Below are 72,089 nucleotides of genomic sequence, written 5' to 3' on the forward strand. Positions count from 1 at the left end.
CTGCTTACCTTTGCACTTTCTTCTCCACATAGCTCCAGATTTTAGGCAAAACCAGGTGCCCATCTCTCTTTGCATTTTCTCTTGTTTGCTATTTTTTCAATAGGGTTTGATGTCGTTTGTTAATGTTGTTATTATTTTATTGCAGAGGTTGTTTAGGGAAGGAGACACAGATGCTCATCTTTCTCTCCTTTCTTTCCGCCCTCTCTCCATGTGTTGTTTCTCTTTTATGTTGTGTTTTCAATAGAATTTGATGTTGGTTCTAATTGTTGTTTTCTTGTAGAGTTTATTTGGAGCAAGAGGCGAAGGTGTTACTCTCTCTTTGTTTGGTTTTTTTTTTTTGCTGATATCTTTTCAATGCAAACACAATGTTAGTTCTAACCCTTGTTGTTGTTTTATTGCAAAGATCATTTTGGGTGACATTGCATAAGTGCTTATCTCTCTCTCCCTCTCTCTTTCTCTCTCTATGTTTCCTCTTTTCTACTATTTTTCACTATACCTTTATGTAAATACTAACTCTTGCAAAATTGTCTTTTGCAGAAATCAATTTGGGCAAGATTGGATAGGTGCTCATTTCTTTCTCTCTCTCGCGTACTCACACTCTCTCTCTTTATTTCTCTCTGCATTATCCCTTTTCTACTATCTTTACAATAGGGTTTGATGCTAGTTCTAACTTAAGGATCAATTGTTGTTGCAGCACTTAACACAAGGTAGAGCAGAGATTTTGTAGCTCAATTTACAGGTAAATCAGCCATATTTTGTGGTGCCAAAATTTATTCATTTAATTAGTGACTTTTATGTTTGATGGGATTGATGTTTTCTTATGTCCATCATTTGCAATGGGTTTTGATTAGCAATGATTCAATCTTATCTTCAGCAAATCAGCTTATAGGTAAATTGACCATGTTTTGTATTGCTTCTATTCATGCAGTTATCTAGACATTTTTTGCTAAAAGGGATTTATGCAAGTATTTTTGTTAAAAGGGATTCATGCATGTGTTTTTTTGTACATGCAAGTATTGTACAAGGTTTAGATAAAGCATATAATTCTCGATCAACTATTTTGATGTGGTGAGTGATTCCTTTGTGTTGGATGATATGGATTTGTTGGAAGTCGATGGTCCAAAAATCCTCTGCTTTATTGGTCCTATGTGTCCATTTGGATCTCCATGCCAATTGGCAATGATCCATGAAACTCTTATATCATATCATCCATATAACACACAATGTATTGAGTCTTAGAATATCTCAGGTGTCAATCCAATGTGCCTATTAAGATTTGCATGCCATGTGGCTGCTATCCTTGTAACAACTACTCTATAATACCAACATTTCATACAATGTATTGAGTCAAATTAGAGTCCTCTTCATTATAATAAAATTTATTTTGGTGAAATTCTCTGAGTATTCTTGTGCTATTCTTTTCATTATATTTCATGTAAATGGTATGATTCAAGTGATGTCTTGAAATTAAATCTATACTTTGTGGTGATGTATATATCCATGTGCATTTCGATATCGATGTTTATGTCTGTTTACAAAAGTGTAAACATCTCTTAATGACATGTTGATTTGTATGGCATATTGGTGATTACTAGACAGACTTAAAATGCTTATTATTTAGGGGTTAATACATACTTCTTTACATCTAATGCATAGGTTATAATGCGTGACAGAAGAACAAGCATTCTCTTGATAGAAGTACATAATAGAAAAGATGAAAAAGGGAATTGGATCACTGATACGTATCATTGCTCGTCTTGGATACATATGCGTCCAAGTATGAAGGGAGCTTTTAGGGTAAAAGCATCTGCAATTGCAGATGTATCAAACCACTGGAAGGGTAAAATTTTAGCTCTCAGACAAAGGAATGTCGATTCTCACCTTGTAACAGAGGCATTTGTACAACATGTATTCATGCAAAAGCAAATACATATTGCGCCCACTGTGCTCTTTCAACGAAACATTGCAAACAGTAAGTATTTGCAACTCATTGAGAATAAGAAATTTCATGATATCTATGTAACAACTTGTCTCTTATTTACAAAAGTATACCCTTCGGATTGTTGTGAGTGGAAAAATTTTGAGAGTTTCACTGGTTCTTTTAAGTGTTGCCACCTTGAAATTGGTAGATTGCTCTTTGAGGGGCATACAACTAAGCAACTCATAGAGGACCTTGTTTTTTTCTATGACTCCAAGTACATATTGCCCAAGGGGAGTTGAGAATATGGAACCCTTGAGTCTATGCACATATCGAATCTCAATAGCATAGAATGGCCATTGTGTAGTAGCGACATTTTGCACATGTGTAGCACAAAAATTTCAGCAGACATTGAATTCTATGAAGCCAAGCACTGGCTCAAAGAATGTACATCTAAGCTGGTTCATACCGATTGCAATTTTTGCACACATGTTCAAGGAATGTAAGGGTTTGAGATGTACCAAGAGCACGTACGTCATTAAAAATACATAAGAGGATTATGTAACAAGGATTCTAGGCAAAACTTGGACATCAAAAATAACTCAGAGTCCTGACACAGTGGAGTGTCGAGTCACAACAAGGGATATGGCTTTCAGGTTAAAAATTTCTCTCTTAGTTGTAACTTTGGGATGAATCGGCTAACTTTCCTTTCCAATTACAAGTACTTTGTCACACGAAAAACTTTATGCCTAGTGTTCAAATATCATAGATGGAGGATGCTCAAGGGTAAATGGTTGTGCCTTGATCAAGACATGCGTGAAAGTGCAGCTGTGGATGTTACTGTCATTTGTGAGGGCCATGAGCCCCAAGTGTTGCAAATAGAGGATGATTGGCCCTTGAGTACAATGCACCAGGAAATTACAATGTTAATGCAGAATTCGCTTGTTAACTTCTATTTTAAACTAGATGGTAGGAAAATTCGAAGCCAAGATTAGGAGACTATTACCAGTGAAAGTGTATAGCACCACATATATTAGAAATTGTAGAGTCTCCCTAAAAATTCCAACACCACAAGTTGTAATATCCAACACCTATAATTTTTTTGCTTTTTTTGGCCAATAGAATATTGTCGCTTACAAACTTGCAATATTTAAAAATTATGGTATTTATGGAAAATCATACACTTATTATACATAACTAATTATGGTTTAAAACTTAGAGTTTTTAAGGTAGAACTAATTTAGTTCTTGTTTCATTGTTTCATTTCACACTTTCTCTCTTTATCTCTTTATATCCACCACATCCCTCCTACCTGCTACGATGGATGCTCGCGCACACTTTGATGAGTGGATCCACGAGACTATCTTTGCCAACCAAGGTGACGAGATATTCTAGGTTTTCTCTAAGAACTTCAACCTTGAAAGCGTGCTCTCATCACTGGATCCCCCCCTTCAGGTTCTGGAAGACTTTATGAGCACCATTCCTACATGCACATACTCCATCAAGGGATGTGACATGACTTGGGTGCCTCTGGAACATCTCATGGTATTTCAGGCAGGGAAGAATCACTAAAAAGTGGTGAATAGGTGTCTGACCCATGTGGATCCTTTGGATAGAGTATGCACTGTTCCCATGGGAAGTGCACCAAGTACATTACCTTTGGATCTTGTGGAGTGTGACTGCGCATTGGCAATTTACCTCCTTACATTGGATACACCCCTAGAGGAGAAGAGCGATGAAGATACAACTCCACAGGTTGTTTCTATCACATACACGGGAGAAGAACTGATTGAAGAGCTCATAAATGTTGAAGAGGAATATTTAGTGGTGGCAGAGCAAGGGTTGGCTCTCATGGTGCCATCTTCTTCAGAACAGCCACAAGTCGACAAACCCAACCTTGCCTCCTTGACACCCATTAAAGTAGATGGTGTACAATACTTGCTTCTATAAGATGTACTGCAATACTTGGAAATGAAGGAAGAATAGTTGTTTTCTATCCTAGTCAGGGATTCAATGGAAGACCTGATCGATTATGATTACATGGATGTGCATCCAATAATGGCAGAGATTGGAAGATATGATGGCACAAGCTTAGATACTGTGAGTGCGATCATAGCAACACAGGAGCATATTACCTCGGTTGAAGAATATTACCTTGTGCCAGATGCTGAATTTGAAGCACCATAGCATGATTTGTTTGGACCAAGGTCCCAGCTTCCTACCAAGGAGTTTGTAGATCCCTCTGCCCAAAGAGGTGCCTCCCTGATACACAAGGAAATGAAGATACAAGATGATCTAGAGAAGGTGAGATTTCTAACTACCATATATTTTTATGCAATGAAACTTGACGGTAGGGTGTGTTGGGTCCCCCAGAGTCCACTGGTGAAATCTTGGCAAAAAATGATGCATGTAGGCTGCCCTGTTCGAAGTCTGGTGTCTAGGGCAAGACTTCGGATAGGGCAGCTACAGGCATCATTTTTTGCCAAGATTTCACCGGTGGACTCCTGGGGACTCGACACACCTTACCATCAAGTTTCATCGCTTTTTGATAACTCTAGGTTAGTTTTAAATATATTTTTTGATTTGACATACTGTATATAGATGAGTTTGCATCAAGGCAAGGAGGAGCTCGACATGTGGATCAATACAAGGATTCAGCTCTGAAGGAGTATATTGGTAACCTTGTTGCAGCTTTCGTGGTCTTCCATAAGAAGTGCTCACTAGGAGGGCAAGAAATAATCATGAAAATTCGAGTTTTGACCAAGTTTGGACCTTTTCGAGCGATATCTGTGACATCTAGCTTGGAGAAGGTGGTGCTAATCAAGCGGTCAAAGCTTCTTTACTTGTTTGACCAAACGCATGGTGGAGCAATGTGTGTGCTTGCTACATTAGGCGACCTCGCTAAAGTGTCAAATCCGCTTCTCCTAGAGAAAGAGCTGAAGGGGAAGCACATCATTTTTGAAGCAAAGAAGGAACTTATATTTTCATCGAAAGCTGGCCCCTTCTCTCCACCGATGAAAAAGCTTAGGAATAATTAAGAGTTCTTGTTGGCTATCGGCTTTTTGTATCTACCATCACATATATTTTTCTTGATGAATATAAGATACTTTACTTTGTCTCTACAAATAAATATTTATTAAATAAAGGTGTAGTTCATATAAGTGTGACGATAATGTGTGGTACGTGAATGATGTATTCGTATACGTTAACATAATTCAACGCGTAGTACTGCACTTGCGATTGTGTAAGTGTGACAATAATGTGTGGTACATGAATGACGCATCCACATATATTAACATAATTCAATGAGTAGTACTGCACTTGCGATTGTGCATAAGCAATAATGCAACTTGTATCCATACGTATTACTACTTTTGATGCGTTCGTACATTAAACAAAAATTAAGAGTCATGCGTTTCAAGAAACAAAACAAAACAACTTTACTCAATTATTTGAAGTCAGTATACATCGCATGAGATATTATGTATATATAAATAAATATTCCAATGTGGTAGAGTATACAAAATTTTTTGGCCTTCCAAGATGTTATGGCGATATAACACTCATTACAAACCTTGCATCATTAACCTAGTAAACTATGGCAGAGTCCCCTTGCCGTGTCGAAGCCGAATGATAAAGTTCATGTCTTTATCTGTGATGGTGACATGCTTTGCATGGATGGCCGCAAGCTATGTATCATTGAATAAGTCAATGAGAAACCCCTCTGCAGTTGTTTATAGAGCCTCCATAGCTGCAGCAATCCACATTCCTGCTGGTGGGCCATCCCGCACTCGTGCCTAAAATCTTCCCATCCCTTTTAGCTCCAAGTCTTGCATGACTTCTTAAACAACCTTATGAAAAGAACTTTTCGGGATGAGAAGCTCATATCCTCGTTGGATTCTCCTTATCTCTCGAAGGGCGACAGTGCTCGGTTTCCATCTCCTCTTCTTCTATGGTGGTCCTTGTGCTCTATGGGGAGCACCTATTGCTGCACTAGAGGAGGCTCCACCTTGGGCTCCAGATGTGTGGCAGGCCTTGGCAACTCGGGGCCAAAACGGTGACATGCTTGCTTGGTGCGTGCCATGCAAGCTCAAGGAGGAAAAGATGGAGAAGAGATAGACGTTGGAGATGTGAAAATGAAGGAAGCAAAGAAATCAAGATGTGAAAATGAGAAGAAGAATGAACTTTTAACCCATTTAAACCCCAAAACTAGGTTAATGCAGCTTCATACGCACTGTCCATCGTGTGATCATAAATCCATAAACTTTTATCGGAATGCAATGATTAGGTGGCCAAGAGCCCAAATTATTATTTTTTTTGAAAAAAAAGTGCTTGCAGACCCCTGGTCCAAAATCTAACGTCTTGAGCATGTCGTGGGGGGAGGGGGGGTGCGGGGGGTTGGGTGGGAGCAAGGTTTTCTTAAGGAGAGAAGGTGCACCGTGTTGTGGGGGGGTGAGGTGAGGGGGGGTGAGGTGAGGTGGGGTGGGGTGGGGTGGGGTGGTGTGAGGTGAGGTGAGGTGGGGAGGGGGAGGGGGAGGTGGGTGGAGTGGGGTTTTTTCGGGGGGGGGGGGGGGGGGGGGGTGAGGTGGAGTGGGTTGAGCGGGGTTTTTTGAGGTGAGGTGAGGTGGGGTTGGGTAGGGGGTAATTTGAGAGGCGAGGGGGGGGGATGAGGGTGTGCCATGTCGTAGGGGGTGAGGTGGGGTGGGGGGTGTGCTGTGTCGTGAGGTGCGGGGTGTGCCATGTCATGGGGGGGTGAGGTGAGGTGGGGTGGGTTGAGCGGGGTTTTTTGAGGTGAGGTGTGGTGGTTTGGATGGAGCGGGGTTTTTTGAGGTGGTGGGGTGGGGGGGATGCACTGTGTCATGGGGGGGTGAGGTGGGGTGGGGGAGCTGTGCCGTGTCGTGGGGCGGGGGGTGTGCCGTGTCATGGGGGGGTGAGGTTGGGTGGAGCGGGGTTTTCTTAGGAGGGGGAAGGTGCGCCATGTCGTGGGGGGGGTGAGGTGAGGTGAGGTGGGGTGGGGTGGGGTGGGGTGGGGTGGGGGGGGGGGAGCGGGGTTTTCTTAGGGGGGGAAGGTGCACCATGTCATGGGGGGGTGAGGTGAGATGGGGTGGGGTGGGGTGAGGTGAGGTGCGGAGGGGGGGATTTAGGGTGGAGTGGGGTTTTTTTTGGGGGGGGTGAGGTGGGGTGGGTTGAGCGGGGTTTTTTGAGGTGACGTGAGGTGAGGTGGGGTGGGGGGGTTTTTGAGAGGCAAGGGGGGGGGGGGGGGGGGGGTTTGTGCCATGTCATTGGGGGGGGATTGTGCCATGTCATGGGGGGAGGGGGGTGCGGGGGATTGGGTGGGAGTGGGTTTTCTTAGGGAGGGAAGGTGCGCCGTGTTGTGGGGGGTGAGGTGAGGTGGGGTGGGGTGGGGTGGGGTGGGGTGGGGCGGTGTGAAGTGAGGTGAGGTGGGGAGGGGGGGTGGGTGGAGTGGGGTTTTTTCGGGGGGGTGAGGTGGAGTGGGTTGAGCGGGGTTTTTTGAGGTGAGGTGAGGTGGGGTTGGGTGGGGGTTTTTTGAGAGGTGGGGGGGGATGAGGGCGTGCCATGTCGTGGGGGTTGAGGTGGGGTGGGGTGGGTTGAGCGGGGTTTTTTGAGGTGAGGTGGGGTGGAATCGATGGAGCAGGGTTTTTTCAGGGGGTTGCCATGTCATGGGGGGGTTGTGCCATGTCATTGGGGGGGAGGGGGGGCTGGCTGGAGCAGGGTTTTCTTAGGGGGGGAAGCTGCGCTGTGTTGTGAGGGGGTGAGGTGGGGTGGGTTGAGTGGGGTTTTTAGAGGTGAGGTGGGGTGGGGTGGGAGAGTTTTTTGAGAGGCGAGGGGGTGGGGTTGAGCCATGCCGTGGGGGAAGGGGGGGGGGGGGGGGTTTCATGGGGTTTCCATGTCTTGGGGGGGAGGGGGGTGGGGTCCGCTACTATAATCCTATACCACCAAGATAGCAATTGGATCATTGGATTTCTACCATTCACCCTCCACCATGATCAATTTTTCTTTGGTATGCACCACGCACTATCCAATGTGAATTTTCCATCCCTTGTGTGGACCAAATTCCGATGCTTCCCTTTTATGCAAAGTATGGCCCATGTGCCTCAAGGATATGCTACAAATACACATATCACACGTGAGTAAAACTATGCTCAATAGTTTATACAATTCAAACAATTTTAAAATATTAACTTAGTACGCACCATGTAATGTGTGATAGAGCTTTTGCCCCATGCTTCCACCATGTTTTCATAGAAGCTATGCACAACATTGATAAATTCTTGCTTATCTTCATTGTTAAACACCATCTTGCAAAGTAAGGGAGCCAATTTGTTAAGACTTATCCAAACCTTAGCTTTGGCCAATCTTGTTTTTCCTCCATTACTTCGATTAGGAACTACAAAATGTAACTTTTTCCACCCATTGTAGTCCTGCGGCCTACGAACCATGACATTCCCTTCCTCATTGATGGGTACTAAGAGAAACTTCCTAGCCTTTGCTCCTCCAAAGCAATGCTTTTTTGGCAAGTTACCAAATTTTCCTGATCTCTTCTCATCTTTTTCAATCGTCACTTGATGCTTGTGTAGCCCAATTTCTGATAGCACTCGCTCCACATTCCTACACGTTGCAGTGGCTTCTTTTTCTGGTTGCATCCTATAAGCAAAGCAAATGTATTCATATACAAGTTTCTCCATGATTCTGACAAAAGCATGCAATGAACAAATGTGAATACGATCCAAGGGAATGTTGAAGATGGGCTTCCAAGTGGGATCTTCTCTATTGTGTGTTGGTGCAGCACTTGTCACCTTTCGCCAGTTCTTATTTCCGTCCTTTCCTTCCACCCTCTCTATCAAGCAATATAGGCATGGATTCTTTGTATTTGCACCATTGGAGATTCCACACATAAATTTTAAAGTTTTCAAGTCTCCTGCAAGATGTCATTCAACCAAGTATTGACCATACCCTTCAACCAAGAGCATCTCACCGTGTTCCTGACAATCGATGATGCTTGGAATGCTTGTGTGCATAAAGAATAGCTGCAATACCTCAAATGTTTCCTTAGGAACTTCAAATGCAGTGAGCCACCACACAAGGTGCTTAGATTGAACACACTAAAGTTCCCTGGGTTGTTCTTGTCGAATTGTAAAGCTCTATTCATCAGAGTTACACTAACTCTTTCAAGCTTTACTCCTTTGTGACGACCTCACTTTCATCTAATTTTATAACAAACTGCAATTTACATTACATTCCTCAACAGATATATTGTAGCACATTACCATTTCTGACTACACCTTGTTCAAATCTAAATAGTAATTGTTGAGTTCAGTGAACTTCACCTCATATGCATTTTTGGTCCCAACCTTTAGTGTTTCCACACATTGAACATGCATGGGATCTCCTATCAATTCCAAAACCTTTGTATTGTTGCCATCGGGCCTCTATTAACTTTAAAGATTGAGGAAGAGGCACGATTCTATTTCTCTTCAACACATGACCAAACCTAGCCTTCACACCTTTGAATATCTTTGAGTAAGTCATTGTGTTAATGTCGGCCCTGTCACAAATAGATTGTGCATCCACATCTAAGAACTCATTTGACACATCTTTTAATGTGCACTCAATCACCTTTTCCTTCACAGCCTTAAACTTAGGATTGCTCAAAGCGTTTTCCAATGTACTTGCCTTCAGCAATCTACTAATACACAATCCAACCTCACCCTCACCTAGGTTCTCTTTATGAGCTACCTTACATGCTTTGATACGTCACTTCCACTAACCATTGTTCACAATCAACTCATTGATTGGCTTCTTCTTTTGTTTGCGCTCCTGTGTTAGCTTGATGTTGATCTTTCTCAAGTCGTCCAATTGTGCCTTTGCCTCCTCATATGAGATACCAATGTCATGGATAGTGTCCTGCACTGAAATAATTTGATTGTTTTATTGAATTATAGTGTCATTCAGTTGTACCACTTGTCCTATGAGCTGTTGTATATGAAGTTGATGTGCAACGATCACATCATGGCAATTTTTTATGGTTGCCTGGCAAGTTGTAAATACTTTGAACACCTGATCATTGAGCCGCCTACTATTACCAAGTAACCCATTTTCACCCTCGCACACATACTTCAGCAAATTTGTGATTCCTAAGAAAGTTGGAGGTCTATTGTTTAAGGGGTCAATTGGGTAGATTCCCCCATCAACCCACAAATCCATATGTTTCAATCCCATTTGCCTGTAACTCTGCAAAACCTGAGGGTTGACACTGGTACGCTAGGTTCTTTTGAATAATGGGGCATATTCAATCTCTACCTCAATATGCGGCTCCTTCTTTCTTGTATTCATTTTACTATTAATAGAAATGGGGAGCCTACTTGGTTGTCACAAGAGGTAGAGTGGAGATGCACAGAGAGGCACACAAAGGTGCCAAGGGAAAGGAGGGTGTAAGTAATTCACTCTATTAATGAAGGTTTCATAAACATAGAGAAGAGGTAACAATAGCCGTGAGAGAGTATAGATATGGGGGGAAATAGCTCAGAGGGTAGGGATATCTAAGACTTTTCATATTTTAGATATTTCTATTTTGCCTCCAAAACATCTCCAAAAAATACGAAATTTGACCAGTGGGTTTTTTTTTTACCAAAAGCTAGGATATAAAAGATCCCCAAAATATCTTAAAAGGAACTTCCGAAATTTCATTTTCCTTGTTCTCGATTAAAAAATCAATTACCTCGTATCTACTAATCATTTTGCATTGAAAACGAAGCACCACACTCTCGTAACTTACTCCTTTTTAATATAAAATTTGGTTGAAAAAGACTTCTTGAATTATGAGAGAGAAGGAATCTGAGTATATCTTTGTAGATAATATAAAAAAGGAAAAACGAAATTGCAAAAGTGGAGAGAGAGATGAGGATTATTTTACTATTTTTCTCTCCTCTTTTTCTTGTTTTAAGGAGGAGAGAGGGGAGGCTAAAAGGCCCATTTATGAGTTCATTTTTTCCCTAATGCAAAGAATGGTCAATATCCAAAGCTATTCTCCTCCAATCTAAGTGCTTGATAGCTCCAAACAAAGCTAATAGCATATAGATATACCAGAATTAATGAAATAAAAAGTTTGGAAGAGGTATATGGTTGCTTTTTTATCAAAATAGTGTACCCTATCAACCAGTCCTAGTGCTGTCTACAGTGACCACTTGTCACTAAAAAGGCCAAAACTTTTAATCCATTGGTCCAAATGAAGTGCTCTATAGCTAAGAATAAACCTAACTTGTCCTCTACACATTGAGCATAAGAAAAAAAAATTCAAAGTGAAATATCCCATTTTGTAATTGATTCTTTATGACTAGATTAGACAGCAACCTGTAATAACCTGTAAATTCACTGCTTAGACCCTGTTTCAAACCCTTTGGTCATAGATCATCAAGAACCACCTTTGGGCATGGAAGTATGACCTGGAGGATCAATCATCCACTTGGAATCAACTTCAAAGTATCTGTAGACCTGTATATCATTTCAAAGATGTCACAAACTGTCCTGTTTTTCCCTGTTTGGTACCATAAGTCTTCAAGTCTTCATCCACTCTTTCTCAAGTGGTCTCTCGTGGTCCACCACCTATGGTGAGTGATAAAACGATAAGACGAGCACCTAAATGGGCTTTGAAGCTCCAAAAGGTGTGCAAAGTTCCTTCCGGACTAGGTTGTGCACCCCTACGCAGTCTTAAATAGCAAGGGAGGGTCACCTCACTATTGTCTTGCTATCTCGTCCAGCTTCGACCTTTTTCCTCGGTCGAAATATACATGGCAGACCTAGTGATCTAACAATCAAGGCATGATATGCATGGCTGAATCAAGATTTTTCCATTTCATGATATGCAAGAATTGAAAGGTAAAATGTATGAAAATGAGGATGAGAAAGGTTCACCTATAGTAATCAGTGACTCACTGATTTACTATGCTCACCTTTTACAAATTTCTTGGATAATCTCAATAGATTGAATCACAAAAGTCCCCAAATTTAGAGGTTAAGAAATTCTTTAACATCACTGAAAGGAAATTGCATGGGTTTATGCTAATGGTTGATCAATCAACAATGCAAGGAGTAATGATTCAATCAATTTCAATGGGCTGATTTATCAATCAATTCATGCTTGGTATTCATGATTCATTGCCACAATACTTGAGCGTTATGGTTCAATCAATCAGTGTTGAAATTGAAGCTCAATGTAATCAATCATTAATCAACAATGCACGAGTACTCTACTTGACCTCTCCTTTAACAATAGGAAATGCAACAACAATTGAATGAGGAGTTGGAGAGATTAAAGAAGAGTAGTAGAAATACCTCTTTCAATGACTGAAGAAGAATACGTTGTTTGAATCAATCCTCAGTCACAAAGATTGATAGATCTTCTTCTTGAGTCCAACAATTGATCAAGAGAAGAATAAACTCCATAGTCCAACACATTAGCTCCAAATTTGATCCAAGAATGGAATATAGATCAAGTCTTCAGCTGTAATGAATAGTATAGATTATAATCCTTGAAATTTGAAGCCTATTTGATGAAGATTTCAGTGAAATTCTTCAATCCCTGTCATATTTGCAAATCAAGAGAATATTGGGCTTCAATCTTGAATACATTGCTTGAATTCTTCAATATCTAGAGTGCTTGAAGTAGAAGAAACATCCGTGGAGTGATTTAAAGCAAAAGTCCCATGAAATTAAAGAAAATAATCCAAGAATTGGATTCTTAAAGCTTGATGCCCTGTTTTGACTCCATTGCCACAATTCTTGAAGCTGTCAAGCCCAAGAATGTATCAATGTCAGTCCCTTGAGTGTTGAGGAAACTCTAGGAATGATTTGCCACCAAGGCTCCCCTCATTTACTTGAGGAAAACTGAGATTCCTTGTTGTTGTCCAAAACTGTCAAGGATAGGGTTTCATGGGAGAGAAAAGAGTCCAAGAATAGGAAGAAATCTTGCTCAAGCTTGATGAAGACCACTTATCAAGGGTTTTTAAGCATTATTCATGGATGATTTGAGCTCCATAGCTCATCTTTGAGATGAAATAGGCAAGAATATGCAACATTCGCAATTCACGCTATTGTCCATTCCTGGATTCCAAGGAAGAAATAAGCTATAAAGAGCCCAAACCACTACTCCATGAAAAGCTCAAGAGGTGATGATCAAGGTTATGAAGTCCATTGGCATGATAGAGATCATGGGCAAGAGATATGATCAGACTTTGACCATGGATTCATGAGAAAAGCTTGAAAGGAAAAGGGAAGAATCCCTATTCTTGAAAAGTAACTCAAGTTTAACCCAAACTAAACCATCTATCCTTCATTTTGTCCAACTCTCTTCATTTTTGGGCCAAAATTGAGCCATGACCTACTATTTCGGCCAAGAACTTCCATCTTCCTCAAGATCTCCTTCAAGAAACCTCCAAAATTAATCATGACTTATTACAAATAACTCTGACTAGTCACGGTTTGAACTGTACCAAACCCTGTGACCAAATCTTGGTACTCCCACTACCTACTACCTGTCCCTATGACTAAATTCTCCATGAAAATGAATCTTCCCATGGATCAAAGTTCATGCTCTGATACCAATTGAAATGAAGGTTGCCACTTGAATGGGCATTTCTTAATTCAATAAGTCTTACAACCAAGAATTACAAGAGATGTTGAAGCCATGGGAGCTTGAGAATCAATTGATGATGGCTGCTGCAAGGAACTCACCCCTTACAATGGTAGGGAAGAAAATACCTTCAACCTCCAAGAAGTGAAGATGTGTAAAATGATTAAAAGATGATTTACATTGGCACCCTCTTGCCTTTTATACTCTAGTCCAAACTTGAATAATTTTCTAATTAAAGCAACATGAAAATTGCTTTATTACACACAGTTGATGGTGTAACAGTGCATCCCAAACCCATCTGGCATAAGTGCAAGAAGGATGGCCATGGAGCCCTATCATGCAGCAGTGCACCTACAAAGTGAGGTGTGTAGTGGTGATGGTGGAGGCCCGTCCTGTGTGTGTATAGAGGAAAACAAGAACGTACCTAACTCCAATTAATGTAATGTCCCTCAATCCTCAGCTCTCAATTGATGAAAGAAAGATCAATCGCACTCAACTTCCCCTCTATCTCATGCTCTGTTGAGAATTAGAGGAGGGCAACTCATTTCTTATACCCATTGATATAATCCTCACTGTCAGCTGTGCAAAGGATATATGCTTTGTGCACAATTGATGGTGCAATAGTACATCTCGCCTTGCCTTGTGCTGGCATATGGTGCAAGAAGGAAAGCTAGGGAGCCTTATAGTGCCATGCACAAGAACAATTTGTGCTTGATGCATTGAGAGGTCCATCCCATGTGTGCAATGCCCCATTCACATATCTCACCTCTTTATTGACTATAAAGGGCAAGGATAGTCACTCACCCAACCCTCTGTCTCATGCTTGGTTGATAAATACAAAGGGGAGCCCAGATTCACATCCCCATCCCGTTAGGATGAAAGCTCACATCACTCAAAGGATTGTAGATGAAGATCAACTTCATATGGTTGATAATGTCAACTTGAATCTATTGATAAAGAGGCATACCCAGGGGGGAGGTAGCCAACAAGTCTGGTACTTGGATTGCATATTGAAAATGTTGTCTAATGTAGAAGTCAAAAGTACTGATGGGGTTGCAAGATACAACACACCAAGGGAGGTGGCATGGGAACTGCATTCAGGAAGATTGACGAATGATTTAGCTATCTTGGACTGCAAGGTGTTGTCATCTTTTCCACAGCCAACTTCCCATCCAAGCGTGTGTGCCGCCTTTTCTTGGAACGAGGCCTGTTATGACAAGGAATTTCTTCATTTTCTCCCATAATAGTTTTTTTTCTTATATTTTTTTCTTTTTATTTTCTTTTTCCCCACTCTCGAGGGTGTTTCCACCTTTTCTCGAAGAATAGGTTGGCATGACAGGGATCAAAGTTCTTTTCTCTTTATCACTTAGACAGAGCCATTAGGGTTGACAGCAAGTACTTTATAGGGGCCCATCCATCATTGTTAAATCTTGCATGGAAGCTTGCTAAAATAGGAATCATAATCAATGACTAAATCACCTTCCTTAAACTGCGTTTGCATGATGAAGCTATCATGATATGCCTTTCTTTGAGCTTGCGTGGCTTCCATGTAGTGTAAGGCTATCCTACAAGTCTCATCTAGACATTCCAAGTGCAAGAGGGAACACTGCAAGGACTCGTCATCACCTAGGCATTCTTTGATAGCTACTCGCAAAGAAGGCAGCTCTAACTTGACAAAGAAAACGGCTTCTATATCGTACATCGGATGGGTCTATCCTGTAGTAGGAGGTTCTATATGCCCAGAAGAGGGCTTGTGTAAGTTAATCATCCCAATCATAGTGATGTGTAGCAATCTTTCTTGTAAGGATAGAGCAGAGGATGCGATTGGTAGATTCAACTTGGCCACTGGCTCTGAGGTAGTAAGGTGTGGACATGCGATGGAAGACCTTGTACAATTCTATCAATTCTTCCATAATTTTGTTGAGAAAGCTCGTAAGAAAGTGAGTACCTCTATCACTTACTAGATCTAGGGAACTACCAAAGCAGGTGATGATATTCTCATACACAAATAGGGCCACACTATTGCCATCATCTCGCGTCATAGCTTTGACTTCACACCACTTTGTAATGTAGTCTGTACATACTAAGATGTATCTGTTCTGCTTTCTTCTGGTTGGCAGATCAATGGGGCCAACAAAGTCAATTTCCCACTTCTCAAAGGGCTTTAGGGGAAGGATGGGTTGCCGTGGCATAGCACTAGATTTAGTAGGCTTTCCCATCCATTGACAAGCATCACAATATTTGCAGTAGTCATAGGCATCCTTGTGGAGGGTCAGCCACCAATATCCAACGAGCAAGGCCTTCCTAGTTGTCGCTTCTCCTACAAAGTGTCCTCCACAGGGCTAACCATGGCATGCTTTCAGCACTATTCCAATCTCATCTCTTGCGATACATATTCGTAACACTTTATCTTTGCATTTCTTGTACAAAGCACTGCCTAACAGGGTATAAGGGACTGATTCCAACATGAGCTTCTTCTTCTCATGGTTGGAGATACCAGGAGGATGATGTTGAGTTGCTAAGAGGTTGGCTTTGTATGCATACCATGGGGTTACATTTTCGACTAGAAAAAGGGAAACATCAAGGAAGTTAAGGTCATCCTGCTCCTCTTCGTCACTCTAAGGGATCCACGATGACAAATGATCAACCCCACAGGACATGGGAGCGGCAAGGCTTAGTAACCACTTCAAAGTCAAACTCCTAAAACAAAAGGAGCCATCCATCATTCTTCCCTTCATATCTACTTTTTTCATCAAGAAGGACAGGGCCTCATAATCCACATAGAATTTGAAGTGAGTTGACAGTAGGTAGTGTCAAAACTTCTCTAAGGCAAACACCATTGCTAAGCACTCAAGCTCTGTCTCACTGTGTAGTTTCTTTCTCAATCGGCTACTTTTCGTCTTGCATAATAGATAGGTTGATCCAACTTCGAGGAGCCCTTTTGGCATAAGACTGTGTCTAGGCCTTCAACAAATGCATCAATGTGCACATAGAACTCCTTCATCCAATCAGAAGATTGCAGGATGGGTGCTTCAATCAGACACTGCTTAAGGGTGTTGAATGCTTCATCACAATCAATGGTCCACCTAAACTCTACATCTTTTCTTAGGAGCTTATGCAAGGGGGCCTTTTTTTCAAAGTGTGCAATGAATCGTCTGTAATAGCCCATATGGCCAAGGAATTCCCTCAACTATTTGAGGGTAGTTGGCCCTATTAAAGATGCAATCTTCTTGCAAGATTTGTTGCTATCCCTTGTGCAAAGACAATGTGGCCCAAGAGAACTCTTGATGAGACTCTGAAGACACATTTGTTAGGGTTGATAGAGATCCTGTACTTTCAACATCTGTCAAAGCATTGCTCCAGGTGTCCCCAATACTCACAAATTAGGCTATAGACATAGAAGTCATCTAGGTATATCTCAATGAAATCATATAGATGGTTTTGGAATGTGGCTATCATCACCATTGGAAGGTAGCAGGAGCATTACAGAGCCCAAAATGGCATCAATCTATAAGTATAGGTTCCCCATTTTGTTGTGAAGGTTTTTTTGGATTGATCTTCTTCTGTGATCTGGACTTGGGTGTATCCACCTAAATCCATCCACGAGGGAATAAAGCTCATGGTCAGCCATTGTCCAACAGTTGGTCTATGAAAGGGATAGGGAAATGATCCTTCTTAGTCTTGGAGTTCAGCTTTCAAAAGTCCACACATGTTCATAGCTTTCCATTCTTCTTGGGTACTACCATGATGGGAGAAACCCATTCACTATTGACCATTGGATAGATAAACTTAGCTTCCAGGAGATTTAGCAATTCAGCTTTCATGAGGGCAAAGTAATTTGGATTCATGCACCTATGTCTTTGTCTCACGAGCTTGGCATCAGCTCTAGGTCTATATGATACTAGCACACCATGGAATCAATCCCCTTGAGATCTTTGTAGGACCATGCAAACACGTCAAAGTTCTCTTTCAATAGGTCATGTGTAGGGCTGACAGCTCTTTTTCTAGAAGACTGATACCCACCTTCAAGTGACATTCAATATCTTCTAGATCCATAAACATTAATTGCTTTTCACCTTCAACTTCATGAATGAATGTCCCATGGACTACTTGTGGGTACAAATCTAACTCCTTCAAGGGAGTGGTCTCCTCTTCTGATGCTCCACTGAAACTAACGTCCACTTTCCATGAGGGCTCTAGGCTGACTCCTTGGGATGCGAAAAGGGTGTCACATATATTTTGGATCTTATAGGAGGGTTATTTATCTTTTGACTTGAGGACTCATCTTTTGAGGATGCCTCCAAGAACGTTACACAACAGGAACCTTTAGAGGTCTGTTTGGGGCTACAAGGCTGCTGGTTGTTGGCAAGGTGCATCCTCATCATCCTCTCTTGAGAAGGGTAACTTTGAGCAACAAGAGCCACTAGAGAGGTGGCCGAATGGTTTAGGATGGGAATGCAATGCTTTCCACAATTTCATTCAAGGACTTGCTTGACATCGATTTCGATATATTTGAAGTAGTGGATTTTATTGACATCTCATTTGTGAAATCTGCCAAGGTCATTAAACATCTCAAAAGTTAACTTGCGCAAGATCATTAGAAGGGACCATTCAAGTAATCTCAAAAATTGAAAGCATTGATTCGCTCAAGCATCTAGAAGACATCATACGAGTATCAGATGGTGCGATGGTAGTCAAAGATGATCTTGGTGCACAAATCTTGTTTGAGCAGGTTCCATCTATGCAACGGCAGATAGTGAATCTTTGTCATCAGTTGAACAAGCCAATCATTGTGGCTTCACAACTTTTAGAATCTATGATTGAGTATCCAATACCAACAAGAGTTGAGGTAGCAGATGTCTTAGAAGTTGTGAAGCAACGTGCTAATGCACTGATGCTGTCAGGAGAATTTGCCATGGGTCTTTATCCTAAAAAAGCATTGAGTATGCTATGTACTGTGAATTTGCAAATTGAGAAATGGTGGCAACAAACAAAATGACATCAAGTTATTTATCTGAGAGAAACTTGTAATTCCCTTTCAAATCACATTTCTGAAGAAATTTGCATTTCAGCTGCTCATATGGCAAATAATCTTGAAGCTGATGCACTATTTGTGTACACAAGGCATGGTGAGATGGCCTCACTTCTTTCACGTTGCTAGACCAGACTATCCTATCTTTGCCTTCACCTTCAAGATCTTGTTTTGCTTCATCAGGTTCCTTAGTTGCACTGACAGGATCTTCTTGAAGTTTCCTAGAAGAACCCCCTTGTACTTGTCCTCAATGTACTTGGCTATGGCATACTGGCTCAACCCTGTGCGCTCCTTCAATGCCACAATGGCTTCAGAGCTCATTTGCAAGTATGAAGGCCTTCGGGGCTTTGGGCTTCTTGGCAGCGACAGGCTTGGTCTTCTCCGTGATCCTGCAGGATGAGCTTCCCACAAAATGGCAAGGTCTTCTGCCTACTCCAGGTCTTCTTTCCTTTTGGTCTTTGGACCTCTGGTCACTTCACTACTACTCCTTGTCCATGTTTGTACCTGTGTACCTAAAAGTTTCTTGGATTTGTGTAACTTAAAAGGAAAACCTTAAATGAAATGTGGCTAGCTGGATCAAGAACCTGAGAAGCTCTAATACCACTTGTCAAGGAGTGGACTGGAGAGGAAGAAAGAGAAGAGAGAGACTATAGAAGAGAGAGAAGAAGAGGTGCAAAAGAGAGAGAAAGAGAGTGGCGAGGAGAGAGAAATATTAGAAAATGAGAGAGAAATACCGAAAGAGAGAGAAGGCAACCATGAAAGCTGAGAAAGAGAGAAGATGAAGGAGACTTGTATTATAATAATGATGATCCAAAATCAAATACCTTACACCTTTTATACCATCCAATGTAGCTCATATTTTATCCCCATTATTTTATTTCCCCTCTCCTACACATTTGATATGGTTCTATGTGCTAGACTCATGAGAAGGCTATAGGATAATGATGTCCCTAAGGAGATACAGTGGAGTATCTATGCCATATACAAGAAAGTGACAAGTAGACTATGGACCCTAGGGGTTATCTCAACCTTAATCAATAGCACTATTGCAGTGAAATTGGGATGTCCACTCTCACCCACTTTATTTGGGCTCTACATAGATGAGGTTTTAGATTATATTGATAGAGAGGGAGGAGCCAAAGCTAGTCTAGCTAGGGTGTTGATACCAATACTACTCTATGCACATGATATTGTGCTTACATCTGACTCACATGAGAGACTACAACAACACTTGGATGCATTTATTAGCTTTCCATAGAGATAGAAAGCTTAGGGTGAATCTTAAGAAAACCAAGGTTATGATATTCAATACCTTAGCTACTTGGGTGACAAGATTTGAGCATCAACGCACATTTGATGAAGAATCAGTGAGATTGTTGGACAATATGTTTGCAATTTTCTTAGAGAGAGACATTAAAGGCTTGACTAGCACAAGAATATGTAGCACTAGGTGCACTAGAGAGACAATGTGCACATATACAGTCACACACCAAACTATGGCTCTTTGATACACTACTTACACCCACACTCCTCTATGGGGCAGCCATTTGGGGCAACCATTGATATATCATGATGGACTAGAGAGGGATTTTTATGATGGACAGGAGCATATAGATCAATTGTTGATAATGATGATATCACCTATTATATGAGCAACTACTCCAAGCAATGATTTTTATACATAGATTATGGGAACTTCCTCACCCACAACTAGTATATGCTTCATCTAGACAATTAGCAACTAAGAGTGATAGACATTGTTGGTATGCTCAAACGGATACATGGATGAGCTTGCATGGATTGTAGATTGATAGATTACCCCCCCAACGATTATAGCTTGGATTTCCCTAAAATTGAACTCAATCAATTAGAGCTAAACCATGTGATCAAAGCAAACAGATTGAGACTAGAAATGCGAGGACTTGGATTAAACACCGTTCTCCACATGGTGCAAGGATGGCACACTACTAGAATCACTTCCTTTAGCTCTTTGAGGATGGGTTCATTGAGCTATATGGATACCCAACTACCACATGGGCTACATATAGCTATTGAGCAAATCCGTACCTCAACACATCATCTGACTAAGATAGGAAGATGGGAAGGTATGGAGATAGAAGATCACATGTACCAACTTTGTAGGAGAGAGCCAGAGACAAAGGAACATTACATTTGTGGATGTATAGGATACTATAATGTTTGAGGTAGATATCACTATCTCTTTCGAGAGGATTTGGGCCCTATACAAAAAGGAAATTTGTTATTTGAGGACCAAAGGTACTTGGGATTCTTTCTCTTAGAGATTCAGAGACATAGAGCAACTACTCTATAAGATAGGAGCTCCACCCAAACAAAGTCTTGTTACAACTTTTCCGCTACCACATAGTCTAGTACAAAACTAGCCATTGTTGTTGATAGTGGCTTCATCTTCAAGAGGTATCTCCTTGGTTAAAGCAAGGGCAGTTAGTTGAGTGAGATGCCTACATCTTCTTGGGATGAGACCCTAACATCCTTATCATTGATAAATTAGAGCTATCATTGAGTGCCACATGAGACAAATGTCGAGGCATCTTAATCACATAGAGCTACATCTCCACTAATAGAGATACTTCACTAAGAGAAAAAGAATTTCTACTATTTCTCTTCTTTTCTTTTCTTTCCTATTTCAATATTATTATTTACATTTGTACTTTGGGCATATTCTTACATAGAATATAGCCCAATTTCTAGTCTCATAGGCATATGTTTTACCTTTTAAGATAAGAGATGCATGTGATTCAATGTATTGGGCTGATCTCATAGGCCACATTGGACCTCTAGAGATGATAAGATCCTCCTCCTCCTCCTCCTCCTCCTCCTCCTCCTCCTCCTCCTCCTCCTCCTCCTCCTCCTCCTCCTCCTCCTCTCTCTCTCTCTCTCTCTCTCTCTCTCTCTCTCTCTCTCTCTCTCTCTCTCTCTCTCTCTCTCTCTCTCTCTCTCTCTCTCTCTCTCTCTCTCTCTCTCTCTCTCTCTCTCTCTCTCTCTCTCTCTCTCTCTCTCTCTCTCTCTCTCTCTCTCTCTCTCTCTCTCTCTCTCTCTCTCTCTCTCTCTCTCTCTCTCTCTCTCTCTCTCTCTCTCTCTCTCTCTCTCTCAAGAAGCAAGCAAGCAAGCAAGCAAGGGGAAAATGTGAGAAAGAGAGCAAGAATATTTGGCACACACATTCCACTCTTATATACATGGCCACTTTTTGGAGACATTCTTACATTGGGGTCCCACATTTGAGTTGGCCCTTTTAATGGCTTTTTGGCTATAAGACTCTTTCTTTTAGGATCACAATTTTCTTTCTAAAGTTCTAAGGACTTGTGTACAATTCGTACAACAACTTTATGATAGACTACACCTTGACTAATTAGTCCTTTGAAGACATTTTCGATTTCATTTGCTATTTCCTAGTGTTATGCTTATTCCTTGCACTTTTTTCACTATTCTCTTTTCTCTTATTGATATTCTTCTTTAGCTACTACTAAGGATTAACACTAGAGGTCAGGAGGGGGGATGTTGGAGCAATGCCACCCATAGAATGGCAACCACATAAAGTGCCAGGAGTAACTGCTATAAGGAGGGAACTTTGTGGCTATTACCACAAGGAAGAAGGGGATTTGATATGGCAATGGTCTAATAGAGGGAGTTGGCCAACTAGGCAAGGACCAAAGTGGCTTGCAACCTTACATGCCAAAACAACCACAAGGAAGAAGGAGATTTGATATGGCAATGGTCTAATAGAGGGAGTTGGCCAACTAGGCAAGGACCAAAGTGGCTTGCAACCTTACATGCCAAAGCAACCAACTCTTCTCCTCCTCCTCCTCCTCCTCCTCCTCCCTCCCTCCCTCCCTCCCTCCCTCCCTCCCTCCCTCTCTCCCTCTCCCTCTCCCTCTCCCTCTCCCTCTCCCTCTCCCTCTCCCTCTCCCTCTCCCTCTCCCTCTCCCTCTCCCTCTCCCTCTCCCTCTCCCTCTCTCTCTCTCTCTCTCTCTCTCTCTCTCTCTCTCTCTCTCTCTCTCTCTCTCTCTCTCTCTCTCTCTCTCTCTCTCTCTCTCTCTCTCTCTCTCTCTCTCTCTCTCTCTCTCTCTCTCTCTCTCTCTCTCTCTCTCTCTCGGAGTGGTGGTAGCTTGAGGTTAACTCTAATTCTAGATCGAGGCTAGGTGACAAGTGGTAGCTCTCCTTCACTATAAACCCCATGTAGGTGTTGCAATAGTTTTTGGAAACCATATGTCTTTGTTGTTCAAGTGAACTAAGATAATTAAGGTCACTTGAGGGACTTTTTCTATGGTAATATTTGGTTCCCTCTTCCCCATGTTTTTTCATGATAGGATGCTTGTAAAGGTTTTTCTTTTTTCTTGGCCATTGAGGTGTTTAGTGTTCTTGGAATATTTTGAGGGTTTGTGGGTCCATAGGGTCCTCAAATATTTACTTCAAGAGTTCATTCATATAGACTTGGGATTTTTTAAAGATGTTCCATTGAAATGTTCATGGAGATTCCAAATAATATTTATCCTAAATCTATAAAGTTGTGTTAGTTCCTTCTATTTATGGAATTGCATATAGAAGGATGTATTGTTAAAATTCATTGAGACACCTTTGCTCAATTATTTAAGACATATTTTTTGAAATTCACTCCAGTATACCTTAAGTTATTTCATCAATGAACATTGGAAACGTTACATAGAACATTAATTCAATGCATATATTTTGTTTTGCAAGTCATTTGAAATGGTAGCTTTTAGGTGTACGGGTCATGCTAGATATCAATAATCCAATGTTGTAAATAGTAAGTGCACATTGCACTTACTATTTAAGTTGGGAACCCAATCACTCATTGATAGCACTTAAGAGGGTTCCAACATCGACATGTCCATGTGAATGTGTGATCATGTATCAACACTTACTATGTCATTCAGATGCATTGATTGCACCATGGTAAGGAATGTTGTTTGTATGGTTGACAACAAAAAACAATTCAATATGATTGACAATAAAAAACATTACAACACAATTTTGCACAATTTTGCACAATTCAATGGGGTTCAAGTAATGTCATTTGGTTTCCCACCTTTTAATGTGAAGGGAGATGAGTTCCTAGTAGCTGTAATGGTGGTAGTTGGGTTTAACATGTGTGTGTGTGTGTGTGTTTTTCAAATAAATAATGAATAAGTAGTGATTTTTTTTTGTACAAAAGGTGTGTTTCCCTAACAAGTGTTGTTTGGTGTGATGGCTTGAGGAAACCATCTGTCAGAGATTTTGGGTTTGAGAACTTGGAGTTCAACAAGTGCATCTAACTCGAATGGTTGGCATAAGAGCTTGTAGAGATAGGTCACTAGGTCAGTTAAAAGATTTGGGCCTTCCATTCAGCTTGCTACATGAAGTTCTTCTTCCAATAGCATTTTGTCCCCAATGGACATTATGGTAGTATAGAAGGGTATGTTAGATCTTGAGTGATGAGAATAGCATGAGGCGAAATTCCATTGCAGTGTGTGGGGTCGTGCTAGATGGTTTTTATTGAGTGTCATTGTTCCACATTGGTCATGAAGAGACTATCATTAGTAGCAATATCAATGCAATGATTGTACCAGACCCTTAGGAATGGATGTTATGCTTTACACTTTTTGTAGATTTCAGCCATTAGGGTTATTTGCCTTTGTGAATTGAAGCCCAACTTGAGATAAGGTGCATGGTCTTAGTGGCTTTTCTATGAAAGTGTCATGAGAATATTTTTCTCAGTTGCTTTGCTCTTGTAAAAGATGTGTCCACTATCCTCTCAAATAGCCTTCCAATGGGAGACAAGCTCTATCTTCTGCTCATTGGCAATTCCTAGGTCAATCATTTTATATTTCAAAGTGAATGTTTTGAATGTATTGCCAACCAATTTTGTGGCCATTTGACAAATCAATTAGCTTCCTCATGTGCGTGATTTGAAGATGATTTCACTTTGAGTAGTTGTGATTCATGCATAGTCTTTGTAGTTGCAAAGGGTGGGGTTGTAGCTATACTTTGGGTAGCTTTGGTCTATATACCCAAATAGTTCCTTGAGGTATGATTTTGATATCATGGGTCTCAGGCTTACAATCTAATTGGTTGTGTTGTTGCACCATGTGGGCCTTTGTTAGTTGATGTTGGTGAGTGTGAGGTGCTTGTTTCAGGACCCGAATGAAGTGATTACCCTTGTAGTAGCCTTGCACATTTAGTATCACCTTGGGTACTATGTGGGACTGATGTGCAATTTAGGTCTAATGTATTGGCTCTTCCTCCATGGCTTACAATAAGTTCCTACAACTATTTTGCATGGGTTGCCATAACGTCATGAAATTTTTGAATTATTAATCTTGACGATGGGAGCCATTTATCTTGGGCCAAAGAAAGTTCTTTCAATAGACTTTCTGTTCATTCGATAGGCATCACTAGCTAGATGGGTTTAATAGGACATTGTGGTCTGTCAATCAGTTCTTCCTTGCTAAAGATAGAGATAATTCTGAATACATGGTTCCACAAAATCAACTCAACATTGTGTTTTATGCTTAAATGGGCATCCTAGCAAGATCTCTCACCCCACATTGTCTCAATTTCGGAGAACATAAAAAACAATTAGGATGCTTTAGGCCTCAATAGTCACTATTAACTTGCACTTGCTTAATACTAAGTATGGCAAGCCTCCATATGGATTTAATTTTGTGTTGGATGGTATAAATAAGGGTTGTCCAATTTACTACCAGAACTTGTAAGGTAAGATGATAATGTTTGATCCTTCATCAATGAGAGCATCAACTAGGATCCTTCTTGAGGTAGTCAACTTGAGACACAAATATGTTGCTAGTATATTAATTTCCTCCTCTCGATGTGAGAAGCAATGGTAGTGTCTCAGCACTGGACACAATTTTGTTAGTCAATTTGGTAGTAATCCCTTCACTTTGCAGCAAGAACCTTTTAGCTGCTCTCTTCTTCCTTTTCTTGGCATTCTTCTTCCCTATTGTGGATCCATTAGCAATAGACAGCATCTTGAGGGGACACATGTCTTGGTTGCCCCTAGTTTTAGCACTCAATGGGATCTTTATATTGAGTTGATGCTCTTCCTCTCCCTAGCCCTAACACCATGACTGGTAGGGGTAGGTAATCCATAAGAACTATGCTACCCTCCTTGTCATAAGTCACATATGGATTACTAGGCCTATTGGGCTCAATTGTTGTCACACCATGCCTGTCATTTCTTGAGCACTAAGGTCCAACTTTGCGACTTTTTCTCACAACTACTACTAAGCTCCCTCAAGCCATTCTTTCACGTCTTCAATTACTTTAAGTTAATGTTTTGGGTTAAGGTACTCTCCCACTTTTTCGATTACTATTTTCTCCATTTAGGGGGAGGTTGCAACAATCTCCACTTTTCTAACTACTTTGCTAGGCATTATCATTATGTCCCCTTCACTTTTGACAACCACCTTGGAATTTTGTCATCATGCCCTCTTTTTATGATTCTTCCTCCCGATTGATGATCCATCCAACATAGACGGTTCTAGAAGGCTTAATCATGAAGTTAATATGTATGGAACTATAGTCCTCATCCTAAGGATCAATTCCAATTGCCTTACTTGTTGAAACCTATCTTTTGGGTAATCAAGTGATGCCACATTTCAGGGCTCATGGCTCTGGTTTGTTATCCTTGTTTAACTCTTGCTTCTTGGGACATCAAGATGGTATGTATATGGATTGATGACAATGCCAACAAGAGACGCCTTCTCTTTCTTACAATGCACCAAGCCTCTCACTCGCTCGAGGATCATCATTGGAATTGATCTATAATGCACAAGGTGTGCATTACCCCCTTTGAATATATGCATATTTAAACCCTTGTGGGCCAAGATGAAGCTATGGTGTTGTGTGCATAGTAGGCAAGAAATGAGGAGCTCTATACAAGGAAAGAAAAAGGATTCATGAAACTAGTATCCTAACTTGGGAAGTCCAAAAAACACCTCCAGTTCCCTCTCCTCCATTGTCTAGCTCATTGGTGTCAACTCTAGGATCCAAATTGTGATTTAGATCCACTCCACCCCCTCATAGAAGAAGGCAAACAACATCCAATCTCCACCCTCACTCACTATATTACAAAAAGGAAAGCCTCAAGTTCATAGATGGAAGTAGCCAAAACAAATAGATATGCCATTCATTATGTGTGATGTTTTGAAGTACATAGTCATGTTGCTATGTGCATGTATGTTGTTGCATGCATGGATGTTTTTTGCATTCATGTATTGCATGCTTGTGCTAGGTAGTTGGAAAAATATGTTGATTTTAGCAAATTGGTAAGGCAATGGTACTACATGTTTTGATTGTTACTGTCCTTGGTCACATTTTAGAATTCATACATTGTCTTTACATTTTGTCTTTACATTATGCATTTACTGCATCTGCTAATAGTCGCATGTATGTGTTAGCTAATTGGAAAGAGATGTTGGCTTGAGAAGATAAGGCAATGATACGATGTATGTGTTATTACTATTACTATTTTGGGTCGTTATGCATATTGTTGAAAAGTCATGCCTTTTATTTACATTATGCATTTTATATATTTGTTGGTAGGTACTAGTATTTACATACATTATATTACCAAAACGAGCTTCTTTTTATAGTCATGAATTCATTCAAGGATTATTATCCTTGAACTTCACAACGCAAGATGTTTTGGGTCCTCCTCATGTGCCTCCTAAGAGGAAGACAATGTTTTGCAAGACCAAATCTCAGGCAAATGAAGTTTGCAACCTTCCAACTCAAGAAAATATGCATTAGTCCTTACCAAGGCAAACATGCATTGAGGAGGTGCTAAGGTCAAATACAAAGGTATGAAGTCGGAGCTTTGGTAAAAGAAGTGACAAAAACTTTGTCATTTAGCCTAGGTCCTCTCATTGACTTGGATAGAATTCATGCCTTGGTTGAATGTAACCATGCCTTGGCACTATCAAAACACAATGAAGATGTACAAAAACTTGAAGTGCATAAAATAGATATGTATCGAGATGAAGGAGCTCATTTACTTGTGGACAGTCTCACGAGAAAACTAAATCATAAAGAGGATTCTTTATGAGTTCTTTACAAAATGCCAAAGATAGGAAAGATGTATAGGATGTATTGAAAATGGAGTTGAAAAATGATGTTCAAAGGTTGTCACTGAACACCTAGGCACTAGAGGGAGTAGTCATAAAGCTCAAGAGAAGCATGATTTCACATAGGAAAAAGAGATGCTCACACATGCATAGTAGAAATTTGTCAGCAACATGCAAGCCAAAAGAAACATTGTTTTGTTGTGTGCCTCTACCCAAAGTCCCACTTGTTTGATATAGACACATTTCATTTGCCAAAAATTTGTAGTGCTTGTGTGTTGTTGGATGATGATGCACTTAGCATATTCATATCACCTTGTAATCATGTACATCACATTTATTATTTTGCTCATATTGTTGCCATGCATAAGAATACACGCATTGATTCTAGACATATGCACAAAATCTCATACACCATACAATCTTTGTTTCTCCTAAAGATGAGTGATACCTTGTCCAAGGAGCTTCACAAACAATATGATCTTCGGTGCTCTTCAGCAATTGTGATGCAAAAAAAGGCATCAAGTCTAGTATGAACCCTAACCTTCCCATCAAGCTAATTATTAGTTCTAATTATCTATGTTGATGAGAAGCCTAGAATATGTGGCTTCTTTTATGCTAGGTACTACAGATGACTATATGAGGTAGTGCTAGCTTGCAATATGAGTATGGTCACTCTAAATTGGAGTCTCAAAGACTAGTAGCTACCAAACCGATATTACCATCTACTAGTCTAGGAATGGTAGCAACCAATCTTAGACTAGCAGCTACTAGTTCCAAACTAGCTACTAGCCTCACACTTGTAACTATCCATTCTAGATTGGTAGTTACCAATAGCTACTACTCTCAAATTGATAGCTACCAATCTCAGATTGGTAGAATGATAGCTACCACTATGAGATTAGTAGCTACAATATGATATTGGCCACTGCATGTGGTGAGATTGTTCTCACAAGGTAGATTCATAGCTACTTGTGTAATGATGGCTATTAATAGTTAGATAAGTACATGGTAGCTACCACTAATTAGACTAGTAGATATCTTTACTAGAAGTAGCATAGCACTTAGCACTTTTGGATGTGGTAGTTATCACTTTTGGGTAACCTTGGGAGACTGGTCTACTACTACTTGTGATTACATTATTTCTACTAGGTTATACCAATAGCTACCATTGGCATCATCTTTGGTTAAACTATTTCCATTGGGATAGACTAGCAGCTATATCACTACAAGATTGGTAGATGCATTGTGATACTGGTTGATGCATGTGATTAGATCATTCCCTCAAGTCAGACTTGTAGCTACCATTGTGAGCTCAATAGAGCTACATTTGTGAGACGATTGTGAGGTTGATAGCTACCATTGGTTAGATTGAAACCCATTGGTAGCTACTTTTGAAATTGACAGCTAGCAATAGTTAGATTAGTACTAGGTAGCTACCACTACCGAGGCTTGTAACTTCCACAATGAAGCTAGTTGTTATCTTTACGGGAAGTAGCATGGCAACCACATTTGGGTGTGCTAGCTACCACTTGGGTTGTTCTTGCCACCATTAAAAGATTGGTTGCTACCTTTTTTAGAACTAGCAACTACTACTAGATGTACTAGCCACCTCTTGAGGCGACTTGGCTAGCATTTTTAAGATGCACGTTAACCATCAATGATAATGTTTGCGACTTGGTTTTTTGGTGATTCAAGTGAGTCAACAAGAACACAAAGTAAATCTTAGAACTTGTAGTTCAGAGCTGCAAGTTTAGAATTGAAGAAACACCATGTTTGCACGTTATCACAAAACATATAAAAAACCTTCGCACCACTTCAATCCTACCGACTCCTGTTCTTGCCAAAGGCAGGACTACTAACCATCCACTTGAGTTCTTTGACCTTCAAATACGCTAGCATTTCTGACCCATGGAGGAACATATCTAGGCTTTCAAACATTCATCATTATTGAATTTGATGACTAGTTGCAAGGTGTGGTGCAAGAAATACAGCACATGCATCAGACCAAGAAATGTAAACCATAACACATAATGCAAGCTTGTTTATTCCACATAAAATTGGTAATGTTGTAACGTGCTTATTTTACAGCAATAATGTGATAACCAGTCATTTAGTTAAGTGGTAAAACCTTGCTGGTATCCATGTCACAAAAAATTCATTGAGAAGTTGATTGTTACATTATTCAGTCAATTGGTCATGTCAAAACAAGAGGTTCATCAAGAACTTCGCTGCTCCTAAGACAAAAACTTATAATCAACCCCACAGAAATTATCAGCTCATCAATAGAGCTTTTATCAGTAGTTACGCTTCTCAGTTTGCAACATCACGTCAAACAGCAGCTTATAATGCTAGCAAGCAGCAGACTCATCAGTATAGTAACATCATTTAACATCCAAAAGTGGTAGCAGCGGCTCATCAATATAGTAACATTGTTGAACATCCAAGAGAGGATGATAATGATGTTATCAAGCTTCAAGGTCACAACATTATGTCGACAGCAGCTTATAATGTTTACATAAATGAAGCAACCACATACTAGTGGTCAAGATCTAACAACACATCCAGGACTGAGTTTAGCATTGCTTACACAGTGAAAGTTTGTGACATTTTTGTTCATGTCACAAGAAAGCTATATGAAGCACCTTGAAGCTACAAAAGCAATGGCTGTTAAAAACTCTTAGTCTATTAGTCTATTAGAAGGCCGAATAATTACACTCTTATCTCATGGAACAACACGAATCCATGTATAGAAAGTCTTAAATGGGTGTAAGGTCTACCATCTTGCTGTATACATGGTTGAAATGTCCTCTTGGTAAAGTTACATGCATAACCCTGCTCTGTCTTAAGACATCAACAATTTTTCTTTTGAGGTTGACATACTACAGATTTTCTCTCACCGAATCTTAACCCATGGCCCAAAGCATGAAGAGATAAACGTTCAAGACGTATCTCTAGGTCCATCAAGGGGAGTTGAATCTACTTGAATGGCACTCCACATCTCTGCGTCTTCAGAGAGCTAGAGTGGTGAAGAAACACTTGTACATTACATTGTCTTAAAGTGTTATGTAATAACACCCGAGTGGTACATGGAGGCAAAGTCACGACACAAGTTGCGATCTCGTACATCACCCCATCCTCCCCATCCTCTGAATCCTTGGTTGTAACCTTTCATTGCCTTGTGCTTGACCTCCCAGGATGTCTTGATGTTTGGAACAGTGTCTTCTTCTTCAATGGAAGGCAGCTGACCACCCTCATCCAGACAAGGAGGTTGTCCCTTCTTATTTCCTTGATGCAATCCACATTTTCCAAAGTGACGGGCACTTGCACGAGGCCCTCGCAGTGTATATATGGATTTTCCCCAATTAGGATACACGGCCACCCACATGGTAATGTCCCAATTATAATCATCAAAAGTACAGAAATTCTCTGTGTAGGCATGTATCTTCCTCCAGACAGTCCTGTTAAATGCATAGCCAACATTCCCAATTTTTTCAGCTATAAGGTTCTCACTCCTCTCTCCACTGAAGTTGACGTCTTCAGGAGCCAAGTTGCAGGCATAGCAGTCAGGACACTTGCATAGCTTCAATGCACAAAGAATTTGCATGTTTTTGTACGCATTGGGAAAGAGGTAGTGATCTTCTTCAATGAAGACCATGTGCCCATCATAATCTCGGGTCTCAGGCAAGCCATCCCAGACTGTGTTCATCATCCACCACCAGTGGTGCTTTAGGGAGACTATGCGGGGAGATCTGTGATTTCCATACTGATCAGCATCACCTGTACAGTGCTTCACCTGCGGATCATCCTTATCATGGCAGTCACCTCTGCTGGTCCCGGGAAATGAATCAGGATAGATGTGTGGTGAAAATGGGGCAAAGATCTGCTTCACCTGGCAAAAGCGGATGCCTTCGATAATGGCATTTATTTCCTCAAAGTATCCATCATGGCTGACAATCAACAAAGCCTCGCTGATGCCATCTACCCGTGACAGTGCATCCACGGTGGCTCGGAGGTAGGCAGGCCGATTGTGTACATAAAGCACCAAAATAAGGTGATCCGAGGGCAGATTGCGGAAAAGATCACGGTTGCGGGGCGGCAATGCATTCCTGCGCTGCAAAAGCTTGGACAAGCCATTCTGAGGAGGAAGGCTGACGTTCCTGCTGGGAAAGGGAACCTCTAAAGAGACAGGCCCCGCACGAATGGGCTGCACGCTGGGGCAAAGTGTCGAGGCTAGGGATCGAAGCTGAGGGGGGCTGGGGCCCCAGTAGAGCAGGTGGACAGCTAGGAAGCCCAGGAGGAACAAGATCTGGATCGCAGTGACGACGGCGCAACGGCGGGACCGGAAGAGCGAGAGCTCGGCGAGTCTCTGGCGGCCGCGGTGCAACGCTGCACGCCCCAAACGCCTCATCCTGCTGCTGCTGTTGCTCCTGCTCCTCCTCTGAACCTGTCGCCGCCGACCCTCCTCGTCTTTCTCCTCTGTTGTGTCTCCTGGAACGCAGATTCGATACTCAATCTACTCTGGGTCGCTGGGACTTGGAGCCGCTTTCAGAATCATCGAACCCGCCCACACACACAACGCAATGAAAAGCATGGGCAATGAATCCTTAGGCGCTCTCTCTCATCAAGCTGCCATCACCGGCCACACTCCCTGGAAAAAAGTTGAAACACTCATTTGATATTTATAAGACCCGTCACACCCGCATTTCCATAACTCGCCACACATGAAAGGACCGACCTGCTCTTCTTGACTTGCATTTATTTTTTGTCAATTGATGATGAGTGCTACTCTAGTCTCTCGAGTCTCAGGCCCTCAACACTATTTCCCACGGGGCCTTGAACACTCGGAGGAGTTGGGATCGACGATTGCAAATGCACATGATCGCGTGAAGTCATTAGGACCGGTACTTTATGATAAAGTAAACCCAACTAAGCACGTAAATCCAACTAGTCGGCGTTGCCGGTTTTTTTATCTCCACATGTTGCATGGGCCCTAACAAGGGTGTGAGGTATCCAACTAGTCAGGGTTGCCGGTTTTTTTATCTCCACATGTTGCATGGGCCCTAACAAGGGTGTGAGGTGGTGGTTCAAATTTTTATGGAGTCCACATCCACATTAAATATTCCAGTATGGACTCTTGAGATTCTGGTCTTGTGGATAGCCTTAGAGCAAACGTAAACCCAACCAGATTAAGTAAACTTTACCAAAGAATGTAAGCTCGATTCACCAAGATTCCAAAGTCACCCAAAACTATTTGTGCCAAAAATGGTCTCAGTAGTATTGCAAACAAAAAATCTCTGCACATTAGCTGTGTTGTGCAAACCTCTCAATTAAAGCTCTAGGATCCTTATTTGAGCCATACCCAATCTATTGGGGTGACAATCATCATGATTCAACACCTATGGCTTCCGCATTAAGGTGTGTTTCTCTCTTTATATTTCTATCATGTTTCCAACAGATGCAATGTGCCATTGTCTTATGTAAGGAGCAGTCCCATATCTTTAGGTACATCTACCAGTAGTGCAGGTAAATACAAAGGGGAGAAGAAAGTGTTAGATGGCAATGATGCATCTATCGGTCATGTTAGGTTTGATGGAGATTCCAATGGTTCAGAGAATTTGGATGATGAGCTTGGTATTTCTTCAGTCAGGATATCCAAGTATATAGAGAGCACATGGTAATGTAAAGGCTCCACTGAGTGATCTAGTGGTACGCAAGTCTAGTAGGATTAGATACCCTATAAAAGATTTGGTTTTGAAGATTATGTAGCGCATCATTATTCTTGTATGGTAACGTGGTTGAGGATGTTGAGCCCACTTGTTTTGAGGATGTTATTGGTCATGCTCATTGGGATGTAGCAATGGATGAGGAGATGGATGCATTAGAGGCCAATAAGAGGTGGGATCTAGTACCATTGCCTAAGGGAAAGAAAGCTATTGACTATAAGTGGGTCTACAAAATCAAGCATAATGCAGATGGTTCTGTTAGTAGGTATAAGGTTAGGCTAGTTACAAAAGGCTATGCTCAAACATATGGCATAGATGATGGTGAGATATTCAATCCAGTTGCTAGGATGGCAACTATTAGATGTGTGATTGCTTTGGCAACAACCAAAGGTTGGAGTTTGTAGTAAATGGATGTAAAGAATGCCTTTTTACATTGTGAAATGTAAGAAGAGGTGTGTATATGGAGCAATCAGCATGTTATGAGGATTTAGAGTATCCCACATATATGTGCAAGTTAAAGAAAATGCTCTGTGGGCTAAAGCAAGCACCTAGAGCATGGTCTGACAAGATTGGAGACTATCTTGTTAATATTGACTTTTATGTTTTCGATCCTGATCACTCGCTTTATGAGAGAAAGGGAGATGCATGTTTGGTCATCGTTATCTATGTGGATGGCTTGATTATTACAGGTGACAATGACGGTGGGATTGCTAAAATTAAGGACCTTTTTAAGAAGAAGTTTGAGATGAAGGATTTGGGAGTGTTGCTATGGCAGCATGTGAGGTGGTATGGCTACAAAAGTTATTGGGTGATTTGGATTTGCAGGGAGATGGTCCAGTTGTCATCCACTCTGACAACATGAGCAGCATACAATTAGCTAGGAACCTAGTGTTCCATGCTAGGATAAAATATATTGAGGTGCATTATCATTTTGTGAGAGGGAAGGTAAGCTTGCAAGAGAGATTAACTTGAGCACACAGGATTAGATAGGTGACATTTCCACAAAGGCATTGGATGCAGAGAAACTTCGAAAATTTTGAAGCGAGCGTTGAGATGACAAGGTCAACATGTGTGGATATTAATGATGGATTGCATAGTTAGATGGATCCGTATGTCTATGCTTAGCACGTCGGGGGTCATTATGACTCTCACATGGCCACTGACTTATTATTTATTATATTTGGTTTGTTACACCTACCTATAGATAGTTGGCATAGTTATAGCACTAGTCAATTAGTATAGTCAGTCATGCATTGTTTTGACTTAGTAGGCTACTTTTTTTTATGTTGTATCTTATCTATACTTTGTGTATGTTGTATTCTGTGTGAAATAAGAAGAAAAAACTAGTAAGAAAAACATTTTGACCTTGATCTCTCTTCTTATATTCTTGAATGGACTTTCTCCTCTATGTATGGTATTGTTTTGGCACCGTAGCTCAAGCAAGTGCCCCCACTAAGCGATTCCTGATAGGGACACACTTAGGCTATGGTAAGGATTGTTGGGGATACAGGGGCATGTGCCTAGCTACCTGTGTACTACACTGACAGCACCCGTACACCTCTACACTACAAGTAGCAAATGCCCATCACTATTGCTTCATTCTTTATTATTTCAGTGACATTCAAATAAAGGGAAGGCCGATTATATATTGTGACTATTGGAGTTCCCATATATATATATATATATATATATATCTTGCTCCTTCCACCATAGCTCTTCCTTCTACTCGCATGCTTCCACTCCAGGTTCACTCCGTTCAACTAATATCAGGGCCATCTTCCCCAAGAGCTAAAGCCCCCTGACCTAGCATTGCTTCAGCTTCCATTCAAATACCTATATTAGTTCTTCTTCAAGGGCATACATGGATTCTTCACCCTAAGGTATGCATTGAGCTCTAATTGAGCACCTTAGAGTGCTTTTAGAGCTCCATCATTATTAGTAGTAGCAACCACATTAGTAGGGACAGCTAGCGTGATTTGCACATGGCTGTCTTACTCTTTCTTCTACTTTATCCAACCTCCTTTTAGTTGGTGGCATTGCTCTCGGCACTTGGCAACCTTTGTGGACTCTTCCTCGGTATTTGTCTTGTGATTCTAAGCACAATTTTGTCAAAGTTTTAGAGGGAGAGAGAAAAACACAAACATTGAAAGAAACCCACACATGGAAATTAGAATACTCTCATGCTCTTCACCTTCATTATTAAGAAGCCCCTAGACTAAAGTCTAGTCACACGCTACACAATAGTCTAGGTCACTAACTAACTACGTCACTGACTATGGTTGAGTCTCTAACTCATTCATTACAACACACATGGCAGATGATGACAGCTAAGACTACAATTGTCAAGATAGAGTCAGTGACGGTGATCATGAGCTTGAATCTCAACACTCCCCCTCAAGCTCAAACTAATTGTTGTACTCCAAGTAGCTCCCTAAAACGTACAAACTTCTCTTTACCAAGTGATTTGGTAAAGATATCTACTACCTGGTCTTCTGTCTTCACATGGAGTAGATCAATTTTTCCAACAAGTACCATCTCCCTCATGAAGTGGTAATGAACCTCTATGTGTTTGGATCTAGTATGATAGACAGGGTTGCTAGCCAACATCACACTACTGAAGTTGTCACAATGCAATGTGACCTTCCTGTCTATTATACCCAAGTCATGTAGCAGTTTCACAAGCCAAACTGCTTCGCATGCTGCTAAGGCTACACCCCTGTATTCTGTCTCTATATTAGATAAATACCCAAGTCATGTAGCAGTTTCACAAGCCAAACTGCTTCACATGCTGCTAAGGCTGTACCCCTATGCCTCTATATTAGATAAAGCAACAGTTGGATGCTTCTTACTACTCCAACTGATCATACTGCTACCTAGGCTGAAAGTATAACCATTGGTTGACATTCTGTCATAGGCACAACCAACCCAATCTGCATCTATATAACCTATTAAGTTAAGTGATTTTCCATGCTTGTAAAACAACCCATAATCAACAGTACCTTTCACATACCGCATAATCCTCCTGGCTGCATCTAGATGTGGCTTACAAGGCTTCTACATAAACTAGCTAATCAGCCCCATTGCATAATTGAGGTCAGGATGGGTGATAGTGAGACAAATCAGGTTGTCCACCATCGGTCTATACATAGTGACATTCTCTATTTCATTCCCAACATCAATTGCAAGTTTGACATTTTGATCCAATGGTGTTTCCATGGTTTTACACTCCATCGTGCCATATTTCAGCAACATATCATGAGCATGCTATTTTTGCAACAACCATATACCTTGAGGTGTAGACATAACCTCAATCCCAAGGAAGTATTTTAGCTCTCCAAGATCCTTCACCTTAAATTCAGCCTGTAAAACGACTTAATTTCAACAATGCCATGATCATCATCTCCAGTGATGATCAAATTGTCCGCATAAATCACCAAGAAAACATAACCATTCTCTGTCTTCTTTGTAAACAAGCTATGGTCTGCATGTCCCATCCAAAATCCAAGCTGCTCTAAATAAGTATTGATATGAGCATTCAATGCTCTCGGTGCTTGTTTTAGCCCATTCAAGACATTTTTAAGCCTGCATACATGTGTCCGAATAGTCAAGGTGTACATAGCCCTCAGGCCGTTCCATATACACCTCCTCAAGCAAGTCACCATTCAAGAATTTATTTCTAACATCCATCTGCCATAGCTTCCATCCCTTAGAAGCTGCTAATGCAATGACTGTTATTATGATTGCCATCTTTGCAAAAACTGGGTTGAAAGTCTCCTCGTAGTCTAAGCCTCTCTGCTATACATATCCCTTTGCAACCAGTCGGGCTTTATACCTTTCTAATGAACCATCTGACTTTCATTTCACTTTATAAACCCATTTATAGTCATGAGTGTTTTTCCTTCATGAAAACTACCCAAATCCCATGTTTCATTTTCAACCAGTGCTGCATATTCTTCATCCATGGTAGCACACAAATTTTCATCTACAAAACTGCCTCACTGAACTTTGTAGGCTCTCTCTAACATAACACTTTAGTCATATATGCATAATGTATGGCTAAATACCCACTGTATGTCAGCCTATCAACTAGTTTCCTGACCCTTTCAGACCTTCTTAACTGCAGTTCACTTTGCACTTGCCTCTCATGAGGTGGCACATACCTGTTTTGTCTAGCTGTAAGCGGGCCAATTACATCATCAAACATCTTCTCTTTGCCTTTATCTAATCTTCCCCTCACTGACATATCTGTGTCAATGGATGTAGAAACATGACTACATAGTCGTCCTGTCAAAGGACTAATAGTGGAAGAACCATTACCTTGTAGGTCCACTCATGGTAGTACTAGCTGAAGGATAATTTTCAGCATGAGTAGGGCTAGCTAGTCCATCAGAAACCATTGCATTCGGACCACCATACCATCCCTGTTGATCAAGGTCTCCCAAGTGGACAGATTATGTAGGCCTTTCTATCTTGTGCATAGCCAAGAAAGACACTCTTTACAACTTTCAGATCTAACTTCTTTCTCTTTTCATCAGGTACATGTACGTAAGCAATGCAACCAAACAGTTTAAGGTGGTTGATATCGAGCTTGTGCCCATACAATTTCTCATACGGAGTCAAGTCAGCCTTTTGCCTTCATATATGCTTGCTTTTTATGACAATCCTTTGCTATGTGCCCATATCTTCCACAATAATGACAGTCTTTATCCTTGTTAGTCTGCTCATGCAACTGCCAAGAGCCACCTCTACCTCTAGGTGATCTCCCCATGCTCTAAAGGCTCCAAATCCTCGTTGTCCTTGCGCATTCAAGCTTTGCCATGTAATATGTTTTGATGTTGTCCATATGTATTTCGAGTGTTCCCATGACCTCAAAAAGCTCCACAAGATCTACCACCTCTAGCTTGTTGATGACTAGAGTAAAAGATAGTATCTCTGCTCTGAGAGGTAATCGAACTTGTATTCAAGTCAAGCTTGACTTCCTCTTGTAGTGGCAATGTAAGTAATTCATCCCAATCAGGGGGATTTGCTCTCATGGAAATCGAAGTATCAAATGCTTTGTACTCGTTGCCTAATCCATTCAATGTAACTACAATCATGTCATCCTCTGAGACTTTAGAACCAATAGTGGCAAGCTGATCTACTATGGTTTTTATCTCTGTCATATAAGCTTGAATGCTCCTGCCATTTTTGGACATATGATTAAACTACTGCTTCAGCTATATCTTCCTCGCATGAGTAACATTACCATAATTCTTCATGAGAATATCCCAAGCATCTTTTGGGTACTGACATCTTGTAATTTGCATAGCCATCACATCAAAAATGCATAAAGAGAGAACCAATGTAACACTTTTCTTGCTCTTTCCAACCATTGTTGATGAGCTCTCTGTTGATCATGAGTTAGATTCCATTCACGCAGTTCAAGTTCTGCTTCAACCCCCATACATAAATCCCAGTAGCCTCTGCCAATCAAGAAAATTTGCATCCTGAACTTCCACAAAGTAAAGTTTTTATTATCAAGCTTCTCTCTCACAATTTGAGTGATATTGTCAGTGCCTTGAGCATTTTCCATATCTATAGCTATATTATTTAGTGTCGTATACAACCTATAAGTGCCCGACTCTCTACAAACCACTCAGTTGTGTATGACAGTTTCAGTCCAAGAACCTATAACAGTAAATCTCTGCAGTAACTTGTGTGTTTCAGCTTATATGCATTTCAAATACATCCCTAATCATGTAGTAGAACATCTAGATATCATAGCATATCAAATAGATAGCATTTGCAGCATACAATTGATGTAGGTATCTTCCTAAAACTTATGACAGACAACAATCTATGAGCAACCAACAATAAAGTCTCTACATAAATTGAAGTATTTTCAGCTCAAGTTAGCCTCAAAACATCCCAGACATACACCATAACCTCTAGGTTCACTACAGGTACATAGGAGCATAAACAATGATTCATATGAGAAATAGCAATGTCAGGCACACTCTTCATAGGCTATAAACAGCCCAATTCACTGCAAAACCAGCAATATAAAATTGTCCAAATTTGAGCATTCAATGCTCACTCCAGTTCATAAACCTTCTAACATGTATGCATCGACATCCAAGCACCTACAGGTGCCAACCAATGCTCCAAGAGGCTTCAACAACCACTACATATGTGCTGTCCAATTTCACGATAGATTTTAGCTAGTTCTCTATTATGACCAACAATGAATTCTTTGATGTAAACATGGGTATTCGACCTCAAAACAATCACAAAACATCTCAGATTTATCACTCCATGTGGTAGTTGATACCTATTCAATTAGGCATCATAGGTTGTATATACATCAAGCAAAGATGACACATACCCTTTCTGTTAATTGTAACTAGCCAACACCCTGCTGTAACCAGCAATAAATCTGTCCAAACATTGATCATTTACAGTTCATAACCTTGAGCATTAATGGTCAGCAACTCAAGCTTCAATGAGTTTAACTTATCAAGTACAAGCTATCACAGAGTTTACAACAGCACCCTGCCTATCATATACTAGTGCGCAAATCGGATGCTGGATGTGTACGTAGCAAGCGCCTGAAGGTCCCCAAGAACAAAAGAACTCTACTTAAGCTCAAAAAGCAAGAAGATAGACTTGCACGACATGAAAAAAAGAGACAAATTGGGTACAATCTCCCCCCATGCCTTGTGTGAGCACTTCACAAGGCATGTATTTATAAATGTATTCATCTCAAAGCTAAAAAATAACCCAATTTTACAATAAACATGCTTTAGCTTTTGTGTTTGCTTTTGTCCAAATAAAGAATAAAGCGGTTGGGCAGTCCAAAAGTCGAGTTGTGCCCAATTACAATGTCCCATAATGAAATATTTATAAATTGTGCACCCATGCGCATACAAAATAATAAATATTTGTCAAGCGCTTCAATAAATAAGCACGCCTAAATAAATATTAGCACCATGCCTTTAATGATAAGACGTACGCCCATAAAAACTGATCATTTTTTCTAGGTAATTTGAATACATGCTATTGCCCAGTGCTTCCCAACACCACCACTGCCTGCTCTACACATCAACTGAAGCATTCAAATTGTTAGAAAATAATAAAATTAAACCAACAAAAGTGAATACCTAGGAGTCTTTAGCTACAAAATAAATAAATAGGTTGGAACTCTGTCCTAACCTTAATTTAATACGAGTGCACTCTAAACTCATAAACATCCATTAATTTAAATATGTACTTTGCAGAATCACCTGCCATGGAATCGCCCACGTACACATTAAATTAACATGATACCCGAAAAGGATAGGCGTCCCCATCAACTTCTTGCACAAGAAATCCACATTGTGTACGAGCCCTGAAAAATATAGTTTTACGAAATCCATTGCAAAACCTCACGGAATCCATCGTGGTGTCATGGAATCCATTGTTGAATATGCCTCTTGGTATCATTCTCTCCCCCTCTCTCTCTCATTGTCTATCTCTCTCCCCGATCTCTCTATTTCTTTTCATTCCTTTTCACTCCCCCTCTGTTTACCTTTATCTATTTTTATCTATCCCCCTCTTTATTTATCTCCCCACCCCTCTTTCTCTCCCTCTTCTTTTCTTTGTTTGCCTCCCTCCATCTCTTTCTGTCCATTCCTTTTCTCTCCCCCTCTCTTTATATTTGTCTATCCCCCTCCTTATTTATCTCGCCACCCCCTCTCTCTCTCTTTTCTTTTTTTCTTTCTTTGTTTGCCTCCCTTCATCTCTCCTTGTTTATCTCTCCCCCCTCTCTCTCATTGTTTCTCTCTCTCCCCATCTCAAAAAAATGATATAATGCTCTCACGGGTAAAAAGTGACGATGATATGTAGTGGCCAAAGAAAGTGAAGATGCTAGGGAGTTTGAGAAATGTCCAAGGCAAGCATGGAGAAAATTGCAAACCAAACGGTCAAGTGTTATGGGGGATTTTACATATGCTAACATGCTATCGTATGTTACAGAACTTTACATGCATAAAGGGGTGCAGCCCATCAAATGTGATGTGCATATGCAGCCATTTAGTGCTCTGTTCCCTTTAAAAACATTGGAGGCAGGCCTCAACAAGATGGCTAATGGAAAAGCATGTGATACTTTGTAGTTGAATGCGGAGATGTTGAAATGGACAACAAAGGAGGCGAAATTGTTTATTTTGCATGTGATACATCATGCTTTTGCATATGGCTTTTTCCAAGAATGGCAGGAGAATTGGATGCAACCGTTGTATAAGGGAGGAGATAGCAATTTGCTCACAAACTACCGCACAATTATGGTCAACGATTATGGTCAATTCATCCATGGCAAAGCTATTCAGCACTATCTTGGAAATGCAATTGAGTAAATGGGAAGAAAGTAATAACAAATGAGCTTATGGACAAGCAAGTTCTCACCCAGGTCATAACATTATAGACCATTTAGTTACTTTACATGTGCTTATGGATGAGAGTCGACTTGAGGGAGCAACCTTGTATTGCTGTTTTGTGGATTTTAAGAAGGCTTTTGACACCGTACCTAGGGTTGGCTTATAGCAATGAATGCAAGAATTAGGGGTTCCAAATGATCTATGCATGGGAATTTATAGGATATATCAATGAGTAGTGTGCCACCTTAGAGGTCGCAATGGGCCGTCACAAGTATTTGAGAGTAATATGGGAGTCAAACAAGGCTGCCCACTCTCCCCTACATTATTTGGTTTATGCATTGATAAGCTAGAGGAAATACTTCTCGAGGTTATGAATGAAGAGGAAGCCAAAAGCCCGCATATTGGTATGTTTGCCATCTTGCTCCTGCTTTATGCAAATGATGTGGTCTTCTTTACATATACCAGGGAACGTATGTAGCAGTTCATGGGGATTCTTGGACGGTTTTGTCAAGATAGTGGTTTGATGATGAATGTAACAAAAACAAAGCTAATGGTTATACGCACCAAGCAATCAAAGATCCCACCAAAAGTACATTATGTGGGATAGTCTATAGAGGTAATATCTACTTTCAAATACTTAGGGATTGAGATACCCTGCAGACCATAGGTGGCATATATGTGTGGAGTAGCGATTAGGGGTAGGGAAAAGGAAGTATTATCACTTTGAAAACAACTACAGCCGTACAAATACTAAATGTTGGAAAATGCGTTGTATGATTTTTGATGCATATGTTCTATAGACAGTATTATATGGAGTGGAAGTGTGGGGGGAGCATCTCCTCATCTGCATGGAACGACATTGAGAAGTTGTAGAAAGCTTTTATTCGTAGATCTTCGGATATCAATAGCACCACACCATATGTACTTATGCTTTTGGAAACTGGCCGTCGGTCAATTGAGGTATATGCTATGATCCAATTACTGAGATAAGCCACCCAAGTACATCAAATGGATGACAGTAGGATCCCCAAACAGGCATGGGATGCTAGAACATGCTTACATAAAACATGGAAAAGTAAAGTGCTTTCAACAAGATGGGTGTTGGATATGCGAAATTGGTTTAAAGGGTGGGGAGTGGATAGATATCTAGATATGGCATCCAAAGATATATGCGTGGACACATTTCAATCAAACCTCTTACAAGAGTATCAAGCAAAATATCAAAGCAAGGGAGAAAATGGCAAACTTACTTATTATAGTATGCATATCTATCCTTCATGTTGGGAATCCTACATGCATGCAGAGGCACACGTGCAGCCATACATGGCCAACCCACTCTCAGTGGTATTTAGACAGAGTATTGCATGACTTCAAACTCGATCATGTCTCTAACATATCAGGCATTAATATTTGAGAGAGTGAGGATAGAATCAGTATTTTAAAAGAGACCATGAATAAAAATGATATTTTGAAAATTCTTAAGTCACCTCAAAACATGGATTTGAGAGGCCCAACTCTTAAAGAATTGGTACAGGACTTAAAGGATACATTAAAACCATACAAAATTGTAAAGACATGTGATATCGTGGGTAGTAATAACGATTTAAAAAACTTAAAATATAATAGAATAACTACATTTGGGTTGCCTCGATCCCTTGCAATATCGGTTGCAAGGACTATCCATGAATCATAAGATTCCACATGTTTTTGGGGAATAGATTCATATTGAAGGGTCTATGCCATATGAAAAGACAAAAAGAAAATCTAGTTTTGAATACAATGTGTTTAACAATATATGGGTTGATCTAAGAAGAGTTCGGATTGCAATGGTTCACATGTATAGACTCACATTAGAGGAATGTCATGGTGTTTTGAAGTTTTCCTTGAAGTTAGATGAAGCATAGATTCAAAAAGGAAAAAAGATGGAAAGAGTCAACATTTGCATCATGAACATGGTATTGGACTACAACAATGGTAGGGGCCAAGCACTAGTGCATAAGTTCTAGTTTGAGATGGAGATTTGGTGGGTTGGTGCAACTCAAGTACCAATTGAGAATCATCAAACATTAAAATTGTTATTCACTTATGCATGTATTCCAAACATTATTAAGTCTCAAAGTGAAGGAGAAACATTGGTGGTTGATGGGTTGGTAATTGTAATGTGGAATGGCATATAAGCCCTGAAATACTATCAAATGTATGCTTGAAATATGTAATGGAAAAAATGTAAAATATCATTGTATTTATTGCATGGAAAGTGTTGGGTCTAAAGATTGGAGCATCTTGCGCCCTGCAAAAAGAAGAGCCCCAACTAGAGACTCTATAGATTAGAGTAAATATAAAAACAAGGAAGATATATGGGATCCCATTCTTTCAATTCCTCTTACAAATGTTCATATATGTACTTTGCATACAGAGATTAGAATAATTGACAAACTTCTCACGTTGCATCTCGACTATAAATACTCAATCAAGCCCTTGTCTTTATTGGATGAGTGTATTGACAAGTGTGAGACATTACTCTCCAAAATGGATTCTCATCAAGGTCAAGTTCACTCAAGAAAAGATCCAACACTTTCATGAAAAACAAGAGATGTCTTGGGAGGTTCAAAAGCCAAGTTGATGTCTCAATGGAAGGCTCAAAAGCCAAATGCTTTTTAGGAAACCATACAGGAAAATAGGTGAGCATTGGAGAGAGCTATGCAGGATAAGGACAAATGTTGCAAGCACACCATGACTTGCATTTCTAGGGGTGGAGGTTTGGAGACACCTCGATGTCTTCCTAAAGCTCCTCAAGCAATAAAAGACAATCTACACATATCCATAAGAGTTCAAATGTTCGATTACAAATCTTGTTCAAGCAATAAAGGAGGCATGGGGAGAAAAGGATATCACATTTTATTTGGTAAGAGAGAATATGTAATCCAAGCTTTCTTTGATAAAATTATCAATGGCATAAAATGATTGTTTCTCTCTTATATTTGTAGCATAACCTTCATATCCATGGGCCTTACTTTGTGGAGGAGCAAGGCCCCCTAGCAACTTACAGTGGCCAAGGCATGGAAAAATCTCTATCAAGCACATACAAGTTTTTTTCAAAGCACAAGACATGGAGGAGGAGTTACAAAAAGCAATGCTCTTGAGGAGCTATTCAATTGTTTTTTTTTAAACGATAGCTTCAAAGAATGAATACTAAAGATGACAATGAAACTTGAGAATTCATAGTATTTTTCAAGATAGAAAAGTACAATCCTAGCTCTCAAGAGCCTTTACATCTTCCTCCCCCTTAGGGGATCTTTCCTCTATAACATAGAAATTTTCTTCTCTTATAGCCAACTATTGATTTTATATCAGTTAGCCAAAGTATAAGATGAGAGGGCTAGAAAGTATTCTACTCTAGAAGTAGAGAAACTAAGACCATAACTAAAAATCCTAATTGCTGCTGTCTTCTCCAAAAACATCACCTTGTGTGCATTGTACTGTAACCCAGAGAAACCAAGTAGCATTGTAAGTGCCTTGATACACAATATAGGACATGTTTCTTTCTCTAAGAAGATGTTATGAAATACCAAGAAAACATGGGGATCAATCCTTGCTAAGTAATGGCCAAGTGCAACATCTTTGAATGAACTAATACCAACTCTCGACTCTTTCTCTTATCCCAAGAAGTTATCAAAATCCTATATCTCCAACTACAAAAAATATTAATGTCAAATGAATGTTGAAATCAAACATATTAATGTATCTTACAAAATTGGAAGTGATAGTACTAATTGATGTTCATCATTTTTTAGCTTAGTTGGATTGACATAAGCTTGCATTTCCTAGAATGAGCGGAACAAAACAAATCTGGTGCACGAAACCTATTAAGAGAATGCAATGTACACTTCCTTGTGAACAAAGCCTTCTATGAAGATGAGCTCCCAATAGGTATATGAACATATTCCTTTGCATCCTTTTCAACCATAGAAAATGCAAGACTTTCAAACTCAGCAAACTCCTCCACAAATTTTTTTTGCAAGAATGCAAGACATGGTCAATATCCCAATCAGGGTTGAAAATATCATTTGTAGTTCCATAGTAAGATAACTCCATGCCATTCTGAAGAAGAAAGTCTAGGAGCCTTTCCGAGGAAAAACCTCTATGATCGGAGACAATCCAGGAACCCTCAATGGTGACTTACCTTTGACCGAAGACTTCCTAGGCATTCCCACACTTACTGCTGAGCAAGGAGAATAAGTAATGGGAATTTCAAGAGAAAAGGTAGGACAACCAAAGCCCCTTGACCTTGAATACAATCTTCTTCTTTTTCACTTTGGGGTGACCACATCTTGGGAGCCTACAAAATATTTTGGTTTAGAAATCAAAGGATGAACAATACGACGCAAAAAGATGAACTGACCACACGGTGAATGCTTGCTCACTTCGTATTGTAGGATGCCTGATTGTGAAAAGACGAACCCAACCACACAAAGAAAGCTTGCTCACTTCGTATCGTAGGATGCACGATACAATGCAAATAGACAGAGCCGACTAGATGAAAAATGGCTTCTCACTCTTCGTATCGTTGAATGCTAATATGGCGTGAAAACAAACTCCACCAATTGACAAACACTAGTCCTTGCTTCATATTGTGATTCACACAATTGATGAAATTGCACCCAAAATAGCATGAGGAACTCAAAAATAGCTTAGATGGACTAAAACAATTTGAGTGCACAATTTGCTAAAAAAGCCAAAATATGCATGATAACACATATTTATAGACAATAGGAGAGATTTGCCAAGTGGACAGCCATGTGGATGCTTAAGCCTTAGCCAATAATACAGTGCCACATGTCGCTTGCCACACAAGTATAAAAGATCGATGTTGGCTTACATGGCTCATTTTTGGCATCCACAAGACAACACGAACAACAATCCCTCCCAAAGTGACTCCCTTGCCTTTCACATTGTATCTACATTGCTTTGTGCTTGCTTGCTTACTTTATAATGATACAGAGCGAGGGACCTCTTGCATTACTAATGCTCTTCCACCATTGTGCCGTATTGGTTACTCAGGTTATAAGGCAAGACCACCTCTAGCAATGCTTATACTACTTGTCTTTCCAAGATATTGTGCAAGAATTTTTAAGCTCATGGTAATAACAATGATATGGCGTGAATAGATCTTTAACCACATCTAAGTGAAGTCCACTCTCATGCCATATCTGCAGTCATCACCGATAGGTCCATCGTGAGTAAGACTATGATACAACGCAAATAGGTAGTTTGCGGGATCTTGGTTTTCTTCTTTCACGCCATATCTACAATGCATAATACGACACAAATAGGTCATCTACGGGATCGCGGTTCTCTCCTTTCGTGCCATATCTACAGTCCCTTATTCATGCCTCTACAATCGTAGATATAGCGTGAATAGATCTTTTGAAGGATCACATATCTCTCCTCTCGCGCCATATCTACAGTCCACAATACGGCACGAATAAGTCTTTTGTTGGATCATGCTTCACTTATTTCACACCGTATCTTACCGTATGTGGTTTCTATTTTTTTAATGGTTTACTTGTCATTTTCTAGTAGGTGATAGCAAGGGCAAAGCAATCTACAAGGAAGGTCCATATAGATAGCAAGGATAGTGAGGAAGAGCCAAGGCCATCAGTGGTTCCTCAAGCTTTCCCTCCTGAGTTCCCTCCTACCCCTGGTTTCCCTCAATCTCGTGCCATGCAATCGAAACAATCAAGTGCAAAGACAATGTATTCTCCTCCTGCCCGTGGCAAGCTCCATGTTGTTGACAACCAACTTTGTGATCTTGCTGGGCAATCCTCTCCTACAACTACCAAGTTTCCAATCTCCGCTAGAGCACCTATTCAGCAAACAAAGTAACCCAGACCCTCTTCTGCTCATGGAGGAGGGCCTTCCAAGCTTAAGAGAAAGAGAAAGTCTAGATTTAATTATGTTCAAAAGTGTTGTAGTGAGATAAGGAAGGCAGAGAGAGCTACGTAACATGTCATTCCAAAGACAACTTTTATCAGAGTTGTCAAGGATATTTCTGATAGATTATCAAGGATGTCCAGGCTGAAGATGGCATGCAAAAGAAATGGAAGCTTGCAACCATTCTTTGTCTTCAAGAGGCAGTTGAAGACTTTGTTATTGACTTTATGAATGATGCTTATATTGCTGTTGCTCATGCTCATAGGGTGACCTTGATGAACAAAGACTTTAGTATGGTCAACAAAATTAGATATAGGTTTGACAAGGTATTGAGTCCCTTGCCCACTACTACTAATTTGAGATCCTTAACGTTCTACCAAAATTGTCTAGGAGAGTGAAAGGGCCAAAGATCAAGGAGGTGACACATCTATACCCAACAAAGACTGTGTCCCAATAAATGTTTGTCCAACAAGAAAAATCGCATGAGGTTATAGAGTTTGAGGATGAAGTTTGCAAGAGAAAAATCACTGTCTCCTTCGCCCAGTTAATTATAAGAGAATGGGGGAGGTATATAGGCAAATGGTTGTTAATATTTCTTGCACTTCTAAGGAAGAGGACTATCTTAGTATATCTCCTTGAGGACAAGTCCATGCTCATTAAAAAAGATATTCAATTGTTGGATTTGGTAGTATTTTGTTGCATAAGGTAAGGCATTTTTACTCTCAAAATTTTTAGTATATGGAATGATGGTGTTGTTCATTGCAAATAACACTCCTTTGTTTTTGCTATTAGTTTTAGGGCATTGATTGTTTCTCTCAATTGAGAAATCTCTAAAAGTATATTTATTGTTGATCCACTATTATCAATGGAATTTTTTTCGAAATTTGCTTCAAACATAGAAATATTTTTCAAAACATTTGATTCAATCACAAACTACCACATTTTTTTTCATTTCGTCGAAAGATATGCAATTTTACAAAGGGGTTAATGTATACTTCTTTATTGTATTGATTTCTTACTAACATTTCACTTTGCAGAGGACATTTGAGCCTCATATATATTGATATACTCACCAAAGAAATTATACTCATGAACTCTCTTAGTGGTATCCATGGCCAAGAAAAAATATGTGTTGAATAGAATACTACTTGCTTTTTGGTTTATTGTTTATTTTATTCGATTGTGTATTTTAGTAACATGTTTCCATTTGCAGTGTTGGTAGGATCGTGGCTACCTTTTTGGACACCACATATGAGGATATAGTTGATCTTCAAAAACCATATAGCTTTCTCCAACAAGAAGTACCCTTGCAAAGTGATACACATATAGCTTTCTCCAACAAGAAGTACCCTTGCAAAGTGATACACATTATTGTGGATGGATAGTGATTTCAAATGTTTGCAAGATAATAGATTCAAAGGTACTCAAGATAGATGGGGTGAATGTAAGTATTTTTCATATTGTTTATTTTTTGAGAAATCCTTTTTTGAGTTTTTCAACTTGTTACATTTTTTCTTACAGTGCCACCAATTCATACATGTGGTGGATAAGGAAGCGGTGTATTGAGTTGATTTTGGATAGGACAATCATACTAGTCGACCTCGACTCCCCTCCACAAAAATCTTCAACTAAGAGTAAGGGCAAGGGCAAGTCATCTAGAAAGACTAGTAAGGCGAACTCCGAAATGAAAGAAATGTCAACACTTTCTCCTATGGAGTCTCATCCATCTCCTTCTGTTCGACTTGAAAAGAGAAGAGAACCCCTATCAAAGTTAAATTCTTCCAGTAATCAAATAAAAAAGCCACTGTAAGGAGACTAGAGATCTTTGCAAAAAGTGACGAAGAAGTTACAAAGCCAAAAGAAGATAAATAGATGCAAATGAAAATTAGGAGGAATCTCCATTGTTATTTTTCATCCTTGCATATTTTTCACTTCGATTTTGTAACTCTTGATTCAATGAAAAGCTTTTTATCCTATGTAAATGTAATAAATGTTTTCATATTTATGGCTTAAAACTTAAAATTGTGGGAGGCAAGCAACTTGTATAAGAGAAATAACTTATATCTAGGGGATGTACTATCTAGCAACTCCAAGGTATCCCTTACATCTTTAAGACTCCAATTGAAAGCGACATTTATCTCCTTTTCTTCTTCAAGTGCTATAATTTGCACTTGAAGTTTGAAGGGCATGCCATCTCAGTATCAAAATCCAAGGGAATCCAAATGCCTGGTTTAAGTTTCTATCTCATATAATTGAAGCCCAAAGCAAGAGTTTGTCGTGCAATGTTATAACACAAAAACAAGCATTGGGGGCATACAGTGCACCTCATGGTATTGCCCTTATGGTCATACTCTCTAGATTTCCAAAGTCTTTCTATAATGTTGTCTAGTTCCTCTTCTGCAAAATTTCTACTTAGTCAAGATACCTTTGTCCTTTGTAAATTTTCTATTTTTAAGGGGGCCACAAAGATACGCAAGGGTATAAACCATGACATGCATATTTTTCTTGAGATCCTTCTAGCTATTGAATATTAATGACTTGTTTTTTGACTGATTTTTGTTGTTTTTAGGGCTGCATGGTTGATTTTACATGATGATTGATTGGTTTAGAAGTGGTTTGAGAGTGTTTTGGATAGGGTGGAATGGTTTTGATAAGCTCATGACATTTTTCAATAGATAAATGGGGTTCTGTTATGTTCTGTTGATGCCCTAATAGTGTTTGATTGGTTCTAATAGCTTTTGTTTTGCTTCTGTTTTGTTCTATTTTTTCTTATGTATGAAGGACGGAGTAATAATTGATGAATTTTGAGGTTGTCTAAAAGCTCATTGAATGGTTTTGATTGGTTTTAGTTGAGATGGATGCTTTTTGTTGACCTTTTGTAACCCTTTGTTGAGCTTTTGTAGAGCTTCTATAAATCCCCTATATGCCTCTGTATGTGTTCTGATGGATGAGGGTGTAGTATGGGAAATTTTTCTAGCCTTAGAAAGAGATGAATGCAAGTCCAAAAGAGCTCAAAGAAGTGGAAGAAGTAGTTGCTCAAGACTCAGGTGAAGACTGGAGTGAAGTGACAGTGATGAGCTATGAAGAGTCACTACAGTGGCTCTAGTAACCTTTCATATTAGACATACCTCTTGGGAGGGGTATTCACGACCAAAGAAGGGTTATTGCAAGTGATTATTAAGTATTGCAGTGAGGATATGATGTACTATTGAGAGAGAGAGAGTAAGTGAGTGAGTTGGGCTCTCATATGTAGATACATTGTCTTGCATAGAATTGATACATGATTATGTCCTTGCCCATGAAGGTTTCTTGGAAGAGCCAAACATCTGTTCTCATGGCTCCATTACAGTTCCACACTGCAAATCTCAATTGTGTCTCATCGGCCACGCCCCATCATTGGTGCTTCTCCATGATGATGATGCACCTGTCCCTATAGACTGCCCATTTGCCTGCCTTGCGTGCCTCTATGATCTGTGGCTTACATTCTCGTCTGTAGGCCACTTGGGTTGGGGTGAGGTCGTATTCTAGATATATTTTTTGTCCTTTGAGGATTGTTCTTTTGGAGAGGAAGGCCTGTCGTGACTCTAAGTCATTCAATTTCAGAATGAGGGTTTGACTTCTTGCCTACTCTCCACGCCTTTTCCATGAGAGAGGCCTGGGGAGTCCACCTTCTTACAAAACATGTAAGATACCACATGAGTTCAAAAGAAAGGGTATTAAATTTAGTAAAGTTTATAGGATTATATTTACAAAAGGGATTTTTAATTACAATTTGAAAAAAATTCGTAAGTTTAGTAAAGTTAAAGGGGTCATTTTAAGGCCTTAAAGTATGTAAAGAATGGGTAATTCTTAATATCCTCTGAATGCATGTTATATAGATGATTTCTAATTGGTGGACCCCTCAGGGAGAGAGGGGTCCTCCACCCCCATTTTCTCACAAATGCCTTTTGCATCCTCTATAGGGCTATTTCTCTCTTTCCACCCGATTTTCCTCCTCTTCTCTTCCTCGATGGTTGCATTGATAAGCTCCTCCTTCTTCATAGGGGTCTTTTTTGCTACTTCAATCCATTTGGAGTGTTCTGCTGCGTCCGCTTGTGCATGTTTCATGACCGCTGTCCATGTGTTGATCTCCTTCATTCATTTGGTTCTTCATCTCGTTGATTTCTAACTTGACCTTCTCAAGCATTGATTCTGTGATCTCCCCTTCTTTCTTCCTAATGAGATCGAGTTGGCTCTTGCAGCTGGTAATTTCTTGTTGGAATTCTGCAATGGCTCGGTTCCTCTCTCCAGTAGAGGATTGGATATTCACTTGCCAGGATGTGAGGTGAGCTTTGACCTCTTCATAAATTTCATTCTTCCATTCCTGCATCTTGCAGATTGTCTCCTCCTTTACCTACTCGATGGCAGCTTCATCACACATGGCCCTCATCATTTCCTTGATGTTATCCATGTCTTAGTTTGCTCAATGGCGGTTTCATCACACATGGCCCTCATCATTTCCTTGATGTTGTCCATGTCTTGGTCCTGCATCTTATAGATGTCACGGAGCGCCTCGATGCTCTTCTATACATGGGTGTCTTTCACCTTGTCGGCACTATTCCAAAGGGCTAAGTATTTTTTGCTCTTTTCCCCTCGTGTACGTGGGGACACTCTCTGATCTTTCTTGTGGCAGACCCTAACATCTCTGTGGGCAAGTTCTACACCTCAGTGGGCAAGTCTCCATAGGCAAGTTGTTCTGCACCTTAGGTGTAGTTTGTGGGGCCCATGTTTTGGGGGGTGTGTTTCAACGATGCGGACTAAGGGGCCTCGGACCAAGGTGGGTGACCTAGACGCGGGGGGTGGGGGGAGGTGGGTCAAACGTGGGTGGATGGGAGCCAGACATGGGCAGTCGGACGGGACGTGGGGAGTCGGACATGGGCAGTCGGACGGGACGGGAGAGTTGGACAACGGATGGGAGTCGAACACGGAGTTGGACACAATGGGAGTCGGCGGACGGCGGCTCGAACGTGATGGGAGACTTACCAGTTGCGAAGACCAACGAGGTTGTTGCGAGCGATTATGAGCTTCAAACTGCCATGATGATGGGATGTTTACTGAGCTAGCAAAAGCGAAGGCTCTAACCAGATGACTTCACAGAGAGCTAGAAACTCTAATCATCGGAATCTGTGATGGACGATTGGTGATCAATTCTGGCTAGAATAGGTGACAAGAAACCGAATAGCGACTGTGTGAGTCACAAGATAGGGATGGCGACAAGGAAGCTTGAAGAGGACACAGGCGATGCAAGCAATGGCAGGAAACTAGTTTTGAGAGAGAGAGAGATTGGCTTTAAGAAAAGGGGGGAAGTCTTTATGAAAAAAGAAGAAAAAAAAGGAAGAAGAGAGGGGTGTGTGTGTGTTTGCATATGTGAGAGAGTATGTATGGGTTGATTATTGTATAGAGAGAAGGGGTATTTGTTATGAAACATGATGAAACAAGATGATATTATGGCATCCATGTAGTGGGTTGTGGATAAATACACGCATGGGTTCGGACTCCCCCTATGCATGTCAGTCGTTTGCTAGTTATGGACCCACATTGGCTTTCAGATGGAGAAAGGTAATATTGCATCTTATCAAAGCATTTTAGAGCTTCATCACCCGTGACCATTTTGTGCATTTCCTGCAATTAGTGCAGTCCAAGAGAATCCATCATGAACAATATGTTTGTCAAGCACTTGTTGCGCTTTTGCAAGAGCGCCACATTTAGCATACATAGTTATTAAAGTGCCGGCAACATAGGGGCTTCTTTCAAGTAACCCGCGTTTGCAAATGTCCTCATGTAGCCTTGTGCCCTTGAATAGATCCTTTTGCTTTTGCACAATCCTTCATCAGTCCCACAACATGAGTAGCCTTCCGTTGGAAAGTCAACTCCTTCTCCTCTTGAGGCTCCCCTTCTCTCAATTTAAGTGTAGACATTGATTCAAATTTTTTAACCTTTTCAGAAACCTAGGGCGGATTGTACCGGCAATCAAACCACAAGGCATCTACTGTCACTTTGTGCTTAAAAATTTGAAACCTTGCACTGGCTGATGGTTAAAGTGGGGCGAAAGAAAAAGCCATGTCTCTATGAGAGCGCCCAAGATTTGTCCCATCACTGAGAGGGATCTTTGAACTGGATGTTGTCAGCTTTGGGATGGTGTTGTTGGAGCTTATCATTGGGTGGTGGTTGATCGATGAATCTTTGTCAAGATTCTTCCAAAGATCGCAGAAGTGCAGAGGAGCACCTAATTTTCATGTTGCATACTATATTGGGTTTTCATGCTCAATAGCCTTAGGGCCACCATTACAACTTGCAAGAATGGGTAGCTCACTTCTCCACCTTTGTCGAGATTTAACATTTTCCTTACCATTAGACACACACACACACCCTGTGTGTGTGTGCATGCACACGCACATGCATGCACATGCAGTCAAGTTCAATATACATACTTTCTTAGATCTATCTTTCTCTTTCTCTATCTTCTCTTGCATTTCCCGTGCTACCTAAACATTAATTTAGACAGTGTGTGTTTATATTCGTTGATTCAAAGACGTATCTCTCATATCTATCTATGTATCTATCTATCTCTCTCCCCTTGTGTTTCCTGCTTTTGAGCACCAATTTAGACAAAGTGTGTTTATGTTCGTTGACTCATAGACCTAGACACATGTAAGTGCATAAACTTGCCCAAGAGCATTTAGAGAGAGACTTTCATCTCGAACGTGTCGAGAGCATTTCAAAGCTTTATCTTATAGGGATTTTTACAACACATTTGAAGAACCCTAGGATTGTAATAAAAATTGATAACTGTTATATAACATTGATTGATAATATTGATGCATATGAATATTATCATATAAGCATTTGCAATAACCTAGTAGACCATTTTCACCATCCCCGAGAAATGTAATCAACAAAGAAGTGAAATTGAAAGATGGATTTAGCCTAGTGCTAGGATCATTAGGATACAAGGAATCATCCCTCCAAATATCAATATTTTTATTTCTCTCTAAACAATATTGGAAAGCAATTGTTGCATCTAACCCATGCTTGCTATAAGGAGACTTTGCAATAGTATAATCTTCATCTACATGAACATGCAAATCCACCTTTCTCTTATAATTGCTTATGTCCCTAAGTGGTTCCATTAGAGTATGAGAGAAAATGGAGTACTTTTTATGGGATGATACTAATTTGGAAGGGCTAGAGGTCAAAAGAGAGCATGAAGAATGCTTTGATGCATATATAATATGGTTAGGCACCACTAGCGATGGAAAAGACCATGTTTTGAGAAGCGAGACACAAAATCACTTTTTGGGGTCAAAATTAGTTCACTTTGCTGCTGTGGCAATTAGGAGGATTAGTGGAGCATAAAGCATAAAGTACGTATGTAACTACCTCTATAGGGTCCCATGTATCACATGTGTGGGTATTAAAAAATATGAGCTAATTTTGAGGACTTTCAATGCAAAAAGATGTATAAAAAATTAGTTCAATTTACAATTTGATTTGGTGTCTTTTGAGAAAAACACTATTTTTTACGAAAAAAATTTAAAAGTCATTTTTAAGACAAAAATAAATCCGAGTTGTTGATGTTGCACTTTTGGAAAAGTGGTGGTCCCTTCTTGGAGGATAAGCTGATGTAAAGGGCCTTTAATGCAAAAAAGTATATAGAAAATGAGTATTTCAATTTGCTATATGATTGGATACCTTTTAAGAAAAAGAAACCCAATTTTTGCAAAAAAATATTTTTAATAACTTGAAACAAAAATAAATGTGAGTTGCTGATGTGGCACTTTTGGAAGAGTGGTGGTTTCAACTTGGAGAATGAAAATGGCTAATTACTAGGGCGAAAAGAAAGGGAGACCCCCCTCCTTTCTAAGTAGACTCCATCACAAAAAGTGGGTGGAGTCTAGGAATGTAGAGGGGCCAGAGGACAAAAAGGCATGAAATGATGACTATTGAAGAGGGACTAATCCAATATTAAGGATTCCTATTCAATTTCTTACGAGGCCTTTTCTGAGTCCATATTCCCCCTAATGATGAAGAAGGCATGTGATGGCAATCTAATGATTTTGGTACTCTATATGGATAATATGTTGTTTTTATTGGGTGTGCTCATGATGAGCTATATGTCTTGAAAAGTCAACTCAAGAAGAGCTTTGAGGGGAAGGAAATAAAATAGACCTCATATATTCTTGGGATGCGCATCATGCACAATCGCTCTAAGAGAAGGGGGTCCTTTACTTATCATAGAAGGAGTAGATCCAGAATGTTTAGTGGTTTCACATGCAAGATGTTAAGCCAATTGGTTATCCTTTACCTTTTGCTCATGCTCCCATTGGAGCTTCTCCCTGGCATATAGGATGTGTGTGTGTGTGTGAGTTAACTCTTTGTAATTATATTAAATCATTCACTCAAACTTTTGTGCGAAGTATGATGAGAGAGAAGGGGGAAACAAGGGGGAGAGAGAGAGAGAGAGAGAGAGAGAGAGAGAGAGAGAGAGAGAGAGAGAGAGAGAGAGAGAGAGAGAGAGAGAGAGAGAGAGAGAGAGAGAGAGAGAGAGAGAGAGAAGTAAGTTAAGAAAAAAAGGTAAGTGAAAAAATGTGACAAAGAGATGGGAGACATAAAATAGGGGAGGGGGGAAGTCAATAGAAGAGAGAGGATGAAGAATCCTACCATCCTAAACTTGAATACCTTATGAAGCTGCTTGGTAGCACCAAGCTATTGTAAAGCATCCTAGTGCTCCTTATACATAACACTAGTTCATTTTGTGGAAGCCAAAATAAGAATGGAGTAATCATGTATGTATATTAAAATGAAAGTTAATTTATCCTACATGGAAATTCAAGATTAAATATATGGAAAAATAACTAAAATACATAAGTTATATTTGATAGAGTATCTTGCTTATTATGGCCTTTATGATAGTGGGTCCCTACAAGCATTCATTGAGGGCATGCTTAGTGGGATACTATGATGCTAGCCAACATGGTTGATCTTTTCTTTCAAAAGGGATGAACCATGTGCATTGAACTCTCCCTCAACAGAGCAAGCTATTCTTCTACATTAGATGCATCACATTCAATGCCTATATTAGTTTCTATAAGGCTACCATCTACATATCACCTATGACAAGCATCCCCCCAAACCCTTGCCCACTAGTTGTAGAACATAACATGTTGTTTGAGCACATTTCACACCTCCCCACATCCCTTAGCATATCTACAAACTAGAGCTTGTGTTCCAAGTTCGAAGAGCAGTACTAGGATCATATATCCCTTCCCCTAAAACTAAGAATGCTTGTAGATCTACCTATTTGACTGTCTGGAACATGTCATGTTTATGTTTCAAAGCAACTTATAATTCACCACATCACCTATAACATGTTTCTTATTTTGTCTTGCACATGTCCTTGTCTAGCTTCTTTGATCATATATAATGCAAATATGGTGTGTGTCCTGGTCCAGCCTCTTAAAAGGTAGATATGGTGGACAATGTGGTCTTCATGATGCCTCTATCCATGCCACATTAAGGACTTGGTTTAATCATTGTAGAGTTGCTATATCGATTCTAGCCATAACCGTGCAGGAATAACCAATTACAACCAAAACACTTGATAATCAAGCATTAGCATAGAAGCCTACCTACACATGGTTAATGGTGAATGTATATTATGGGTTGATCTATTGGAAGCTCCATCATGTGTTTAGGTTATAGATCTGAATTGTAGTTAAAGTCTTCGAGATGAACTAATATTAATCACGGTAAAAGTCTACATGCATTGTTAAAACATTTTTTATGATTGATTAAAATATTTTATTGATATATATTAATGTAGTAATTTAGTATTAAATTGTTTACTCTTTTTATAAAATCAATAATTATGTTTTACTTATATATACACACACACACACACACACACACACACACACACACACACACACACACACACACACACACACACACACACACACACACACACACACACACACACACACACACACACACACACACACACACACACACACACACACACACACACACACACACACACACACACACACACACACACACACACACACACACACACACACACACACACACACACACACACACACACACACACACACACACACACACACACACATTTTAATGTGTAATAATATTTTTATCCCACTTAATAGTATATTATTTTATATTGGAAATATTATTTTATGTATGTATATTTATACATCGTATTTTAATGAGAATTAGTCATATTAAAATGTTTAATTATAATAACACATTTTATTTATGTTAATAATGTAATAAAATTATTTATATGTTGTATCTTGAGCCTCTCTCCCATCATTTCTTGGCCCTCTCTCTCTACACGGTGCGCTCTCCAACCAATCTCTCTCTTCTTTTGCTTGCCACATGGAACAACTTGCAATCATTGCCATGACCAATAAAAATGAGAGAGAGTAAGTGAGTTGGGCTCTCATATGTAAGATAAAGCTTTTGGTGTGTGTGTGTGTGTGTGTAAGTGAGTTGGGCTCTCATATATAGATACATTGTCTTGCATAGAATTGATACATGACTATGTCCTTGCCCATGAAGGTTTCCTAGAAGAGCCCAACATCTGTTCTCACATCATGATAAATCTTTGAAATGCTCTGGGCACGTTCGAGATGAAGGTCTCTCTCTAAATGCTCTTGTGCAGGTTTACGCACTTACACATGTCTAGGTCTATGAGTCAACGAACATAAACACACTTTGTCTAAATTGGTGCTCAAAAGCAGGAAACACAAGGGGAGAGAGATAGACAAATACATAGATAGATATGAGAGATATGTCTTTGAATCAACGAATATAAACACACATTGTCTAACTTAATGTTCAGGTAGCATGGAAAATGCAAGAGAAGATAGAGAAAGAGAAAGATAGGTCTAAGAAAGTGTGTATATTGAACTTGACTGCATGTGCACGCATGTGCGTGTGCGTGCACACACACACAGGGTGTGTGTGTGTGTCTATGTGTAAGGAAAATGTTAAATCTCGACAAAGGTGGAGAAGTGAGCTACCCATTCTTGCAAGTTGTGATGGTGGCCCTAAGGCTATTGAGCATGAAAAACCAAGATAGTGTGCAACATGAAAATTAGGTGCTCCTCTGCACTTCTTCAATCTTTGGAAGAATCTTGACAAAGATTCATCAATTAACCACCACCCAATGATAAGCTCCAACAACACCATCCCAAAGCTGACAACATCAAGTTCAAAGATCCCTCTCAATGATGGGACAATTGCAACAACAAGGTTAGTTTGCCCCAATATATTTTACTATGAGTCATGATGTATTCCACATCTGCAAAACATGAAATCTTGTGCAAGGTTTCAAGTTTTAAGCACAAAGTGACAATAGATGCCTTGTGGTTTGATTGCCAGTACAATCCAACCTAGGTTTTTTAAGAGGTCAAAAAAATTGAATCAATGTCTACACTTAAATTGAGAGAAGGGGAGCCTCAAGAGGAGAAGGATTTGACTTTCCAATGGAAGGCTACTCATGTTGTGGGACTGATGAAGGCTTGTGCAAAAGCAAAAGGATCTATTCAAGGCCACAAGGCTACATGAGGACATTTGCAAATGCGGGTTACTTGAAAGAAGCCCCTATGTTGCCAGCACTTTAATAACTATGTATGCTAAATGTGGCACTCTTGGCAAAGCACAACAAGTGCTTAACAAACATATTGTTCATGATGGATTCTCTTGGACTGTACTAATTGCAAGAAATGCAAAAAATGGTCACGAGTGATGAAGCTCTAAAATGCTTTGATAAGATGTGGCATTACCTTTCTCCATCTCAAAGCCAACGTGGGTCCATAACTAGCAAACGACTGACATGCATAGGGGGAGTCAGAACCCATGCGTGTATTTATCCACAATCCACTACATGGATGCCATAATATCATCTTGCTTCATGATGATTCATAACAAATACCCTCTCTCTCTATACAATAATCAACCCATACACACTCTCTCACATATGCAAACGCGCACACACCCCTCTCTTCTTCCTTTTTTTTTCTTCTTTTTTCATAAAGTCTTCCCCCCTTTTCTTAAAGCCAATTTCTCACTCTCTCAAAACTAGTTTCCTGCCATTGCTTGCATCACCTGTGTCCTCTTCGAGCTTCTTTGTCGCCATCCCTGTCTTGCGACTCACACAGTCGTTGTTCAGTTTCTTGTCACCTATTCTAGCCAGACTTGATCACCGATCGTCCATCACAAATTCTGATGATTAGAGTTTCTGGCTCTCTGTGAAGTCATCTGGTTAGAGCCTTCACTTTTGCTAGCTTAGTAAACATCCCATCATCATGGCAGTTTGAAGCTCATAATCCCTCGCAACAACCTCGTTGGTCTTCGCAACTGGTAAGTCTCCCATCGCATCCCAGCCGCCATCTGACTCCCATCACGTCCGAGCCGTTGTCCGCCAACTCCCATCGTGTCCGATTCCGTGTTCGACTCCCATCTGTTGTTCGGCTCCCCACGTTCGATACCCATCCGTCCGACTGCCCATGCCTGACTCCCATCTGCCCACGTTCGACTCCCATCACGTTCAAGTCATCAACCCCACTTGGTCCAAGTCACCCATCCCCCACAACCTACACCTAAGGTGCAGAACAACTTGCCTATGGAGACTTGCCCGCTGAGGTGCAGAACTAGCCCACAGAGATGTTAGGGTCTACCAAGAAAGACCGGAGAGTGTCCCCACGTACGCGAGGGGAAAAGAGCGAAAAATACTCAGCCCTTTGGAATAGTGCCGACAAGGTGAAAGACACCCATGTACAAAAGAGCATCGAGGTGCTCCGCGACATCTGTAAGATCCAGGACCAAGACATGGACAACATCAAGGAAATGATGAGGGCCATGTGTGACGAAACCACCATCAAGGAGACTAAGACATGGACAACATCAAGGAAATGATGAGGGCCATGTGTGACGAAGCCGCCATCGAGCAGGTAAAGGAGGAGACAATCTGCAAGATGCAAGAATGGAAGAATGAAATTTATGAAGAGATCAAAGCTCACCTCACATCCTGGCAAGTGGATATCAAATCCTCTATTAGAGAGAGGAACCGAGTCATTGCAGAACTCCAATAGGAAATACCAACTGCAAGAGCCAACTCGACCTCATTAGGAAGGAAGAAGGGGAGATCACAGAATCAATGCTTGAGAAGGTCAAGTTAGAAATCAATGAGATGAAGAACTAAATGACGAAGGAGGTCAATACATGGACAACGGTCATGAAACAGGCACAAGCGAACACAACAGAATACTCCAAATGGATTGAAGTAGCAAAAAAGACCCCTATGAAGAAGGAGCAGTTTATCAATGCAGCCATCAAGGAAGAGAAGAGGAGGAAAATCGGGTGGAAAGAGGGAAACAACCCTACAGAGGATGCAAAAGGAATTTGTGAGAAAATGGGGGTGGAGGACCCCTCTCTCCCTGAGGGGTCCACCTATCAGAAATCATCTATATAACATGCATTCAAAGGATATTAAGAATTACCCATTCTTCACGTATTATAAGGCCTTAAAATGACCCCTTTTACTTTACTAAACTTACGATTTTTTTTCAAATTGTAATTAAAAATCCATTTTGTAAATATAATCCTATAAACTTTACTAAATTTAATACCCTTTCTTTTGAACTCATGTGGTATCTTACATGTTCTGTAAGAAGGTGGACTCCCCAAGCCTCTCTCGTGGAAAAGGTGTGGAGAGTAGGCAAGTCAAACCCTCATTCTGAAATTTAATGACTTAGAGTCACGACACGCCTTCCTCTCCAAAAGAACAATCCTAAAAGGACAGAAAATATATCTAGAAGACAACCTCACCCCAGCCCAAGTGGCCCATAGACGAGAATGTATGCCATAGATCATAGAGGCATGCAAGGCAAGCAAATGGGTGGTCTATAGGGACGGGTGCATCATCATCATGGAGAAGCGCCAATGGCGGGGCGCTGCCGATGAGACACAATTGAGATTTGCAGTGTGGAACTGTAATGGAGCCATGAGAACAGATGTTGGGCTCTTCCAGGAAACCTTCATGGGCAAGGACATAGTCATGTATCAATTCTATGCAAGACAATGTATCTACATATGAGAGAGAGTAAGTGAGTGAGAGATAACCAATTCTATGCAAGACAATGTATCTACATATGAGAGATTGTGAGAGAAAGCTATGAACTTTGAAAATGAATAATATGTAATATCTTTCCATTCAAAGAGGTGTATTCTCTTGTGTTTTTATGGTCTATCAATGAATTCTATGAAGAATATGAAGAACATGATGGATTTTGTTAAAGTTAAAGCCGTGAGAGAATTGTTTCTATGAAGCTGTGTGAAGATTTCTTGTTCGTGGTATTCTTTTCTTTGTTGTGGACATATCAAATATGAAAAGGATGGTTGTTAATAGTACAAGATAGATTCTCTTGCAATAGAATCTCTATTTTCTTGGTGTCTCTCTTGGGGCTCCACCAGTTGTCATGGACTTTTGAATATCTTGACATTTTAAATTTAAAACTGTGCATTGTTGCCTTATCACAGGAATCTACCAATCTAGAGATGAAAAATTTGGCAATAGAAAATCCTCAATATGTCCATATGTATCTTCTCTAGAGGGAACCACATGCTATGCATAATATATAAAAACCCTTCTCTCACTAAAAGAACCCACGATCTCATCAGCATAGATAATGTTTGCAAATGCCTTATGAATCGCATGGAAGGTTCCACTTAATCTCTCCATAGGTTTCCATTTAGTATTTGTTGATGGAAATATATCTACAACCAAGAATTCAGTATTAGTACTACTTGCTTAAATGAAAAAATATCACATATGGCAAACTCTCTATGACCCTTTCCTTAATCTATTGATTAACAAAAGTGTCTTTTTAAAAGTGTTTTGGCCCTAGTGTTTTACAATGTTCAAGTATCATTTTTTATGCTCTTGTTAGAGTTGTATCTATTTTTGTTATATACGATGTATAGTATGTAGTAGGAGCATATGGATCTAAAATGTATTGCATGTCCATATTTGCTTCCCATAGTTTTATGAACTTCTTTGGAAAAGGATTTGTATTGTGTTGGATAATGTTCTTTGTAATAAGATTGTGGGATGTGTTAGTGTTGACTGTATCGCTAATTTGTGTTCATGTCTTGAGATTTGAAGCTTATCAAGCATTATTTCAAGTGTTTTTATTATAATTTTTTGTATTTTTTGCAATTATTCTATGATCTTTTTTTTTAGTCATGATCTGATTCTTTAATTAGATCAAGTATTATTATGTTATCATATGGAAAATGAGAAAATTTAAATCTACATAATTTTGATCCTTGTTTTTTGCAAGTATGGGAATGTACATGTGTTTGTATTGATTGTAGTTGTTTTAGGAGCAATTGTTTATTAAATGATATATATTTGTCAAAAAAGTTATAAATTTTAGCTCGATTGTTTTTTGCTTGTTATGGTGCATATTTAATCCATATAAGACCATGGTCATATGCACTATCTCTAGATTGGAATTATGTTAAAAAGAAAAAATATTAACATGCCCTATCAAAATTGTATCATTTTTTAGCAGTATTCTTGCTGTAGATGTTCAATGTGTGTAATATCTAGCGCATGTCATTAGGTCAGAACAAACTAAATCTAGTAGTTCGGATGTAGATAATGGACTAGTAAATGGTTTCTTACTCAATGTAGTTATTAGTGATGTTTGTACAAGTTTTCAATTTCTTTTAGCACTAGTAGATAAAATGAAGAAGGTTGGTGGTCCCAATTGTCGAATCATGGCAGTTTTTTTGTAAGTGTCCATGATAATCTAATGATATGCGCAAATGTTTCAAGTCACGATAGCCTATATTAGAGTGTAAAATTTTATCCAAGTCTACTTGTTCTTTAACATCACATGCATATAATGTTCGATTTTTTAGTTTGGCTTTTCTAATTCTTATTATTATTGCTTGTAAAACTTTCAATACCATGATTTTCATTACTTTGAAAAATATGTTAGTAATATGACTTGCAAACCGGCAACCTACATTCATTAGTTCCCATTCTGCTTTTATGACATGAAATCTTTTTTGTGTTATCATTACATCGTGGTGTGTTGTTGAATAATGTTGGATAATTTAGCTCTTCACAAAATTTATATTGGAAAAATCCTAATGGAATTTGTCCTTCTAAAGGTGCAACTATTATGATTTTGTATTTAATATCATAACACTCTTGAGCACTACAAAATCCATGCAATATTGTACCAATTTTGTCTTCTAATGTTTCTAAAATATTGGTTTGATTGTGATTTTTTAATTGAAGATATATCATTATCTAAATTCATGTGATCGTTTGTCTACAGTTTCTAGTCCAAGTTATTGATACTTTAATTTTAAATCTCTTATAAACTTCGGTGTCTTTGAATTCATCTAGTGTAATAATCATGATTTGTGACCTTATTGTTCCAATTGTATAAACTTATTTGGATGATAATTTTTCCAATAGTTGTTTCAATTTGTTGTTATCTTTCCAAGTTGTTGATACTTCAATTTTAAATCTCTTATAAAGTTTAGTGTCTTTTAATTCATCTAGTGTATTCAACATAATTTGTGGCCTTATTGTTTCAATTGTATAAGTTGATTTGCATGATAATTTTTGTTTAATTGCAATTCCAATTGTGTGGTTGTTTTCAAAATCTCTTGGTAGAATTTGTTGTATGATATCAATGTTTAAAGGTGTATTGATTATTCAACCTTTCAAGAATTGTTGGCCATAGTTTAGGTATTGATGAATCTGTGCAAATGTTATTCTTGGAGCAACAAGTCGTTCTTCTATTTTGTTTAGTTGTTGTACATATGGAGTTAAACTATTTAGTTTTATATGCATTAGAGAAGCTAGCTCTGGGATTTTTTTCTTTTTCAAGTAATTCTTACAAGTTCTACATAGTAGTTGATCTTGTTTTTTGTAATGCTTATTTAGTAGCTTACTTGCATCTAAGAACAATTTTGTTCTTTTTGTTATGTTATGTATTTGTGTTTTGAAGAAGATTCTTTTACAAACTTGACAAAGGAGTATTGAAATTTCTGTAATTGATTCCAAATATTGTTGTGTTGTCCTTTGTTGATATGTATTATGATTTTTCTTTCTTTCTTTTTGTTTTTGAGCTTGAGTCAATAGTGCTAAAGTTCTTATTTGTGAACTATTGCTGTTATTTTTCTTTTTCTTTTTCTTTTTATGCTTGTTTTGTCATACTTTCTCTAGGTGCCTTTCTTTTTCTAATGTAGAATTATTATTTTATGTTTTACACTAGATACTTTATATGCCATATTGTTTTTTGTGCAATAGTTTTGTTGATATGCGTATATTGAGATAGAAAATTTTCAGCAATTTTAGATTTTGTGAGTAGTTTATTATTATTAGCAATTTCTAATAGTTGTATATCTTACTCTTTTGTAAATCTTGGTTTTTTAATAGTAAATTGATTCTTTTTATTAGTCATGGTGTTATTTTTATGCTCAATATATTTTGAATCTATAATTAGTTTTTGAATTTGTGCATGATTTTCATAATCTTGTATGTTTTTTTTGGTTGATTGAATATCTAGCAGTGGTTCGAAATGGCTTGATTGAGGATTATTATCATGGAAAAGAATATTGCATATCTTGTTACTGTTATTGGAAGTGTGTGTATAGTATACTTTCTTATAGTTTGTGGACCAAATATGGTTGAAATAAAGTGATGTGATGCTAGGTATATGCAAAAGTGATCTCTCCAAAGGCCACCTTTTGAAGCTAGTTGACTCATTCTTTGCAAGTATTCTTCTATTGAGCTTACATTATGTAAATCCCTTGAGAAATCTAAAGGAATGTATGTTTGCTTATATTGATTAAATATGGCATTATCATCTCTACACATTTCTATAAAAGCACCTATTAACGTTTTTCATAATTGAGTTGAAGTCATATTCGAGCTCAAAACTTTCAATAAGCAATCAAATAAACAATCACCAACATTGTAATTGAGCATAGTATCACATAGAAGTCATGTAGTCTCCATGTAGTGGCCAAGATATGGTCTAGGTTGTTTATCTCCATATTGAACTGGTATTGTAATAGTGAAATCTATATATGCATGTAATGATTATAGAAGCTAGAAAGAACAAAATTTGAATTGAATTTGAAATAACAATAAAATAGATGTTAGTATTGTTTAATTTGTTACTAAATCAAGAAAGCATTGTACGAAGGAAAATTTTTAAAGAAATGAAACAATAAATTAGATTTTGTATTATTTGCTACCATAAATTGTTTTCATTGAATCAAGATGATATAAAGTAAAGGTTCAACAATCAAGAGAGTGGAAAATAATTATTATATCAAAGATGCCATGAACATACTTGTAAATATATTGGTTTTATTTATCTATGCTTCTTGATTTTTCATCTTTTTTGGTGGTTCGGGGAAATTTCTTGACAAAGTCTGCATTTGATGATGTGCTCATTTCATTTGCCAATTGCTCTTTGTAGTCAATAAAAGCAAGTACTAGTGGTCGTTGATAGTCTTCTTGTAGTTCTAAGTATGGGGTTTTAGATTCCTTATATGTGATGATCCGATTATTAGAATGGATCTCATATTTTGTGGTTCAAAATAATTTTGATTGATTTTATTTCAAATCCTAAGAATTTTGGTATCCATTCTTCTGTAATAATTAGTGTGGCATTTTTGCTGTCTACACAAAATAATGTTCAATGTAAAAGAGTTGTTGATTTGGACTCTTATTTACAGTTGCAAATCTTGTAGAAAAAGGTATCTCGTGAGTTTGTTGCTTGAAATGCTTTGCTTATTTCAAGTAACGATTGACATGTTGAGCATATTGTAACAACTGGTCTATTTGTTCATTCAAATCAAAGCTCTCCCGTAACGTTTACGGTTGTACTAGCATGCATTTATTTTTCCACAAGAAAAGAAATTAGAATGTCCATCAGTACATATCCTGCCATATAGCTAGAAAGTTTCTTTCTTTTTTTTTTGGATTTTTTGAATGTGTTACATGTGTAAATTTTGAGTAGTCTATCTAACATTGCACTATTTTTCTAGTCTTTCTTCTGTTTCTTTATCTGTACTACTTGGTGCTAGGATTGTATGTAAATTGTCTTGTATCAATTTTTGTGAGGCGTATGCCTTTCGTAAGGGAGGTGATGGTACTAGAAGATCAAACTACTTAGATTTTGTTTGTAATGATTTATTTGGGCCTATGCCTATGGTCTCATTGGGTGGAGCTTCATATTATTCATAGATGATACCACTAGGAAGATTTGGGCATACCCTCTTCGCAAAATGAGTTATGTCCTAGATGCATTCCAAAAGTTATTGGCATTTTTAGTGAATTAGTTGGGTAAAGAGATTAAGTGCTTAGGAGCTCACAATAGTGGTAAATACACTTCTCATGTCTTTACAAAATTTTATGCAAGTCATAGTGCTAAAAGAGAGTTGAGAGATCCTAAAAATCTTGCTCAAATTGGTATGACTAAAAAGATTAATAGGACCATTTAGGAAAGGATCTAGAGTATACTTTTTAATCTTGATCTCACTGATGGGGTTTTGGGTTGAAGTTGTAAAGACAACAATACACTTGATTAATGGGTCTCACTAGCCATGGGGTGGCAAAATTCCATAGAATTATGATCTAGAAAGAGACCTAGTTATGATCACTTATATATATATAGATGTAAGGCATTTATACACATACCTCAAGGACAAGCATAATAAATTTGATCTTAAGTCCAAGAAGTGTATCTTTCTTGGACATGGGGAGTTGGGAGAAATGGGCTATCACTTATGAGATTCTGAGTCCAAGAAGATATTATATAGACATGATGTCATTTTTAAAGAGGGTAAGATGCATAGAAAGCTGATTAAAACACTTAAGATCTATAGGATAGTGTTCTAGGAGGATGGACAACCATCACATGAGCAACATGTACATCTTATTTCACATGATCTAGGGATTGACCAACTAATACTAAGGTGGTAGTGCCATAGGTAAGTGGACAGCCTCACGTTTCTCACGTTAGAAAGGTGGGATAGCCACATGCTCGCCACATGCTCCAATTGAGCTAGGTACACAAGGGTGTCTAGACTATGCTATGGCTATGAATTGTGACGAGCCTTCTTGTCATGTTGATGCTATGAATAGGGATGACAGTCATCAGTGGAAGAAGATTATGCAGCCAAAGATGTATTTGTTGGTAAAAAATGCTACTTGGAAGTTAGTTCCTTTGCCTAAGGATAAACATGTGCTACCAAGCAAGTGGGTCTACAAGTTGAAGGTATCTTCATCCGATGAATTGGATAGGTAAGGTTGGTGGCAAAGGGATTCAAGAAAGAGAAGGGGATTGAATTTGATGAGATCTTCTCACCAATAGTTAGCATGACCACCCTTCATATGGTATTTGCATTTTTTTCCAAGAAAGACATGGAACTTTTTCAAATGGATGTAAATATATCTTTTGTACATGGAGATTTGCATGTGGACATGTATATGCAGTACCTTGAAGAGTTTGTTGTGGAAGGCAATGAAAATTTGGAGTGTAAGTTACATAAAAGCTTATATGGTTTGAAACATGCTTGCAAGAAATGGTATTAGAAGTTCATTGCCTTTATATGGTATTAGGGATACACGGGAAGTGAGATTCATTACTCCCTATACACTAGGAAGAATGTAGATGCCAAACTTATAATTTTGGTTCTCTATGTGGATGACATATTGATTTACTAGTGGGGGAACTTAGTCATGAATGTGGATGCATTAAAGAAAGGTTGCACAAACCATTTGACATGAAGGAATTGGGGATTATTGGTCATATTCTTAGCATGTACATTATGTGTAATAGAGACAAAAAGATACTCCATGTGTCTTTAAAAAATACATTGAAAATGTACTATATCATTTAAATATGGAGAGAGGAAAGGCTATTAGTGTTCCATTTTCTCTATATTTCGAACTTAATGATGACGAAAACTCCACATCAAATGAGTGGAAGGTTGAAATGGCCAAGGTTCTTTATGCATCTGCAACAACTAGTAGCTTGATATATGCCATGGTTTCCACATGTCTAGACAATTCCTATGCAATGGAAGTAATTAACTGTTATATGGTAAGCCCTACCAAGAAGCATTGGGAGGTAGTGAAGAGTATCATGAGATACTTGAATGACACTAGAGCTATGTGTAGACCCAACATGCTTGATCATTTCAAGCCATAACTATTACTACTAATCCAAATTAGTGGACATGTGTATTCATGTGCCTTAGAGAAAATAGATAAATACTTCATGTGAAGACATTGCCATGAAACAAATCCTCATCTAGATAGTTTCTAATTGTGAAACCTACCCCATTGGCAAAGAAAGTCTAATGATTATGTTAAGTTAATAGGAAAAGCACGAAACACTTTATCTCATCACAAGACCTGGCACACACAATACCTAGGAAACACACACTAGGCTAATATTACCTACAGTCATTTAGGATCATAGTGTGCAACCATAACAATCACTTCAATATCTAGACATAGGACACACTCAAGCCAAGGGTGGGCTCGGGGAAGTTACTATATGTATATCCTCTATATCACGTGCTTTCAAGGCCTATTTATAAATATCCTTATCTGTGAAATTTTTTTTAATAAAACATAATTCTTTTCTATTCACTCTATAAATAACCCCTTAATATTACACCCTTCTATATGTAAAAAATGTATAAAAATGGTATTTTAAAAATACATTATTTTGAACCCACGTGATTCACACATATATTCATGACTAACTTACCCGAGAGGGTAGGGGGTAGGGGCTCCTCCAACCAAGCTATCATCAAGTGCTCAATTTAAATTATTGCAAGGGCCCAATGAGTAAGAAGCTATTGACCAAGCTATCAATAATACTAAGCCAAATTTGAATAATTTCAAGTCACATTCAAAGAATGCTCTAATATTGATGGGATTTAGAGAAGTCAACTAGAGAGCCCACAATTTCAAAGCTTAAGACCCAATGATTGCACTAAGAATTCCAAGCTTAGAGCCAATTGAAATTTCCTTGTTTTCTTAGTGCCAAACTTGAGTGAGGTTCAATTTCTTCATTAACCAAAACTTGCAAAGTGGTTTGCCTTTTGGCATGACTATCAAGAAATATACTTTGTTTTTGGTTGACTATCTTGATTGGAAATCCAATTGCTTCGCCACAAGGATACTAAATAGCCACATCAAGCTCACAAGACTAATTTGAACAAGACAAAAAATTTGCAAGTATTGTAAGCAACGTTCAGAAAAGATGGAGTGTCCCAAACCAATTGGTATATCACAAAAAGTCCAATAACACTTGCACTTTTAGTGCCAGAACACAAGGAACCTTGACCAAAGAGTGATAAATTTGAAGGTTAGCCAATCCAAGAAACAAAGTTGAGGGATCTAAGAAGAATTGACAAGCCTTGAGATTTGAAGAGAAGGAACACACACAAGTCTAGAACTTGACTTAGCAAGAAGAGTCAAAGAGTTTTCCATCTGGCTATTGAGAGTCGGACACTCTATTGATATGCTTAATAGTGAGCTACATTGAGAAGTCCACAAACCCTAAAGACATGCTGAGTCAACTAAGAACATACATTCCCATCCAACTATCCATTGATGAGATGATAGAGGTGGTAGTACAAAGGCCATGACTAGAGCTAGTATATTAGATGTATCTGCAAACCAAAGATGCATTGAGTGCAGCATCACTTACATGTATCATGATTGTCCAATATGCAAGAGTCCTAGTGGAAACTTAACCAAGTCTACCTAGCCTAAAATTTAAAGGGCCAAAGCCACAAGCCATGACCTAGAAGATGAAAAGCTAATACCTCTTGCATATCTTAGGGTCACACTAACTACCAAGCGAGAGTTTGTTATTGATGCTCTCATTAACAAAGGTTCAAACTACAATATCCATGATTATGAAGAATGGGCTAAGGTTGGACAACCTGAACTAGTTCTAACAATTGCATATATCAAACCATATAGAGGCTCACCCTATTCCCTCCTAGGTAGATGCATAAACTTCTTCACAATAGAGGCTAAAAGCATTCCCATCAATTTCTGTGTGCAACCCAATGCAAAGTGGACTATGCAACACACATAATATAGTTGCACTTGTCTCAAAGTCAAATAAGAACCCTAGTAAGGATGGCCAAAGAGTTTTAAAGGAGCTCCTCAAGGCACAAAAGGCCAAGGGGAAACCACTCAATCATCAAAAATCCTCTGAGAATCAAAGAGAAGACCCAAGCTAATAGGAACACTACAATAGCTTCTCAAGATATTAGGAAGAGAAATATATGTAGATGATGTGATTGTTGGGGGTGACAATATGCAAGAGGTGGAGCATGTGAAGAGTCTTCTCAAGTATAAATTTGATATGGAATCTTGGGCAGAGTTGAAGTATTGCATTAGGTGATCCAAAGTCTAAGTGACTTCAAAATCACAACAAGAACATGATCTTCATGCCATAGAGGATGCTTCAGTTAATAGTGTGTTGAGAATGCTCCCTATAGAAACACTCTCCATCAATAGAACCCTTTAAAGATATATATCATGATAGAAATGAATAGTGGAGACAAAGGGTAGAAGATGGAATATTCTAGATTATTGAAAGCTTGTTGTGCCTCGTAGGAATGATGGTCATGATGAAGGATGCCAACAAATGATATTTATATCACCTAGATGCCTACAAATAAAATGGTGATACATGACCTTGGTATAGGTCTATTGACAAAATGGTGATGATAAGAGTTTAACAAGAGGATAAGTGTGCATGATTAGCAACACATCTTGATTCATGAGCACGTTGGAGGCAAAAATATTACTACGTGTTTCATTTGAGATGCCAACAAATTATGATTTGCATTGATGATAGATGCTAGTGATTCATGATCCAATATGAGGGAACACTCATGCATATCATGAGAGATAGCCTATTGGATTTTGATGTTGTCTAGATTCTTTTTACCTTAGTAGAACACCTTATTCTACATGAATCTAGCAATACTCTAAAGCAACTATGATGGGCTAATGCCATCTAGAGAGAACCACAAAATGCTTCCATAATCACCATATCTAAATAAATCTAGGAGTACTTTGCCAAAGATTTGATGAACAACACTACCTCATCCCCATCAGTTTACTTGATTTCCCAACCGATGCACTAGAAATGTGTCATGGCAAGAAAGAC

General features: G+C 39.3%; 1 protein-coding gene and 2 pseudogenes across 1 annotated transcript; 1 reads left to right on the plus strand and 2 right to left on the minus strand.

Moving 5' to 3' along the window:
• Positions 1 to 18,007: 18,007 nt before the first annotated feature.
• LOC148035579 (pyruvate kinase isozyme A, chloroplastic pseudogene) lies at positions 18,008 to 19,000 on the plus strand (annotated as a pseudogene).
• Positions 19,001 to 30,383: 11,383 nt separating this feature from the next.
• Positions 30,384 to 32,383, minus strand: LOC148035580 (alpha-1,6-mannosyl-glycoprotein 2-beta-N-acetylglucosaminyltransferase-like). Its single transcript, XM_087677540.1, has one exon. It carries the CDS (start codon positions 32,128 to 32,130, stop codon positions 30,784 to 30,786), a length of 1,347 nt encoding a protein of 448 aa, XP_087533666.1. The 5' UTR covers positions 32,131 to 32,383; the 3' UTR covers positions 30,384 to 30,783.
• A 28,187-nt stretch (positions 32,384 to 60,570) lies between these two features.
• On the minus strand, positions 60,571 to 65,743 carry LOC148035581 (uncharacterized; annotated as a pseudogene).
• Between the last annotated feature and the right edge of the window lie 6,346 nt (positions 65,744 to 72,089).

Source organism: Lygodium microphyllum, chromosome 5 (genome assembly GCF_053477565.2).
Source record: "Lygodium microphyllum isolate KBCC chromosome 5, Lygodium_microphyllum_v1.1.10, whole genome shotgun sequence".
Taxonomy (NCBI): domain Eukaryota; kingdom Viridiplantae; phylum Streptophyta; class Polypodiopsida; order Schizaeales; family Lygodiaceae; genus Lygodium; species Lygodium microphyllum.

Coding starts and splice junctions, on each gene's coding strand:
- LOC148035580 (XM_087677540.1), bottom strand. CDS start 32,130: ATGAGGCGTTTGGGGCGTGCAGCGTTGCACCGCGGCCGCCAGAGACTC.